This window comes from Vigna angularis, chromosome 2 (assembly GCF_016808095.1).
Source record: "Vigna angularis cultivar LongXiaoDou No.4 chromosome 2, ASM1680809v1, whole genome shotgun sequence".
Taxonomy (NCBI): domain Eukaryota; kingdom Viridiplantae; phylum Streptophyta; class Magnoliopsida; order Fabales; family Fabaceae; genus Vigna; species Vigna angularis.
This window is the reverse complement of record NC_068971.1, coordinates 40,751,396-40,820,169: the sequence shown is the minus strand read 5'-3', so window position 1 is coordinate 40,820,169 and position 68,774 is coordinate 40,751,396. Positions and strand designations below refer to the sequence as shown.

Genomic DNA, 68,774 nt, shown 5'->3' with positions numbered 1-68,774 from the left:
TTTGGAGAGAGGTGTAAGAAAGGAACGCTTGATATGCAATGGTTGTCCCTGTCTGTTTCTATGAAAGTGTCCTCTGGGGAGGCACAAGGTCCTCTCAACCTCCTCATAGTCTATCCCTGCAAAATTTGTTCTGTTGGCGTCTGAGTAATGACATGTTGAATTGCCCCCTGGCCACTGAGTGTTCAAGAAAGAGTTGGTGGTATTTGCATCAAAAGCTACTGGCCTCCCTCGCACATAACTGGTGAACGGTTGTGGTTCGTCTAAAAAGCTGCGAGCATTAGCATAGAATTCCCGGACTACATCAATATTAGCCGGTTCAGGGAAGGAGATAAGATTGCTCCAGTGTCGACGCCACACTTCTTGGGCAAATTGAGGTTCCTCCCGAGGTAGCTGTTCTACTACTCTTTCCATAAGGAGCCGTCTGTTTTGAGACTCCTCAAAATTTTTCTTGTGTCTCTGAGAGAGGAAGGTTTGAGGTTTGGAAGTCTTCTTTTGCTTCTGCCTCTTTGTTGCTGTGGTTTTGATTCTTTTTGTTCCTGAAACAGAGGCCATTTCTGCACAAACATTCAAGGATTGTGAATGTGAGGAGGAAACACAGAAAGATCAAAGTGAGATGTAACATTTGTGCATTCAAGGCTCACGAGCAAACACAAACAATTAAGACACTCAATCACAAACAATTACAAAGAAATCAAAAGACAAAAATAAACAAAACACATGAAAAGCTCAAATTTTGGCAAATTCTGGCCGAACCAGTCGCGCCCAGGCGCGACTTGCTAGGGGCGCCCGGGCGCGACTTCTGCATGAAATTTTCTGCAGAATTTTGCCTTTTTGGTTACCTATTTTGGTGATTTTTGTGGTTTTAGAAAGCAAGCCAACACACAAGCAATTCAATTAAACACACAAACTAAAACAAAGCAGTCAAAGCATGGATGAAACAGAGAAAATGGAAAAACAAATGAAGATCAAAGCATGGCCACAATTTTGGCCGAGCCAGTCGCGCCTGGGCGCGACCTGCAAGGGGCGCCCGGGCGCGACTTCTGCATGGTGCAGAACTCAATGGCAGTGGGTTTTTTCCAGTTTTTCAATCATCAATCAAGCATTCAAGCAGTTCAATTGTACAATCCTAGTCTAATTCAAACAACAATCAACACATGAAAGCAAAGGAATTTCAAAAGAAGCATACGAAAGCAAAACCTACTTGATTTGGAGAATTGAATTTGAACTTGAATTTGGGGATCTTGAGAGGGTTGAGAGCTTGAACGTGATTACCCAAAGAAAACGGATTTTTGGTGATGAGAATGAGTGGGTGTGAGAGTTCACAATGGAAGTGATAAAGTTGAGTGGGTGGGTTGAGTTGGGAATAGGTTTACTAAGTGAGAGAGGCCACAATGGTGAGTGGGAATGTTGTTGATTGGTGGTAGTTTGTGTAGCTTAGATGGAAGGGTATGGTGGTTTTTGGGGTTTTGGGGAGAGTAGGCACGAGAGAGAGGGAGAGAAGGCTGGAAATTAGGGTTTGAAAATGAGGGAAAATCTGACCTGTGCACTTAAAATCAGAACAAATTTGGGCCTGCACATGTCGCGCCCGGGCGCCCCTTTTCTCGCGCCCGGGCGCGACCAGCACGCTGATGTCTCGCGCCTGGGCGCGCCTGGTCAGGGGGGCTTGGGCGTGAATTCTGCAGAATTTCAGCAGACTGCAGAATGGCTCAACTCACAGTACCATTTTCTGATTTTTGCATTCTCTAGCTCTCAAAACACCCCAGAACACCTTCTTTTTATCAAACACGTTTGCTTAAATCTTCAATAAGGGAAATTCACTTGAAGAATCAATTTGAAGGTGTTCAATTTCACAAATTTTCAACATTCTCCAAAACAAGCAATTAAAAATCAAGACACAACACAATCACACCATTCACATCTCAAGCTACACAAAACAGTAACAAACTTCCTCACAGACAAAATTTTTAACAAGTGCTAAAACACAAACAAACAATCAACAACACACAAAAAAAAATCACTGAAAGAAGGTTAGAAAGTTGGGTTGCCTCCCAGTAAGCGCTTGTTTAACGTCATTAGCTTGACACACTGATGCTCATGGATCTGAGAGGTGAATGATTGTTGTGAGACGCTGAATCTCACCGCCTAGGTACTGTTTCAGCCTCTGTCCATTTACCACCCAACTTTTGTTTGGATCATCTGCTGCAGGGTTAACCAACTCAATAGCCCCATGGGGCTTTACCTCCTTTATGATGAACGGTCCAGACCACTTTGATTTCAATTTGCCTTGCAGAATCTTGAATCTGGAATTGAAGAGTAAAACTTGTTGGCCAGGTTGAAACTCTCTCTTTAAGAGCTTTTTGTCATGATACAACTTAACCTTCTCTTTGTAATTCTTGGAGTTATCATAAGCTGTCAATCTCATTTCCTCCAACTCCTGTAATTGTAACTTCCTCTTTTCTGCAGATAAGGTAGAATCAAAGTTCAAAAACTTCAGGGCCCAATAAGCTTTGTGCTCCATCTCCACCGGTAAATGACAAGATTTGCCATAGACTAGTTGAAAGGGAGTCATCCCAACAGGTGTTTTCATTGCAGTCCTGTAGGCCCACAGAGCATCATCCAGTTTTAATGACCAATCTTTCCTGGAAGAAGAAACAGTTTTCTCTAGAATCCTCTTGATTTCTCTGTTTGATACTTCCGCTTGCCCATTGGTTTGAGGATGATATGGGGAAGCAACTTTATGTTTCACCTCATAGTTTTTTAGTACCTTTTCAAGCTGATAGTTGCAGAAATGTGATCCTCCGTCGCTGATAAGAATTCTTGGTACCCCAAATCTTGAAAATATGTTTTTCCTCAAGAATTTAATCACAGTGGTTGCATCATTCTTTTGGCATGCTACTGCTTCCACCCATTTGCTAACATAATCTACTGCAACCAGAATATACTCATTAGTATAAGATGAAGGTAGGGGACCGACAAAGTCAATACCCCAGCAATCAAAAACCTCAACTTCCAGGATGCTTTGTAGTGGCATTTCATGCCTTCTTGAGATAGTGCCCACTCTTTGACATTTATCACAACGCTTGGCTTGGGCATAAGCATCCTTGAATATAGTAGGCCAGTAAAATCCAGATTGGAGGACTTTGGCAGCTGTTCTTTCACCATTGAAGTGTCCTCCATAGGGTGAATTATGGCAATGCCACAAGATTCCTGCTGATTCTTCTTCAGTAACACACCGCCTCAAGAGATTGTCAGCTCCTAGTTTGAATAAATAGGGGTCATCCCAAACAAACTGCTTAGCATCATTTAAGAATTTCTTCTTTTGTTGCCATGAAAGATCATCTGGAAGGATTCCCGCAGCTTTGAAATTAGTTATGTCAGCAAACCAGGGCCTTTGTTGGACCATCATCAAGTTCTCATCATAAAACTCTTCACGGATTTCTCTTTCTTTAGTTGTAACTTCATTATTGACAAGTCTTGAGAGATGATCAGCAATGACATTTTCACTTCCTTTCTTATCTCTGATCTCCAAATCAAATTCTTGTAACATAAGAACCCATCTTATCAATCTTGGTTTGGAATCAGGCTTGGTAAGCAAATACTTGATAGCAGCATGGTCAGTGTAGATAATCACCTTTGAACCTATGAGATAGGGTCTGAATTTCTCTAATGCATACACTATGGCAAGAAACTCCTTTTCCGTGGTTGCATACTTTAGTTGAGCTCCATTCAAGACCTTGCTTGCATAGTAGATTGTGTGGAACACTTTCTCTCTTCTCTGTCCAAGCACTGCACCAATAGCATAATCACTAGCATCACACATTAATTCAAAATCTTTGTTCCAATCAGGAGATATGATCACCGGAGCGGAAATTAGCTTGGCTTTCAATGCTTCAAATGCCTTCAAGCATTCCTCATTCAGTTCAAATGGTGTATCTTTTACAAGGAGATTGCTTAAGGGCTTAGCAATCTTGGAGAAATCTTGAATGAATCTTCTATAAAAGCCAGCATGCCCAAGAAAGCTTCGAATTCCTTTCACATTAGTTGGTGGTGGAAGCTTTTCAATGACTTCCACTTTAGCTATGTCCACTTCAATTCCTTTGGAAGAAATTTTATGCCCCAAAACAATCCCTTCTGTTACCATGAAGTGACATTTCTCCCAGTTAAGAATGAGGTTGGTTTGGATGCATCTCTTCAACACCGTTTCTAAATTAGCCAGACATAAGTCAAATGAGCTTCCAAACACTGAGAAGTCGTCCATGAAGACTTCTATACATTTCTCCACAAGATCGGAGAATATAGCTTGCATGCATCTTTGAAAGGTGGCAGGGGCATTGCAAAGCCCAAAAGGCATCTTTCTATAAGCGAATATACCGAAGGGGCACGTGAATGCGGTCTTTTCTTGGTCTTTTGGATCTACAGCTATTTGATTATAGCCAGAATAACCGTCCAAAAAGCAGTAGAAAGCTTGCCCTGCTAATCTCTCCAGCATTTGATCCATAAAGGGGAGTGGAAAATGGTCTTTTCTTGTGGCCTTATTCAACTTCCGGTAGTCAATGCACATTCTCCAACCAGTGACAGTTCGTGTAGGTATAAGCTCATTCTTCTCATTACATATAACTGTCATGCCGCCCTTCTTCGGGACCACTTGCACAGGACTTACCCATGTGCTATCAGAGATAGGATAAATGATCCCTGCCTCAAGAAGCTTGAGAACCTCTTTTCTCACCTCCTCTTTCATGACTGGATTTAGCCTTCTTTGAGGTTGAGTTGCTGGTTTAAAATCATCTTCCATAAAAATACGGTGCATGCAATAGGTTGGACTTATCCCCTTTAAATCAGAGATAGACCATCCTACAGCTCCTTTGTTTCTTTTCAACACTTCGATCAACTTTTTCTCTTCAGCAGATGATAAGGAGCTGCTGATAATCACAGGCTTGTTGTTACCCTCATCTAGAAAAACATACTTTAAGTGAGAGGGTAAAATTTTTAGTTCAAGCTTCTTCTCTTCCATCATGACATCAGTCTTTATATCTTCGATCTGTACTTCATTAGATGGGATCTCCTTCAGCACATCCAAATCTGTTAAACGTTCTTCAATCATTTTCTCTTCTTCTTCATTGAGAGATTCACGTGCATCTATGAGTGTTTTTATCAGCGGGGACGACACATGTATCTCCCTTTCTACCGTTACGCAGGCTTCGTCAAGCACATCAACTTGAAAGCAAGCTCCCTCATCACTGGGGTGAGACATTGCTTCAAAAACATTGAAATTCACCTCTTCATCTTCCACCCTCACCTTGAGCTTACCATCATCAACATCGATGAGTACTCTTGCTGTCTTCATGAATGGTCTTCCAAGGATGAGTGGTACCTCCACATCCGCCTCCATTTCCATGATAACGAAATCCACTGGAAACACAAATTTATCTACTCGTACAAGAACATCCTCCACTACACCAAGTGGATACTTGATGGATCTGTCTGCCAATTGTAGACTCATCCGAGTAGGTTTGAGTTCAAGCTCTCCAATTTTCTCAAATAAAGAGAAAGGCATCAAATTGATGCTTGCACCCAAATCGATCAATGCTTTTCCAATAGCTAGCTTACCTATAGTGCAGGGAATGGTGAAGCTACCAGGATCCTTGAATTTAGGAGGGAGGAGCTTCTGGATAATGGCACTGCAGTTACCTTGAACTTCAATGGTCTCTTCCTCAATGTATTTCCTCTTTTTAGTGAGGAGTTCCTTCATGAATTTTGCATAGGCCGGCATTTGTTGTAGTGCTTCTGAGAATGGTATTTTTATCTCCAATTGCTTGAAGATATCCATGAACCGTCCAAACTGCTTTTCTTTATCCTTTCTTGTGTATATTTGTGGATAGGGAAGGGGCCTCTCAACTTCTTTTTCTTTTCTTTTTCTTCTCTCATCCTCTTCTTCTTTTTCTTTCTCTCCACTAACACTATTCTCATTTTCTTTTCTCTCATTCTCTTCTTCTTTTCTATTCTCACTCTTCGTCTCATTTTCATCTTTTCTTTCATCACTCTCTTCTGAGTTCTTTTTCTCTCCACTCACTAACAACTTACCACTTCTTGTAGTGATTGCCTTGCACTCCTCCTTTGGGTTGGTTTCAGTATTAGCTCCAAAACTCTTATCAGGTTTTTCTTCTAGCTTCTTGGCCAGTTGACCAACTTGTATCTCCAAATTCCTTATGGATGCTTCCGTGCTTTTGTGGTTGGAGATGGATACTTGCATGAATTGTTGAAGAGTGTCCTCCAACTTAGAGGTCCTATCTGATAGAGAGGGGTGTGGTTGGTATTGTTGTTGAGGTGGTCTGTTTGAAGGTCCAGCTTGTCCTTGGCCCATGCTTGGGTGCGGTCTCCATCCTTGATTATATTGATTGTTACGGTTTTGATTACCCATATAGTTCACGTCTTCTTGGGTATTGACCTGCATAGCACAATGACCATTAGCATGTTCTCCACCACACAATTCACACCCTTGATGTTGGGCTTGTGAAACATTCTGGAGTTCTTTTGGCAACTGAGAGAGTTTGTTCATGAGCGCTTCAAGCTGTTGGGTCATTATCTTGTTTTGGGCTAATAGAGCATCCTGAGATTGTAGTTGAAACACGCCTTTTTGCTGAGCCCTTTCATTCTGCAATTCACTGTCATTTGCAGCCATGTTTTCTATTAGCTCATGAGCTTCTTCTGGTGTCTTCCAACGGATATTTCCTCCAGCTGAGGCATCCAACATCAATTTGGTTTGGGATCTCAATCCTCCCAAAAACATGTTGAGAACAATAGGCTCATCAAACCCATGAGTGGGTGTCTTTCTCAGTAGCCCTTTGAATCTGTCCCAGGCTTGACTCAGAGTCTCATTGACATCCTGCTGAAAAGATGAAATCTCCTGTTTCCCTTTGTTAACCTTGGACTGTGGAAAGAATTTGTTGAGGAATTTTGCTACAACATCCTCCCAAGTAGTAAAGCTATTCTCAGGGAAAGAATTCAGCCACATCTTCGCATTACCTCCCAAGGAGAATGGAAATAAACTGAGCCTTATTGCCTCATCTGGCACTTGATGGATCTTTACAGTGTTGCAAATTTCCAAGAAAGTTGCCAAATGATTATAAGGATTCTCGTGTGATAGGCCATTGAATTGATTACTCTGCACCAGATGGATGAGAGCAGGCTTCATTTCCATGTTCACAGCATTTACCCGTGGTCGAGCAATACTATTAAAGTGGAGCGGTCCTGCAAAAGTAGAGTAGTCTTCCAAGGTGCGCCTTGCTTGTCTATCACCATTGCCATTCATATCGTCATTCATATCCCCCATTTCCTGATGAGCTGTGGAAGAGTTTGGTTGCTCAGAGATTACAGGTGCGGGAGAAATGTTTCTCGAAGTTCTGTTTTCTCTCCTTCTTTGGCTATTGTTTCTTCTTGCTGTCTTTTCAACTTCAGGATCCAATAGAAGAGGTTCAAGTGATGGTGTGTTTCTAGTACGAATCTTTCTCTGCATTCACTAGAAACAACAATACTAGAGCACAAGATTAACTTTAAGATCACTAAAACAAATTTATTCACAGTAAAAAGAATAAAAAGAATAAAGCCTAAGTTGGTTAGAATTACACAACAGTAAAGTACTAACACCGAGTCCCCGGCAGCGGCGCCAAAAACTTGTTAACTCTTTGGCAAGTGTACCAAATCGTTCAAAGTAATAAAACCGGTAAGACCGGATATCGTTTCCCAAGAGACTCGTGTAATACCTTAAAACCGTATAATAAGTTAACTAACTTAGACTAAGAATTCATCATTTTGGTATGATTCAAGTGTAATAAAATTCCAACTCAAAATATGTGATAAAATGAACGTCTTAGAGGCTAAAGGATTGGAAAATGGTTAATGGATAATGAAACAATATGGATGAGATGTTGGAGAATGATTGTAATTACTACACTATCATGCAAATGCACATCACTACTTCATCAATTAATTGCGTTTGTCAACCTTCCAATTATACTTAGACCCAATTCCTTGGTAGAAAAAGCCTAGACTCACTTCTTTCAATCCCAATTCCTTGGTAACCTAGAAAGTTCATCTGCATTACGATTAAAGGTTTAAGACAACTAAAGCATCAAGCTCCATTCCTAGATACAATCTCCTTTAGGTGTTAATTCCAGTTCAAGACCCACACAATACTTTCCAATATCTAGCAAATCTTAGAATCATGTTATGGTTGATCAAGTCACAACAAGCTTTAAGAGAAGGAAATTAAACACTCACAATCAATTGAAGGAAGCTTAAATTCATTAAACTCAAGTGCATTTACATGAAAGTTTCGTAACTACATCATTCCCCAACAAAATGAAATTAGTTCTCCATAGTCATGGAGAACTTGAGCTTACAATGGAGAAAAATGGAAGAATGGGGATCCAAGGAGGAAGGATGGAGAGTTTCCACTGCCCAAAACCAGCTCTCTTAGGTCCGAAAATGGTGTTCCAAGCTTCAGCCGCCAAGAAGATACCACCCTCAGTTACAGAATGCTTTAAATAGATCTAGGGTTCCATGTCAGCAGAGTTCGCGCCCGGGCGCCCCTCCTCAGTCGCGCCCAGGCGCGAAGCTCTCGCAGAAGGTCGCGCCCGGGCGCCCTCTTTCTCGCGCCCAGGCGCGGAGCTCGCGTAGATGGTCGCGCCCGGGCGCCCTCTTGGTCGCGCCTGGGCGCGGAGCTCGCGCATATGGTCGCGCCCAAGCGCCCTTTTGGCCGCGCCCAGGCGCGAGGCTTGCGCAGAAATTGTATCCTGCTTCCTTCTTCTTGGGCTTTTAGGCGTGAACTTCCTTTCCTGCTCCATCAGATCCTGCTTTTGAATCCTTTTCTTGCTCCCATTCTTGGTGAATACAGTACTTCTCTAACAGCTTGCAATTCGCCTACAAATTTGAGGAATTAATGATGAAAACTTGCATGTAACGCTTAAGCTAGACTTATTCGCAAACTTAGATGAAAAGGGAGGATTAAACATGTTTCAAGCTTAAAAAGGGTAGATTTGGTACAAGAATTGGTTCAAAGATAATGGTAAAAATTACCGTTATCAATATGCCGCGGTTCCCCAGAGAACCGCGGCATATACCCCCTGTAACTTTTCAAATTCTCTGACCCAGTCAGCACCTGCAATAAATTGGCAGGGTATATGCCGCGGTTGTGCAGAGAACCGCGGCATATACCCTGTTATTTAATTTTTTATTCATACGTGGCGTCAAAGGCAATGGTTGACTGGGGTATATGCCGCGGTTCCCAGTTGAACCGCGGCATATATGTTCGTTTTATTTACAAAACTGCCACCGCGCACCATTATGCTGCGGTTTTCGTTGAACCGTGGCATAATGTGCGCTGTAGAAAGCCTTTTTTTTACTAGTGTGTGGAGCTAAGTTTAATTGGTCCCAATCGAAAGTTCAATTTAGTTAGTTGGCTTGGTAGAACGTTGAGTTAAGTTTGTTCGAATCAAAGTTTGGGCCAAATCGATTTGGGTCTAAGGTTAAGCCGAGTCAGCTTGACCTATAGTTGAGTCGAGTTGACCCATTCATATATCCAAAGTCAAGTTAGTTTTGGTCCATAGTTGAGCTTAATCAGTTTGGGTTGAAAGTTAATATGAGTCGATTTTGATTGCCTGTCAAGACAAGTTAGCTCGGATTGAAATTCAATTCAAGTCAACATAGGGTGAATGTCGAGCTAAGTTGTTCGAATAGAAGGTTGATCCAAGTCGACAAGCCAAGAGTCAATATCTTGAAAAAACCAACAAAGTAGGCTCATATTAATGACTTGAGATTTTTGGATTTATTTTGGCTTTATGTGGACTTTTGCTTTTTTTATTTGGCCCATATATAACTAGGGCAAAAGAACTAGGCCAAATTCACATCTCTCCTTATTAACTCACCTATTTTTACAACACTTTGAAATCATTAGATAAAATATAATCCTTATAATTTACCAGAAACTTTTGTTACTCACTAACACAGTGAAACGTTGAAAAAAAAACTTGCATTACCAATGAATTTTAACCCTATATTAAATCAGAATATGTTTTTTACATCTAAACTGACATAAGTAATATATAACTATTCTTAAAATAAAATAAATAATTCATAAAATTAATATATATATATATATATATATATATATATATATATATATATATATATTTATATAAGTAAATCAATGTACTTAAAGGTCATTCAATAAAACTTCAAGAAGTGAAAATTCGTAGTTTAGTAATAACTTAAACATATAAATTAAACATTAATTAAACTAATAATTAACATTTTTGGCAGTCAAATATATACTTTGATTAGTCAAAACGATTAGGAACATTAGTTCATTGTTCATTTACTTTAGTTAGACACCTAAAGTATACTTTGAAATATTTTTAAAATTAATTCAAATTTTGAAAGTGTTAGCGGTGAATCTTAAAATTCTAAATCGTTCTTCACCTCATGATTCTGTGGAAAAAGAAGTCACCACCTTCAAATATTTTATTTTTCTTTGTTCAGTAAACCTACCATACGTAGGTTATTTTAATTTTAAATCCTAGTAATATGTTTGGGGTGAGGTAATCTCGAGAACAATTTATCTATTTGATGAATTAATAAGTTTTAAGAATAAGATCGATGTGTTGTTTAGATAAGAAAATTAAAAAAATTAAAATTAAACAACTTTTGCAAAATATTTCAAATAATTAAAATAATAAAATTTTAAATTCACAAGAAAACTAAAATTTCACAATTAGATATTTTCTCTTCGTACACACATGTTTAAAGAAAATTAAGTTGTTAAATATTATTTAAATATTAAAATTTGACTAATATTTATAAATTTTTTTACATGAAAATAAATATTTTTAAAATGAAATTTTATTTTAGAAGAAAAATTCAATTGTTTTACCCCAAAAAAAAATGTCTTATCAAAACATTAAATAACATTTATCTTTTTAAGTTAGAACCATTTTCACCCTAATATGTTGTCACATATTATAGCATACACTAATTAAGTGGCTACGTACCTTTTTTTAAACTAGCAAATTTAGAAGAATGGATAATAACAAAATCACAAAGACAAAAGCTACTTTTGTTGACAATACCTACCCACATGTGCAGGTGAAATAAAGAACAATTCATTTTGTTTGTAACATTGATTTATACCTTTTCATTAATAGTTGGTTAAAGAACTACAGATATTGTTTTCGTTATTTATTAGTTCAAGTTTTTATCTGCAAAACGTGATTCAAGTATGGGAAAACCCTCATACAGATTCACTACGTACTATTAGGATTACATTAGCATCAATATGGTAATAAGAGGCAGAACACGTGTAGTGTACCATAAGGTTCATAATATGTAAGCAACCATATGCTAAAAGCTTACAGTTTAACTTTTTCTGTTAACCACTAACTGGATTAAAGGAAGCAAAATCTGTCGCATCAATCTAAAGTATTCTTAAAAGCGCGGGTTTTGCATGTAATGATGCCACGAACAAATATTATAGTTTGCAAAACTCTTCTTCGTATTTCCCCTGTTAGAAGTTAGCCAATGATGTTTTTCTTATCTTCGAATCTAAGCATTGCAAGTGCTGCTTTACGAGGGTTGAGATTCGGTTAAAGTCAAGCTTCGGTCCAAAATGATATTTCCACCATCACTAGTTAGCTCATAAATGGAATCAATGCATCTTTTAGTTTCCCTTTTTGTATGTGCTTTTTGGTTTACTTTAGGACTTTACGAGTCCTGTGATATATGTTAAGAAAATGATAAATGAATAACATTGCTAAATATGAATCGTTTGAAATTTTACAAACTTAAAAACATTAATATTTTTTTATTACTTAAGTTGAACATAATGATGTATCAGCACGAAAACCATAGAAATATGGCTTTTAGTTGACGAGGGACAATGAAGCATTTACTTATGTGGTTTTGTGAGCGGGTGATAGTTTTAGTTTTGACTCGAGAGAGTTGATAAAAAAAAGGGTTTCGTTCCTTTAAAAAAGTATTACAATTTTATCGTCTAATGAGATTGTTGCTTATATTAAATTACGATATTGTTTATGATAGTTTATTGGTACAATAATTTATTAAATTTATAGTGTTATAAGTACTTGTTTCAAGGATATATACAATTATAATTTATTTATTTATTTATGAATTATAAGTTTCAAGTTGAAAATCGTTTCTAATTTTAGTTATTTTTTTCCCTTTTATTTGATCCTTTAATTCGATCTAGTTTTATTAATTTTTTTTCTATTTAGTCATTTTCATTTAAGTTGTTTCTCATTCTTTTGATATATTTTCTATTCAGTGTTTTCCCCTTTCGTTTTGTTTATTCCCCTCTTTCAATTTATCTGCCCCCTTTCATTTAATCTATTCTTATTATTTTAATTTTCTGCTTTATATTTTTTGTGAAAAGGATCCAAAATGAATGTAATGATTCTTTCATTACTATATGTATCAATCTTCTTCTACTGAAAATTCCTAAAATTTTGACTTAAATTTCCTATGCACCACAACAACTTCACATCTAAATATTGTATGAAAACATCCATCTCATTGGTCTACAATGAATAATGCTACAAAAGTAACAAGCACTATTGAAAATCCTTATCAACCATAGTTTTTAACCTGAAGTACTGGGCAATATAACATTCAATGAAAGAGGAGGTAGTATAACAAAAAGAGCCAATATTGATGATCTAGAATGGAAGCCAAGGAAGAAGTTATGAACAACGGTAAAAGAAAAATGCATTTTGAACAAGTATACAATATAATTAAGGATAGATCCTAGCCCTGTTGTTGCATTCACTTTCCTTTGGCTGCGTGGAGCGTGGAAAACCATAGAAATAAAAGAATGTAGCACTGGGATTGTCAAAACCCAGAACTCAACTTCCGTAGTGGTAGCTCCTGGTTAACAATTGGTTTGACTCATACAAGAGAATCCATTGCTTTTTCTTCTTTTAAAAGCTTATAATATTATAAATCTATATGCTTAAGCAAATGATCCACTAACATAGAAGGAGCATAGTGAGATCTAGCTAGCATTTAAGGTTTCACATTCTATATACTTGAAAAGAAATACACACAGTAATTGTTTTCATAAAGGTTGTCCCTTGGTTGGCCAATTTAAAACAAGTGCAAAGGTGTAGAAGGTGGGTTATAAGGGCATTGCATGGTTAGGTCAATGACCTAGCTTTTCATGTGTGCAAGGCGCATATATTCTTGTCCCCTCCTTTATTTTCCTCCGCATATTCCTCTCGAGAGACCTTTTTGATTTCCAATTTTTGTATCGTGAAATTCATAATATATATATATATATATATATATATATATATATATATATATATATATATATATATATATATATATATATATATATATATATATATATATATATATATATATATATATATAGAACAGTTAGCTACGAAGGACTATGAATGAGATGCACCGTAATCAGTAATGAGTGCTACCTTCCCTGGTTCAAGCATTTAAATACACTCTCCTTTATTGGAGGAGGATTTTTCTATATACTGCATTTTGTTTGTCTCAAAACTAAGATTGGTACTGTATAATTGTTCTTCTACGTCACCCTTGTCTCATAACTAATGCTACCTAGTAGTTTTGCAACATTAAAGGGGACCACATTTATAACCGATCAAACTAATCTATGTTGTTTATGTTGAGCGTGAAAATTTATTTTTAAACAAAACGTTTTCCATTTTTTTCCCATCATATGCACTACGGTAGCTAGTAATTTGGTATACTGGTTACAATAGCATGCCAAAAGCACGTTATCACGTGCTAAGTGTCCATATATCTCAAAGCTTGTCATGTAAGATCATTTATGAAATACAAGACAAGTAAACATGTCAAGAAATAAAATAAAGAAGAAAAATTACTAAACAATAATGTCTATATACAAAAGAAATAAAGGTTGGTTAAGTTATCCATACAAGAATATTCTCTTCTGTGTAGTTGTGGATAGAATGTGATTCTTTTTTAGATTTACTAACACTGGGCACATGAAAGATATTTGTGCATGGTACATAATACATTATGAAACTCCTTACGGATTAGCTAATTACTGTTAGAAAATTTGATAAGAACACAAATAAAATTATTTTCTAAGATGTGAATTATGATTATCCGATTAATTACGGATCGAGCGGTCAATAATCCTATGTTGCGAAACATTCAATTTGTCAAACAATCGAACCATAAACAAAATTAATAATAAAAATAATCAGGTTAACTTTAATCTGGTTCAGAAATTCATTTTAAAATTTATAATATAAATTTGATATTCAAATAATTAGTTATTATTATTATATATTTATTATCAAAATATTTAAACAAATACTAATTTTAGCATCAAATACTTTCTACAGCCAACAAACAATATACTCAACTTGACTGAACCATGGAAACTACACTGAAAGACTAAGACTTTTACCTAAACATAAAGTTTAAAGACTATTTATATAAGAAATGAATCGAAACCGAAACATGAATGATTACTACTTTAAAGATTTATTCACAGTATATATACAAATCTCCTAAGTACAACAGATGACATAAGTTGTTGCTTGGTGTAAGGGCCACTTCGACAGAACTTGTTCTTTTTAATCTGTGTGAGTCCATGTGTATTTGGGTGAAAAGTGGACAACTTTCTTCTACCGTGATACCACATATGTACGCTACAGCGTCTGAGAATGCAATTCCGCATTATAATTCACTACTTATATAGATGGAGACTCAACAAAAGATTTTCAGTGAATTTGCATGTGACAGTTTTATGATCCACATATTCATAGATACTCTCTCATCTAGCTTATATAAAGAGGAAAGGAAACGTGATGGGTTTAGATATTTTTGAACCAAACTTTGCATCAACTTTCCACGTTCTTTGTGTGCATGATAATCCTCAAGGTCCTCAGGACACCCAGCAAAATTTGGAGATGACTATTCTGCCTACCTTAGTGCAACTCGTTTCTTCACTTGTTAAGAAAGCTAACATATAAGGATCACTGACGTTTAACTAGAGATTAAGCAAAGCCAAAACTATCATGTTCTAACCATAAGGTATTGTTTATTTATAGTTAATTTTCAATAACTATCAATAACTATCAGGTTTTGACCATAAAAAAATTATTTGTAAATTGACATGCAATTAGAAAATTGGTGTTTGTTAAGAATTTCTTGTAATGGATGAAGTAGATCTATGCATATAAAAGAGTTAGTTTATGACTATCCGTTGATATATTTGGTACACAAAAAATAAGAAGTCTGATTTCACTAATGTAGAATTAGACTTTAACGTCATTCCGTAGACGTCGGACCACAAAATAACCAACGTAAATTATTGACCGGTGGCATTTTCGTAAATAGACGTCGGGGTCCCTCCTAACAGACGTCTTAATGTCTGACAGGTAGGTAAAAAGTCATTTTTTTTCACCTTAGAGACGTCCGATCCCGCCACCCTGACGTCTATATTCGATTATAGACGTCGGTGTCTCTCCTAACGAACTTGTACATGTCTCATAGGTAGATGAAATGTTATTTTTTTCTGCTGTACAAACGTCGGATCACGCCATCCGACGTCTAAATGGCCTGATGAAAAGTTGTTTTGGACGTCATATTAGTGAGGGCTCCGACGTCTAGGCCAAAACCGAACTTCGGTCCTTGCCTAGTTCTATTGTCACCGTTCGTTTTCATTGGCGGTTTTAATGGAACTAGACAATGACCCAGATTCGGTTTTCTGTTGAAATGCCATAAGAGATCCAAAAGACGCAACCTTTTCTATGACGAAACTAGCAAAGGGAAGAAGGTGCTACTACGCTACCCAAAGACACGAGCTGCAGTAGACGTCGGTTAATGCAATGTCCGACGTCTATGAAGCCCTTTAGATGTCGGGGTCATGCAGTAACCGACGTCTATAAAGACGTCGGACCTGTTTGAGTCTAACGTTTGATTAACGTCACCCACAAAGACGTCGGTTCTGGAACTGACGTTAAAAGACCAAAATAACATACGTTAAATATTCTTTCTGCACTAGTGTTTTAATAAAATAATAATCATTGAAGTGTTGAAGAGGCAAAGATGGATTATAGGTTGTGCCTTGGGATACTACTCCCACTTCGAGTGTGATTGTATTATATTTAGTAAAATTTCTATTTCGTGTAAATATTTTGTATAGATAAAGATGGTAATGACATTGGCACACCAGCTATGGCCACAATAATCAGAAGGTAAAGAAGGGAAGTTCAGTTGACATGCACAGAGAGAATACTCTGACAGTGTGTCTTCTTCCTCACTGGACTTCTATTTTCTGAGGCAGCAAATTTGTTTAACCAGTTCATGAAAACAAGCTATTCTTAGTACTGTAATAGACCACCACTATGCAAAACTGTTCATTTCCACCACCATATTCCTTTCTATATCAATATGAAACTAATTCTGAATTTTCACTTAGATTAAATTGTATATTAATTAGTTGGTTGATGAAATTGTCTCAGCCAAATTGTTCAGAAGATGATCATTTAACTTTGTCTATGAAGTTCGATTTCTGCACGAATCATGTGCAATATAAAATTATCGTATATCTCTTAAGTTTATACTAAAATTGTATTCAGCTTTAAAAATTATATTCAGTGGACCTTTACCTCTGTAATTTATTCCTGTTGTTTTTTTATTTTCAACCAAAGTTCTAAAATTTTAGAAAATTTTATGTTAAACACGAATAAAGATGAATAGGAGACATGTAAATCTTTTACTGAAAACAAATATTTTAATTCATCAGGATATTGATCCGATCATAATTTAGCACATACTAATCATTGTTTAATTGGACCTCTTCCAAAGCCCAATTATACTTCTTAACATTTTCTAAGAAGTGAAGTAATTAAACTTTTGATATATAAAGAGGATATTTTATGAAGTCACTCTATAATGGTTATTTAATAATTACTGAAAAAAAAATACAATAATAAACTCATAATGATATGAATTTGCTACATTAGTACTATAATAATCCATGCCACCGTTATCGAGTTAACAACAAGAATGACTTACTACAACCCAGTTTACAAAAATAGAAAAAATGCAATTAACTGAATTCCACATTTATCCACTATAAAACATGGTCATATGGTTTGTCATCTATCTTTTTAGATTTTACCTTTTTTTGAGGAGGAAAAACACATTATGTGTTATTAATATTGAAAAAATGAGCATGTTAAATTGATTCTTTAAATAGTAAATCATCGATCGCTTTTAATTTCTAATATTATGTGCATTCGCTATGTATGCTAAAATAAATATTTAGGAACTGAAATTAAAGATTTTAAACTTTTAAAAAGATGAAAGACAAAGGAAAATATTTTACCAAGATTAAAATAAAAATTTATATATTTTTATTAGAACAATAAATTATTATTTCAAAATTTAAAGGATAACAAAAAAAATCAAAATCAAAATACATTTATTTTATAATTTTATAAAGAATAAAAATATATTTAAACTGTGAATACTATGTGTTTATAATATTTTACTACATTTACCAACTCAAATTATAAATGTATCATAATATAATATTTGTGCATAAGCTAATGAACTTTTTAAGTTTAGTTTTGTTCTATTTATAGGTATGAATCCTTTACTCCATAATGAAAATTCGTGAATTAAGCAAAGTTTTCTTGATTAATTTGCTTTGGTAATATATGGTTGAGTAGCTTCATTTGTGGAATGCATATTAATAATATTTATTTTTTAAAAATTACAATAAATAAATGTTAATAATTAATATAAAATTCATCCTTTACTAATGCAAAAAGTTCATTTCATTTCACCTAATATTCTTCGGATTTAGGAAAAAATAAAGTCTATCAAAATACGATGATATTCTTAAAATTGTTGAAAATATTAAGGTTTCAATTCTTTGAAAAATTGAAACACATATATAAAACGACTCCGATTGTTCGGAACCAATGCCTAAAGGTTTTTAATAATTTATAAAATGTTACTATATTTAAAATCTTTTATTTTAGTGACAAATTTTAAGATTTAATTCTTTGTAAAATTCAAATCCATTAGTTTATAGGTTTCGATTTTACAAAGAACCGAAATCTAACGGTGTGTTTAGAATTAATTTTCTTGAAATTTTAAAAAAATGTTAAGTTCATGTTCTATTGTGTCACTATAGTAATTTGCATTTCCAGATTCCTATTATTGGCTTAACAATTTATATTTAATATGAGTATATTTTTCTAATATGTTGTTAATTTATTTTTTGTATGTTTGAGATTCAATATATATGAAAAATATTTTTTGTCTCCATTCTTTTGAAAAGATTGTATTTTTAAAACATTTAATATAAGAAGAGATAATATTAATAATTTGTATATGTATTGAATCTTGAATTGTTTGATTGGACAATTCAAGAAAGTTAATTATTTTTTTCATAGTTTTTAGTGTATATATATACTAAAAAAACCAAAGTTTTTTCTCTCTTTAAATTTAAATGAATTATTTTAAAATTAGAAAAGGATTAGGCTTCGATTACTACAATAACCCTAAAGCCTTTTTGTTTTTCTGTTTTTCATTTTCCATCTTTTTTTTTATTGTTTTATGCTTTGTTTTCTTTTTTTCATTTTTCATCTTTTTGTTCGGAAAGTCAAAATATTTTTCTTTTTTACTTAGTCTAGATATGCTTCTGTTGTGGAATTGAAATAATGTCTAAATCAACTAGTATCAAAACTCTTGCACTAGTAATTGAATAAGCAAATTATACATTATTGATTGTAAGTAATTAGTGATTAAGTGTATGGTTTTGAATAAATTATATATTTTTGCTTTTATCTTTGTTTCTAAATATAAAAAAAATTGCATTTTTATAATTTTAAGACTTAGTAATCAAGTTAGTAATCAATTTTGAAGGAAATATGGATTTTAAGAGACATTAACATAGGGAGTTGAAATTCCTAAATCAACAAGCACAAGCTTTCCACTTTTAGATATAAGAGGCTTATGTCATACATATGTATATACTTAGAATGTGTAATGTTATTCTAATATTTAGATGCTTTATATGATGAAATTATGCATGAACATTTTGCATCAAGAAAATATCTTAATCCATCATTCTCTAACAAATATCATGTTTAATATTGTTTTCAAGCGTATAGTCTTCCTTCTTGTAGAGGTTTCATAAAAAAAATCAGCTAGCTTATTTTTGTGGTCTATAATCCTCTTTTGAACATTATCTTTGATATAATCATGCTTAGTTTCAATATGTTTCACTCTAGAACATAGGATGAGATTTTTATACATAGTAATGACATCATTGTTATCATATTGTATTGTTATCATATTGTATTGTTATCATATTGTATTGTTATCATATTGTAGTCTTTTGGTTGGTTCTTTATTCATATAAGTTATGAACAACCATTAAGAATTAATACACACTCGAGTTTTGGTCTTTACTTTCTTACTTGTCCATAAATCTAGGTTACCTCATTTCAAGTGACATTTTCCACTTGTATTTTTCTTTTATAATTTCTCCACATTGGTTGACATTGAAAATTCAAGCAAGTTAATTTTTTTTGTTCTCTATCCCTTTTGATTTTGAAGATGAATATGTTAAAGAGTTTATCCTTAACTATTTTAGGTTTGAGTTATAATTTTAGTGTTTTATGTATTGTAAGTAAGTTTTAATTCTTTGATCTTAATAAATTTTGATTAAAATATTTTTAACAAATGTTTTGAACTTAAAAACAATTTTAAATAAAATTCAATGTAAAATCTAAATATAAATAAATTTAATTTTTTTTAAGTATTTAATAAAATTATCAATTTTAATAAAAAATTTGGTAAGACATTTATATAAAAGTTAAATTTTGTTTCAATTTAGTGACGAAATTGCTTTATTTTTTTTTTTAAATTGAAACTGAATTGATATAAAATAAAAATAAAGAGATTAAATTGAGATTAAAACAATAACATTTGATATTATTCCTGTCACAAGCACGTGACAAATTTTTTACTTTTAAAAATTTTAAAAAGTACTTTTAAGTTTTTTTATATAAAAAAAAAATCACAAACTTATAATTGTGTTAGTGTATTATTAACGAAATGAAAATTTTCCAAAATAAAAACTAATTTGAGACAAATAAAGGTAAAGAGACCGATTTAATATTTCCTACAATTAAATAGAATGATTTATTTGATTATAATTTCACCCATTAATTTTCATTATGAAAAAATTGGCTCTAATTATTATTTTAACCAAATAAATTAAAACGTCAACTCACAACATATTATAATAAAATACAGATCATAATAAAATAAAAGTGATTTATATTTTTCTAATGATCTTAAAGTTTACGAATATTTTAAACAACTAACGTAAAATTTAATTTTAGTGTAATAAAATAAAGTTCTTACAAGGGCGAATACATTATGTAAACTCTTCAAACTTCTTCAAACAAAATTTTGTTATTTTTCAAATTGAGAGGTTCTAGATTCACGTCAGACACCGATTAGTGTTATAATAATGAACGTACATCATTTACCTTGATGACTATACTATTTATAGAGTAATTATAATGTTTGTGCGTCCTTACCTATATGGGCTGGGTGGGGTCAATGACCCATTTACCTCATGAGCAAGTTGATTGATCCAAATTCTGCTAAGTTACAAAGTAATACGCTATTAGCATTAGTATTCTGAAAGATAGTAGGATTGACCGATTTATGGCCGGGTAGTGATAGTTATACAGGTCGGCTTGTGATCGGGTAATTGACCATTAGCTTTGGTAAGCGACACATAGTTCTGATAGACAACATGTAGTCTTTGACAGACATTACCTAGTTATAGGTGACTCCTAATCTTGGTAGACAACACATAGCCCTTGACAAACAATATTTAACTCTTAATAAGTAACATATAGGTCTCGGCAAGCAGTATACAAGCCTTGTTAGGCAACATATAAGCTTCGACAATCATCATATAAACCTCGATAAGTAGAATATAAGTTTCAGTATACAAGATATATGATATATTTTGTTCTAAACTATCCTAAAACGAGATTAAAATTATAAGACCCAGGAGTGATAGACCATTTACAATACAAAAGATATAAAATATAAAAAGATAGCAAATTCTTAAAAGTTAAGATGGATAAGCATGTATAAGTTTAGAGAAAATAAACATTGAAAATATAAATAATGTAACTTTTATTTTTAATATTTATTTATGAGTGCGTTTTAACTTTGAATTATATTATTGCCTACTCATAATTGTTTTTGCATTTTTACCGAATGAGTGAATGAGAATTCTTCTAAAACAACATTTGCATTTTTACCGCCAATGAGAATTCTTCCAAAACAACATTAAAAACATAGTTATTTTATATATCAATTAGTCTTAGTTCATGTAAAATGTGCATTTTCTAAGTTATTTTATATATACAAATACTATATTACTTTTATTAAATCATTTAATGTGTAGTAGCACATTAAAAGTTTTAGAACATAAAAATATATTACTATTTTATTTTAAGAAACTTTTATAGTTATTCTTGTTAACCATAATTCCTGGACCATCTAATTTTTGTAGGAAAGGAATTTGGCATTCTTTCATGATTTTGATTTCTAGATATAAAAAAGAATTACCCATGTTAAAGTTTTTTTTATAATTTGTGTGTAATCAAATTTGCTTGAAAATGTAGATTATAATTTATTGATATTTTAATCGAGTCAAGTTAAATGTCTGTGTGTTAATTTATCTTCCATTTTGATACTTACAAAGAAAATATTGATTGTACTATTTATATAATAATTTCGTATGCTTATTATATCTGGTAACATTTTGTAATGAAATTCCACAGCATAATCATATATTAAATTTAAATATTATTTATACTCATTTCCTTATTTACATTACATCATACTTTAAATACCTTTATTGCATTAACTTAATAAAAAAATAAAATAAATAAAATGTAAAATTAACACTTGCAAAATGATATTCTAGTAATATTCTTGGAGAGAAAAAAAAAACATATTATTTGATTACCATCACTTTAGTTATGGACCCTACCCGCACTAACTAAATGAAGTTTTGTGAAGTGCAGCTTTAGGGTTGCCAACTATATATTTAGACCCACCCTTTTCACTTTCCTTCGTCTTCATGTTCATTCTTCTCTTCTCTCTTTCCCAAGGAACCAATTTACTTTCAATTCATCCAAAAACCTTGTAACCATGTCTTTTCCTCTAACAATCTTTCTTCCAAACATGTTGTAAAATCCCCACTCTCACCTTAGCATTTTCAAACAAACTCACAACTCCCCTGTTTTCTTTCCCTCTGTTTTTTTGACATTTTCACTGTTCAGTGTTGACACGCGCAAATGTCTTCCTCTAGTGTCTGCCAAGGGTTGCAATCTTGTCTCGAACCCTGCGTAATGCAGCCACGTGTACTCAGTCTCAAACTCGCACTACAACAAGGTTCCAATTTTCCTCAACCCTCTCCCACCACTGCCAACAACACCAACACAAACTCAGTTTCGCTTTCGTCTCTTTCTGCCTCCCTCGAAAAACCACTCACCAACCATGAATGCGACGAGGGCCACACAGAATCCAAAGAGGGTAGGGGCTGGAGTATCCTTCAAACTCTCTCACAATCTTCCGACTGTCACAACAAAACAGAGGACTCTGTCTACGTCCACCCCACAGTTAAACGCTCCTCCTCAATTCTCAGTGACAAAAGTTTGGAAATGTGCACCGAAAGCCTTGGCAGCGAGACCGGTAGCAATGCCGGCGACAGCACCGATGACATCTCCTTGTTCTCTTTTGACGCTGCCATATATAGTACTCTTACTACTACTACTACTACTGATGTTACAACTACCGTTGCAAGCTGGGAGTCCAAAAGAGTGAACCGGGTTTGCAACTTTCCACCGCCACTTACCACAATCACTGATTTGGGTGGCGTTCAAGTCCGGCCACGTCGCGAAGGAGGAAGGCTGATATTGGAAGCTGTGGCTTGTCCTTCTCCTTGCCCTTATTTCCGGGCTGAGCGCGAAGATGGTAGGCTCAGGCTGTGTTTGTTTGAGAAATTTTCGGACAGTGAAGATGAAGTTTGTGATGTTGAGGAAGGTGTTGAAGAGAAAGAAGAAGAAGAAAATGAAAACGAGAAAAGCAGAGAAGAGTGTGATGCAGAGGATAGCGGGGCGGAGGAGTGTGTTGAGAACGTGGATGAAGAGATGGGAGTGACGAAGTTCTCGAGACCAAGCACTTGCAAGGAAAGTGGGAAAAGAGAGATTTTTTGTGATGGCTTGGCTAGTTTGAACTTCCCTCTCTTTCTCTCTGTTTCTGAATAGAATTTCGTTTACTGCTATTATCCATTCTCTCTCTCTCTCTTGTTTCATTTTCTATTTAGGATTGGAAGATGATCAGTGCTTCATGTTTCAGAATGTCCTAATGCTAGTTAGTTATTATAGGTATTAGTTATATTGGACATCGTCCTTCTGTGGTGTTTGTTTCTTTTCTCTTTATTAATTTTTATTGTAGGTTCGGTGTTGCTGTCTTGTTTTCTTTTGTTTTGTATATTTATTTGGCTTTTCCTGTTCCTAGAATGCCCCGAAAGCATATTATTTCTTGACAGCAAAATTACAAAGTGTGATTAGCATTGCAGACGCCAGAAAAAGAAAATGGAAGGAATAGTCATGCAATGGGGTATGCAGATCCCAATCAGCATATAATGACATCAAATCATTCACACCATATTTAATTGCTTTCTTTTGAAGCCCTTTTATCTACACGTACAAGTCTTAAAAGATACTAACAAAATCATTGAGCCTTTGGTTTATTGTCTCGAGATTATTGATTTTTGATTAAAGTTCAGTACAAAGAACTTTACTTTCATAGAAGTTTCGCTTGATTCAACAAGTTTCTTAATTGAAAGACACGATAGAGATAACACAAAACAACAGTCGTAAAATGGTTATGATGGGGCTTTGTGTGTGTTTTTGTTTTATCTTGCTACAAATCAAAACGAGGGAAGTAGTCTTTTTCCTTTTCACATAGTGTTGACAATGGTTAGGGTAATAAAATAAAATAGTGTTAGAATTGGGGTCTCACGTGAGTCTCTAATGACAGTGGCTATTAGAAGCAAATCCCAATCCAATAAGAGTGGGTGCAATGCTTATTCTGAATAGGAAAATGGGGTAGCAAATCTGAGTCGTGGATGGAAAAGCATTGATGAAGATGATAATTGAATGGATGATGTAGTCGGAGAAGAATGTCAGTTAGAGCAACATGGGTGGGCTAGCTAGGAATCTTGCTCATGGAAGTGTTGGGTTGGGGCTTAGAAGGAGTGAGAGATATGAAAAGTGCATGGCTTCTTAATCTGGTAATAAATCAAAGAGGCAATTTAAAAAAGAATTGCTGCACGTACCTCCTCGTTCAAGAGCAAACCTAAAACAAGTGGTGGTGTACGGATTTAGTACCAATGCCCGGTAACTATCAAAAGGAGGGAGGGACCCCAAAACAGTAACGTAGACTGACTTCATCACTTAGTATCACCCATGTGAATGCCTTCCCACTCCTCTCAGTCCATCATGTTATCGACGCATTCTAAATTGCACATATGGCCCTACTCTCTTCCTTTACTAAACCATTCTTATCTCACCTAAGCATTTCATCAAACACATTCTATACACTCACATTTCATAACAATCATCAAAACTTATATTGAATGTCATTAGTTTTTATGAAATGAAGTAGGAGAAACCTATGACTAGAAAAAGAAAAGTGTAGGTGATACCCCTAGTGGCATTGATGTGACCCTGAGCTTGTTAAGGATTAGAGATGAGTGAAGTTGGGTGAGGTTCTTTAAAATCGTGGAGTCTCTGCATCCATTCGTTAGGTTGTTTTTGTTGAGGGTTTGGATGACAGTGGATGGAAACTTTGAAGTATCACATGCATCATTTGGTCCCTAATATCATGTGCATTAGGAACCTTATTTTATATATTGCTTACTTTTAGCACATATATTCTCTCACCATGTCATGTCACCCTAGGAAAAATCCTTGGGGCAACTAGCTAGCTGCCATGTCCCTTCAAATTATGGATCCTAAATTTTTCATACTCAATCCTTTTTACACACCTCTGTCACTCCTGTCAATCTAACACTCTAACTAAATGTTCTAATAAAGCATGTTTTCCTTTCCCCTTCTTTCTTGTTCTCTATCTTGTTCATATGATTCAGTAGACAGAATCTGGACTGGAAAATACCAAAATGTAACACATTACACAAGCATTGTATTTATCATTATAAATACTGTGATACTATGTAGTGATATTATGAGGAATGATTAAGAAAAACAGTTGTGTTAGCATGTAATACTGAGGTCGATCGAGTTGAACGGATAAAGTTTAGTGTCCGACATTCTTTGTTAGGGGTGGGAGTTAAGAACATGGTACACGTGAGGACATGGAGGTTGGTATTTGCTGTGGGCATAGCTCTAATTAATGTTAGTTTTGGGGGACAGACATGTATGGCACCTCCCAGTTGCAGATGGATCTCATACACATGGTAAAAGCAACAAAATAATTGCGCTCAACTCTGAGAATATCGAATGTACTTAGGGATGAAAATGGACATCAGATAATACTTATCTTTATCTAATTTATAATAAAAAAAATCTATTTATTATTCATTATATACTCGTTTAAAAATTATTTATGAATATTTTAAAATTTGCAAGAATACTCGGTATTCATAATATTTTAAATAAATATTTTATAAATTTTTAAAATATAATTATAAAATATAATATAAGCTAAATTAAAATTTAATTTTAATTAAATTTAATCCTTAAAATATAACTTAGTTTTAATTTTAATTTAATTTAATTTAATTATAAATTCAATTTTAGTTTTAAATTTTTGTAAATAATGAATACATATAGATAATATATCGCATTCAATTTATTTATAAATAGATATTAAAATATCCTATTTATAAGTATCAACTCTGATGAATTTTATTGACAAATATTTATAGATATAAGTATTTATTTTGTTATCCATAATCATAGTTAAGTATTTAAAAATGGATAAAATTCAATTAACTAATTATTTTTTTATGGCCAACTGTAAACTTGTAAAATACAATTATTCTTCGGCAATAGACTTGTTCTGAAAAAAGAAATTATTTACTGCCAGGTAATGTAACTGAATTTCCAACTTGGAAAAAGTTAACTGCTTTAAAAAATTGACTGGAATTTGGTCTCTTTAAATTAGGATACCAGTCTGGTTTTTAAATTCTTTTTAAATGAGAAAACGATGAGGAAAAGAAAAAAATAATTAACTAAAATGTTGAATTTAATTTTAATTTGGTTTGAGAAAAAACGAAAAAAAAATTTAATCTAAATAAATTACAGAAAATTTTTAGTAAATTTTAATTGGATTTTTTAATTTAATTTTAAATATAAATTATCATTAATAATGTAATGGTTTATAACATAAAAGTATTACTTAAATATTAATAAATAAAGTGATTAAAAAGTATTTTAACATATTATAAAATAATATTTTGAATTATGTTTATGATGAGTTAAATTATTTAACAATTTTGTTATAAAGAATATAATTGAAATGAATTGAAAAAATAATTTAAAATATAATATAAAACATAAAGCGATGCGATAATACTTAAGAGTAACGATTAATTTAGACTATGTAAGATAAATTTAATTTAATTCTATTTAAATAAAATATTTGAATTTTAACTTAAATTGAGTAATTTATTTTTATTTTTATTGAATATTTTTCATTTGGAAGGAATTTTTAAAAATAAAAATATTGGAATGAAAATTCATTAATTAAAATTTGAGATTTTTTTTATAGAACAATTTTAATATAATGATAAACTTTTTAGTCTCTATAATGGTGATAGTTTCAAACTGACAAACATGTTTATTGTATTAGAGATTGTGACACGATGATTATGATGGTTGTGACTGAATACTATAATAAAATATCTTATTTTTATTTTGTGGAATAATTTGGAATGAAGCGGAAGAACTATATATGCTTAATTCAAAGTGTTAGTTACATAAATTGCTTGCAAGTATTGTTTAAATATATGTTGTTAGATTAATTGCGAGCAAATTAAATGAAAAATTAGATGAATTGGATACAAATAAGTATTTTTTTTTTATCTTTCACAGTTATTGTGCCAAGATCATGAATTCTCCACTTGTGAAAGAATATAGTTTTTAACATTATTTCCACACCCATTTTTTTTTATTTCATTTAATATTATCCTTCATTATTTTTTTCTTTTATAAATATATAAAATTATTTTTATAATTATTTTATCTATACATGACTTTAGGATTAATCGTCATAGTATTGTGTACTTTTTTTTTCATTTACAAATATAAAAGTGGATAAAGTTACCTTTTGATTCATTATTTCTAGTACAATCACCTCCATACTTAGTTTTACACAAAGAAACAATAAAACAAACTGATCAATTTTAGACTCTGAAAATTCATTAAATAAATTTAGAAAATTAAATACCAAAAAATAACGTAGAAAATCTCACAAATAATGGAAACTTTGTGAAGTGTGTTATTAGTATTAAAAACAGATGAAATAAGAGATATGTTTTTGGAAATTAAAACATATCACTTATCTATGTTTTTACGAAAATAGTTGCAAAAAACTGATGAAAAGTGTACGAAAATAAAGTTCGCATTACTGAAAAAGACTTCCAACATTAGATAAAAAAAATGTTTTTCATAATTAGCTTCCTAATTATCGTTGTTGATAAAATCATTAAAGAAAAAATATCTTGGACAACTAATAAGAATCATAGTAACGTTTCTATAAGATAATAACTTTTATATTATTGTCACAGTAATATAATAATGGTTTCTGTAGCAACCATCCTCGTATCTATTATTAACATATTTCAGAAAAAACAAATATGGGCATACTGTAAAAAATTATCCACACATTTCAAAAAAATAATTTATGGACATACTCTAAAAATTATCAACACATTTCAGAAAGAAATTGTGGATTCACTCTATAAAGTGGGTATAATAAGAAGTCTAATTAAAAGTTGAATACAGTGACAATTGTAGTAAGAATAGTAATGTTCTTTTCTTAAAATACAACTAATTAAGTGTCGCTATAAATATTGATAAAATATTTTGTTCACATTTTTTAAAGTTCAATGCTTGTGAACTGTCACGTCTCATTAATTCAGTGATGATTCACCTCTCTGCTTCCATTAAAGCTCCGAGCCACGCGTCCTGCACATTAAAAATCCACCACCGAGCCATGCATGCGCGCCACTTGTCAAAGTGGAAGTTTCTGAAGTGAACGGTGGGGTGCAGGTGTCGACGAGAGGGACGCTCGTCCGTCTGACAGTGGGTTTTGAACAAAACTGAATTTCTGGAAAATCTCCCACCCTCTCTCTCACGCGCACCTTCTCCCCTTCCAAACTCAGAATCTCCATTTCTCCTCCTTCTCTCTTGAACCCTTCCTCTTCTCTCTTCTGCGACTTACCACCCTTATCTCCGTTCACGTTTCAGCACCGTAGGAACGTTCCCTGCACCGCGAGCTTCATTTCAAACCGAACAACTTCCAGTTCTGGTAAGTTTCACTGGACGCTCGTTTCTGGAGTTATTGTAAACCGTAATCAGTTGCATGCAATGGTGTAGACTAAGCTCTTCATTTTCCTCTGGTTAGTTTAGTTGGAAAGCTTAAGAGAAACGTTGAGAGAGCCTCTTTTAGACGAATCAAGATCCACTCTTTAGGACGTTCGCTACTGAATCCGGGTAAGGGAAGCTTATTAGATTTAATTCATGTGATTGTGCTGTACTGCATGTACGTTTAACTGTTGCTTGAAGTATGATTCATGTTATTGTATTTTGGTATGCGAATATGATTCTGAAATGATGCATGTAAATGATGAAATGTTCTATGATTGGATTAAATTGAAAAATGAGTTGTATGATGAGATGATGTATGAAGAAGAATGAATTTGTGCCATGATATGAGTGATTAAATGCATGAAAGTTTATACTGGAAAATATGGTTACTGTATGTGGAATGTAAATATGAAAATCCTATGAAAATGAACGTTCGTTATCGAAACGGTCTTTGACCGTTCGGTAGTCTTGGTAAAATTCTTTGAAGTAGTTGAACCCTTTCATTTGGAAAGGATTCTCTTTGAGGACGAACGCTCTCTTATATTAGCCTTACGTTTGCGCGTTCGGCCAAAAGTAAATATCCTGAGTGTTTGTGAGAAATTTGAGAAGCCCGTGAATATATTCAAACACTTAGTCATATTGTCCAAATGTAACTCCAACATTTTAACTTATGAAAAATCCTATTTCAAAATGTATTGAATAGCTATGGGTCTCGACCCAAGACGTACGTCCTAAGTAGCGCTCGGTCTTATACCGAACGCTCGTCCAAATGTGTATGTGGTAAAGAACGATCGGTCCTATACCGAACGTTCGTTCCTTCCGTAATTATTAACGAGCGGTAATAGCGTTCGTCCATAAATTTAAATAGCGTTCGTCCAATAGATCTAGTGACGTTCGTCCAAGTCTTCAGTGACGTTCGTCCAAAAATTCATTAAACGCCTATTTTCGCGCTCGGTCATTGACTGGCGGTTTGTCTCCTGAATTAAATCGTGTTCGGTTTATTTTATTCAAACAAGTTTGTGATGTATCTATCCATTTGATTCTTTCCAGAGTCATTGAACTTAAATTATTCTAAGTATTTTCCCGATCGTACTAGAGTCAGTTCATTTAACTGATTCAAAGAAGTCTTTCTCGGTCTCGCTCTCGACGTTCGTCCTCGTTGTGAAGAGGAGTGAACGTTCGTTTTTTTTAAGAAAGTGGAACATAGAATGAAAATGTATTTAAGAGGATGAATTAAGATGTGCGAACACTATGAGAACTGAAATTGTGATTGTGGATTTGAACGAGCGTTCCAGGGTGGAACGACTCTTGAATGGATATTGAGATTTGTAAGTATGAACGTGGTAAGCTTAGATGGTGATTCATCCTGATATTCCGTGAGTGCTCGTTCTCAAGTAGAGAGGAGTATGTCATGCGTGGGAATGGCAGGAGGTCTAGTCCATAACTGTAACTTGGACAGAATAGATTAACCTTAGGTGGCTACTGATGAGCATTCCAGTTACCCCACCTGAGTGCACGGACGCCTTAGCTACACAGGATTCATACAGTCCGGACGGTCGGTCTAGTATTAGGATTTTGGATGAAATTTATGTATGAATCGAATGTATATGTTGTGAATTTACTTGCTGAATTTGATAAGTATGAAATATCTGTTTTGACTTGAATTAAATTCAATAAGCTTACCCTTGCATTTCCATTGTGTTGTCTGGATTATGTACATCCGTCTTGTCAAATGCAATGATCATCCGTGTGGATGTGAGCAGAGGGAGATGTGTCTCTGGAGCAAACACTTGAAGAGGAAGTTATTGCTGAAGATAACTTAGTAGAAGTTGAGGTGAAGGCCGAACAGTAAGGGCGTTCGGTTTTTAGATAGTGTAGTTAGAATAGTGAGCAGCTGTGAGCGAGCGCTCTTTTGTGATTGTAAATAGTTGGACGTTCGGTTATTGTTTTGTAAACCGTTCGTCCTTATCATTTTGTGAACGCTCGTTGAATTGTATATAAGTAAGGTCGTTCGGCCATTTATTTAAATCTGTTCCCTTTTACTTTTAAACTGTTTTGGGTTATTGATACATGTAATTATTCTAAGTATATAGTTGCTGACTGTATAATTTTGGGATGTTACATGAACTCAACCATTGTACATTGTTAGAAAACTACAATAATTTACTTCAGAATTTTTATAATTATCAAAAGATGGTTACTCATAGAAATAAATTTTTCCATAAACTCAAATTTATTAGCAACTTTTACAATTTAACTGTCGATTAATGAATATTTTTGTCGATTGATAAATGTATTTGATAGTCATTTTTATAAGTAATTTGTTATACATATTTCTTGGTCAATAAATTCGTTAATAAAATGAGCGCTAAATTTTTCATCAAGTCTAATGGGATTTTTCTATATATTATAATAATATGAGTGAGAAGAAGAATAAAAGGAATAGGAGGAGGGAGGGACACAATGACAAGAGAGGCGATGGCATCACAACAATAGTGGCACAATGATGGTTCGACAATGGTGGTGACCAGAGTTGACTGAATAGGAGGAAGAAGAAGAGCTGAAGGTAGTGACATTAATGACAACATTGGAGATGAAGGGAGATGAGGAGGATAGGAAAAGGGGAGGAGAAGAGGAAGAAGAAGAAAAAGAAGAAGAAGAAGAAAAGAATGGAAAGAAAAGGATGATGAATAAGACAAAATTGTGACAACGACTAGAGTTTTTTAGTAATTATTGAATAATATTAATCGAAGAATTTACGACTGCCGAATTATTAATAAAAAAAATTGTTGTCGTTAATATATTAGTAAACTCAAATTACCAATGAATTTTTATTATTATCGATAAAGGTTTAATCATTCAGATAGTCTTTATTTTCGATGACTTTTCTCAATTAGGTTCCTATTTTTGAAAATTTAAAATAATTAGGTCATTATCGTTAGTTCCGTACTAACACTATTAAAGACGGTGTCACATGTTTGTTTGTGGTTTTTTTTTAATTTTTTTAATATTTTTAATTATTTATATTTATATTATTTATTTTTTAAAATTAAAATTTGTCATGTGTCAAGCTGATATTATGTCACATGGCAATGACAGTGTGACGTGGCACTAACAGTACCACTTGCCACTGTTAGACTATGTGTCAGTGTATTTGTCTCAATTTGGTTCCTATATTTTTATTTTGTCTCAATTTGGTCTTTGTATTTTTATTTTGTCTCAATTTTGTCCCTGTATTTTTATTTTGTGTCAAGGGATTCTCCAGTTTCTAAGGGAGACAAGTTCAGTCTCAATCAATGTCCAAAAGTAAATTAAAAAACTTAGAAAATTCAGAAGATTTCCTATGCTTTAGCTGTAGGGAGGTTGATGTATGTTCAATTATGTATGTGTCTAAATATGCATACATAGTTGGGGTTTTAACCAAATATTTAAGCAATCCAGGAATGAATAATTGGAAATCAACCAAAAGAGTTACGAGGTATTTCAAGAGAACATAGGTTTTATAAGATGACATATAAAGGTCACATCAATAAGAGATCATTAGTTATTCTAACTCAATTTTGCAAGATGTCAAGATAGTTTAAGATTCACTTCAATTTACATTTTCTTGTCCTAGTGCCAAGCAAACCCTTACGGCTTCATCCACTATGGTTGTAGAATTTGTACCATTGAGGCATTAAATCAAGGAATATGGTTGAATTTTTGTCACAAAGTTGCACATTGTGGAAGGAATTGAAAAACCACTTAAGTTATACTATGACAAAAAATTAATTGTACTGTATTCTAACAATAATAAGAGCTCAAGTAAGTCAAAACACATTGAAATCAAGTTTCTCGTTGTTAAAAAAAGATACACTAAAAAAATTTCCATAAAATACTTAAGAATAAACTTCATGATAGAAAATCCTTAATAAGGCTCTTACACGCAAAGTCTTTCATAATTATTTTGCTCATATATGTGTTTTACGTCTTTGAGGAATCTTTGTTTAGTGGAAGTTAGTCACTTTTATATGTTTGGTGTTCTATGCCTCATTTTATGTAAGCATGTGTTGTCTTTTGGACAAATTTGGTTTTATAAATATATTGTTTATTGTTCAGAAATTACACTTTGTATATTAAGGTTTTTATGTTCATCTCATTGAGATAAAGTAAAGATCAGTTGAAAATAGTCGTGTACAAGTCACCTTCACGCAATTTTCATGCTACACATTTTATAATGAATTTATGTCATTTGGTTTTGTTAGCATTAATAATCATTGTCAAATTTAGTTGTTATATAATCAATAGATGATATTATTAGCAATTTGGGTATATATATTTGAACTCATAAAGTCTAACATATTTATAAGAATTTATAAGGATATATATATTTTTGTGACTAGTGAGAGGTTATTAACAATTTGGATCATATATAAAAAATTATTAAATATGTTAGGATCATTATATTTAATTAATTAAATCATGGCTAAACAACATATATGTCATGAAAAAATTATAAGGTAGAGACCATCAACAACATTTTAATTCGTTGAGGAGACAAAATATTGAAATTTAAGAAAAGTAACCCACAAAAGTTACAAAAAAAATCACGATCTCTTTTGTAAGCATATACAATTTCTTTTTCCTCGTCCACAAAAAGAAAATCTAAGAAAAAACCTAAAGTTCATTAAATACCAGTTAATCTACATAGTTTTCAATTACCTTTCCGAGTTTAAAAGAAATTAAGAATTGCTCTATTAAAAAATATTTATTATTTATTAATCATTGATATGTGTTTGAATGCATTAGCAATGTCCTGTATTTAATACACGACACAATGTAATCATTTATGAAATGAGTATATAATACTTTACTATCATACGCTCTTAATGAACAGATCAGACATTATATAATTTACTCAATTTTGACTAGTGAGTATCATTTAGTTGTTTCTTTCCGTCTTATTTGTTGCTTAGACGGATCGAAAGGCATGAATAATGGGTGTTTGCATCTACTGATTTTTATGGAAATGCGAATATAAAAAGGTGAAAGTTAAGTTGCTCAAGTGTTTATCCTTCCCATCAGAAGATGAAACAAGGATGCATTTGACTTGTTTTCTATTATACATATGCTGAGATAAAATTATAAAACTTAGATTTTTTTTTTAAATTTAAGCAATTAACTTTACAATTTTAACTTAATTAATGTAAAATGATTTTAATTTTCCTTTTGGAATATAACAATTGAAAAACTGTTACCAAAAAAATAATATTAATATTATTTTCATTTTCCTTCACTCTCTTTTCTATATCTCACTTTTCACTCTCTTTTATTTCGTTTTCTTTCATTTATTATGAGAAGTGAGAACTCACACTATTTGTAACTAACATAATAGTAAGACATATTTTCATTTATTAGGATGTCAGCCGGACATAACCTGCCAAGAGAGTTACAATAACAATTCTCAATAAATAAGCATTTTGAGTTATTTTTACTTAACAATTTAGATTTTTTTTGTCTTCGAATTTTTCTTAATTTTTGCATTACCTTGCTAAACTTTCATTAACTCCCTTATGTTTTCGTTGTAACGTGTGATCTTAGTGCAAGAAAGAGGAAGAGTTAGACTCAGTTAATCTTCTTGTAAACTTTTCAATATTGTATTTGATTCACTTATTCTGACTTTTTCTAGCTTGGTCCATATACTTTTGAAAGCAATTATTATCTTATCTATAACTCGCTTTTTGTTCCTTTCAGACTGAAAGTGGAAAAAGATAAATGTTTCGATGTTAAATTTATTTGTGTACTTATTTCTGGAATATATTTATCTAACTTTAGTCTTTTTGGATGCAAAAAATAACTTCGATCGGATTGGCATAAATAAATTTCCTTATTTCCTTAAATGACGAAATATTTATCACTTGCCCAAGTTAAAAAAAAGAAAGTAAGTATCTTTATACAAATAATGTAACGAGATTAAAACCATTAACTCGAGTCTAGTGAATTCAAATGAACAAAAAAAGATGATAAATCATAAACAAATTATTATTAATAGGGTTTAGCAAATCCTGGTCAATGCAAGGGATCGATTTCAAACTATTAATTAAAAACATGATTAATTGAGGTTGTACTCAATTTTAAATTTTAAATTTCATTAAATTTTTATCACAATTGTAATGATGAATGGAAAAAAAGTGACTCCATTATTTATTTATAATCAATGTGGATGGATTTTTACAAGTTACACGATAGAGTGTACAAAATTTAGATATTTATTTTGGATATGGAATAAAAAAATCCGAATCCAAAATACGCATTAGAGATAGTAGATAACAAATGTTCCTTTACAAGACGGCAAAAAAGACTCTGCAATAGCACTGTCAAGAGCATCACACATATCCTTCGTTAGCTATGATATATTCCATGGCTCACTTCACATTATCATAGCATTTCATTACAAAGATTACATTTGTAGGGACAAGTCATTTTCTTCAAACAATGGTGTTTCTTATTTTTTAATATTGTTTTGTCTATGGGTTCATGATTTTGATCCAGTAGGTAGGTAACATGATCTGACAACAAGTTTGTGTGATCACACACACACACACATATATATATATATATATATATATATATATATATATATATATATATATATATATATATATATATATATATATATATATATATATATATATATATATATATATATATATATATATAATTTAGGTTAATCAACAAAAATTTTTCGGAAACCTATAAATAAGTTTATCTTAGATTTAAATTTGAAAACATTCTTTTTATTAGAAATCTAAGTGTGAATCAAGTTTCACATTACAAAAAAACTTCTTCCTCGACCGAACCAACATTTTTTATACTGTGTAAATCATATGTTGCGGTTGGTAATAGCTTATCCATACCATCGTGCCTGCCTGCAACACAACTACCTCACATAATAATATATAACATGGATTTTCTTTGTTTTCCATGCGTGGATAATAACATATACCTGAGACAAAACATAATAATTAGCATATGAACAAACAAACACACATAAACATCAACTTTTATGCACACGTTCAGAAAATAATAAGAGGCTATTTAGTGTCCCTAATTCCAAACGCCAAATGTTGTGTTTAATTGGAAGATGAACGGATCTGAATAAGAAAAAGAGGATAGTCGGTCACTATTAACCTATTTTCAATCTATAACTTTTGATATATATTTTTTTCAATATCACATTAAAGGTTAATATGATTGTTAAAGTTAAAAAAAATTATTAAATAACAATTAATTTTAGAGACAAAACATATTTTTTTATTATATTAATTAATTTAGATATCATTTTATGAATTAAATCTTATTTAAATTTACATTAATATATATTATAAATAAAAAATTACAATTGTGTTGTGAATTAGAGATTAAATTGATTTCTAGTTACTAAAAAAGTAGTATCTAAGTTAATTTATAATTTAAAATTAGAAACTAATTTAGAATTAATATCTTAAGTAATTAAAACATTAGTAGCTAACATTAGATACTAATTTCAATTTTAATTCACATATCAATTCTAACATTTTATTTATAATAAACTATTTTAAATATTAATAACTTTTAGTTTATAAAATGATATCTTGATTTTATTTAAATATTAAAAATAATACATAATTTCTTTTTCTTTGCTCACATGTAAAGTGAGAGAAAAATGTTGAATAGGTGTGAGAGAAAAAGAAATCTGCTCAATTTACCTTACAATATATAAAAAATAATTTTAATAAATAAATTTTAAATTTAACTTTGATCTTATAAAATTAGTTTATAAGATAAAGTTATTATAAACTTATATTATTTTTAATCGATATAAAAATGTTAACACACCTTTTATTTATATATATATATATATATATATATATATATATATATATATATATATATATATATATATATATTATATTATATATTATATATTATAGAATAAAACTAGACATTAATAAATAATCCAAAAAGAAGTGATATAATAATTCTAACACATAACAAATTACAATATAATATACTTAAGATATTTGATATCATTTTAATAACTGACTTGTAAAATAAATGGTATACTTATATGATGTAAAATCTCAAAGAATAAACGTAATAATTTGTCATGAAAAATAAATATTATTGTTTAAAATCCGGTCATGGAAAGAATTGGTTAAAATTTACTAGTTATTTGAAGTATCCACGAGCAGAAGCACACACACATATATATATATATATATGTGTGTGGTTTTGGAGTGCTATGATTGATAGGTGTTAGTGTGTTGAAGTGTTTTGTTTGGGACATGTTGTAAAGTTTAAATAGCAGGTAGTCCTTTGAGTGGCTTTAGATGAATTGTAAGGTTGGATCCGTGTCATCGTAGGCCTAATCCACATTCCATTTGGTGATGTTATGTCTTGAAAAGTTTCGAGTGCCCTAGAGGCCAGGATTGAATTTTTAGTCTTCCATTGAGCTAGATCAAATCCCAGTACATTAAACATCTTTCAGACATATCCCCAACTACCTCGCTACTTCTTTAATCAACCCATTGATAGGGACAACTTGCATGTGCAAAACCATCCAATTATACACTAACTTTTTATCTTTCTTTATCTATAGCTTTCCCTCACATTTTAAATAAAACTAATTTACTTTTTTCCTTAATCTAATTATACTCAAATTTAAACTAATTTAATTAATTCTATTTGATTTTATGACTTAGATTAATATAAAAATTCATCAACCTCTATTATTTGGAGGAACATATTCCAACATTTAATTTTCATAGTCATTTTGGATACACCATCATATATAATCATTGTCATGTACTACTGGTGCAGGAAGTTTTTTTTTATGCCACCAATTAAAAAAAGTTTTCTACCAAACATTTGCATTTTTAGAAAAAGACATTAATTTCATATCTTAATAGATAACTTAAAACGAAAATCAAAATACCAAGAAATGTAGTAGCATGTTTCTCTTGTATGAATCCTCATTTGCCTTAATTGGCTTGCACCAGTCATCGATCAAAGAAGCAATGTGTTCTCCTTCGGTTTAACACTTCAATCTTGTGTGAGGGACAAAGCTTCTATGACTTCAGTACAATCCGCTGACATTAATTCCTCAAAGCTTAGCCAACCCTACCATCTTCATCGTTTGCAACAGTCCACTTTCGATTTTGAGGAAGAATCTAGAGGTACACGATGGCGGTGATGCTTTTGCGGTGATCATCAACGATGAAGGAAAACAAACGAGGTGGCAAAATAATAAAATTGAGTATCTTTGTATTTGGAATTTAACATTTTGTAATAGAAAAATGAAAGTTTGTCCCCACTTAGATTCACCTTTACATTGGCCGTTACTACTATTCTTCGCCTCGACTCGTTGGTTGTCACCATCGTCAAACGCTTGTCAAACTAAGTGTGTGTAGGCGAGAAAGTGTCGTCTGGTTTATTATAAAAGTGTCGCCTGGTGAGAAAGTGTGTGGTGCTTGAGAAAGGGTTTCAATGTAGCATGGTTTATTATAAAAGTTTTTTTGCATCACTTTATATATTGATTGTAGGTTTTCTACTTTATTACGAATTTGCCACCATCCTCACTTTCTATTTTTGTTATAGTGATGAGCGACATTGAAAATCTTACAATATTTACAATTATGTCATCATGTCACTTGTTATTATCAGGTAGGTTACCTAACTAATTGAACCCCACATGTTTCCATCATGAAAAGACATAGATAAATTGAGGTGGAAGAGATTATAACGAAGTCTAACTTTCACATTCTCAAGGCATGGTAGGTTAATGGATAACTTCTCATTTAACACACGTTTCTAACCTTATAAAAGGGAAGGCTTGTTGCAAGAACAAAACACACAACAAAGAGCTTTGTGCAATTTTCACATTCTCTATTCAATACCTTTTGTGAGAAAAATCAGAGAAGTCATTGCAGAGTATTTCTAGTGAGAATGTAGAAATTCCTACAAGAACTAGGATTATCACAATAAAAGTATGTTTTATATTGTGATAGTCAAATTGCAATTCATCTTAGTAAGAACTCAACTTTTCATTCAAGGTCAATGCATATTAAAGTTCAATATCATTAGATTCAGGATGCCTTAGAGATGAAGCAACTATCATTGGAGAAGATCCATACTAACAAGAATAGGTCAAATATGATGACAAAGATTTTACATGCAGGAAAATTTGAAATATGTAGAAAGGAAACCAATTTGGTGAACTATGGCTCTAATTAATTGGTTAAGAGGAGATGTGTCAAAAGGTTACCCAACTAACTAGGCCCCACATGTTTCCATCATGAAAAGAGATGGACAAATTGAGGTGGAAGACATCATAATCGAAGTCCAATTTCCACACAATTTCTCAATATGGTGGGTTGTTGGACAACTTAGAAAGCCCCCCTAGCACACATTTTTACCCTTATAAAAGGGAAAGCTTGCTGCAAGAACAAAACACAATGGAGAACAAAGCATGAGAGGTGAGAGCTTTGTGCAATTTTCATATTTTCCATTCAATATCTCTAGAGAGAGAAATCAAGAAGCCACTAGAGAGTGCTTTTAGTGAGATTAAAGAGTTAGAGTGATCATTTGTTTGTTTATTTAAATATCTAGTGAGGTAGTTTCTTGTGTTGTTATATACTTGAGAGTGAGAAAATATTTTCTATAAATCCTTAGAAGTTTCAAAAGAAGTTTTGTTGTATCCATTATATATTATTAGGGTAAGATTTGTCTAGACTAAATCACGAAGGTTTTTCTTCTTTTTTAAGTTTTTCACAATAAAAGTCTTGTGTTTCTTAAACTTTCTTGTGTTCTTATTGTTTATTGGAAATTTTTATATATGAATTACTCTTTTCACTTTCTATTATTTCTTCAATAATTATATTAATAAATTATAACAAATTCAAAAAATCGTTATTATGAAAAATTAGTTTTATACTAATAATACAAAGAAATTAAGATGTGAAGTTCATGATGATAAAAAATAATATGAAATTGTATTGTCATAACACATAATAGCTAGGTTTAGGTAAGAATATATTCCATGAAAAATTAATGTAAAGATGGTAGGAAAAGTCATCATTTCAAAAAATGAAAACCATGAACAAAATATCAATATTAAAATCATTATATGACCAATTAAAAAATACTTTTTCTTATTTTTATTTTAACTTACTAAAATATGGTTACAAGGTATTTTTTTTTTGTGTTTCTTCTTTTCACATTAATTAAGAATTTTTACTTAATTCCCATCCCTTAATATTATATATAGATAGAGATATGTAATATTATATATAGAAAGAGAGATAATGCAGGAATGGTAAGGGAACGTGTGAGCCACTTGGGAGTGGTCTGCAATGATATGAAGGCATAGACCCAGCATGTAGTTCCGTAGAATACTACACCATTAGGTATACGTATACATATATGTATACATGACATATTAGAAAGTCGGTTTAAAGCTTAATTCAACCTTAAATCGGCTTACAAAAAGTCTTAATTCAACCCTAAATCAGTTTGTAAGGTGAAATTTGTACTTCACTTATGTATTATATGTTGGTTTTATCTCTAATTGATGTGAAACTTTCAACATATACAAAAACAATTAAATTATTTTAACAATAGTTTTAAAATAAATATTTTAACTCAATGATAATAATCAGTTATCTTTTATCATAAGATTAAGGCCTTGTTCTTTTGAGTGGATTTGAGGGGATTTAAGAGGATTTGAAGATAAATTTTTTTGTCGTTTATTTGAGTGAATTTGGAAATAAAATTTGTTAGAATTAGTATAGAATTGTATTGACGTGACAAATTAAAAAAATTTATTTCCAAATTCACTCTCATTTACCTCCAAATTCAATCAAATAAACGACAAAAAAATTTATCTTCAAATCCACTCAAAAGAACAAGACCTAAAAGAATGAAAACAAGACTAAAATAATTGTTAAGAGAATTTTTTGAAGTGACTGAATTGAAATTTTATTTTAGAAAATATTATTGAAGTTTCTATTTTCTTTTCTTTATTAATTTTCTTTTTTATTTTATTTTAGTTAAGTCAATTCATATAACCAACGCTTGTAGTTGAACTGGCTATATCTTAATTCATTAAAAATGTATTTCTTAATTATAACCTAAAATTTTATTAATTCAGTCCTAGCTAAGCCTAGAACCAAACCAGCGAACTATACCTCGCTCACTTTTTAAATATATATATATATATATAAACTCAAAGTAAAAATGGAAGATTATCAACTGGAATTTTTTAAGGATTATAAATTATAGAATATAATTTAATATCTATAAATGAAAATAAAATAATTATATGTAATACTATAAAATAGTAAAATACAATATGCGATGATAAAAATAGAATAAAGTGTCAGAATTAGAGTAATAAATAAATATTATAAAAAACAAAGTTTGAAACACATAAGGTATTAATGTTAATTAAAATAGACATTATGAATACATGAAATGTTAAATGTACCAGTGAAGGGCAACACAGTGAAGGTAATGATACTGACCCATAACCCAATTTGAGAGTTTCATTACCCAATCAAAAGGTGGATTGGGTTAGAACTAGGGGATCCCTATATTTAGGTTTGTATATTTGAATTATAAAATAAATTGTTTATATACACATTATAAATAAGTTTTTGATGTTTACAAGGACCACATGTTTCCTAAATCTCGCATGTTATGTATGCACCTGCAAAAATTAACTAAAGCAATTTACATAAATTTCTGAAATACTAAACATCTTTTAAGTATCCCAAATAAATTTTAAACTTGTGAAACCCTGAATAATTAGTAGTAATAATTCTCTGGCACATCACCACTAATACACACACCACGTCACTGCTATGGGTAATTAAAAACCCACTTCCAAACTCTGATTTTCCTCTCTGTCGTGCACGAAGAACCACGCCCATCATTCTCTGAAACACGCGCACGTCATACACTCAGTGCATTAAAAACGCACCAAGCGCTGCATGCACGCATGCCACTTGTCACTTTGGAAGTTCTGAAATCAGAATGAGGGTTGCAGGTGTCCGAAAATGAGACGCTCGCTCGTCTGGATTTGGAAGGAACAAAAAATGATTTTTCGAAAACCTTCCGCTCACCTGCATCACTCGTCTTCTTCCTCAGAACCAAATCTTCCATTTTCTCTGATCTCTCTCTAAAACCAGTTGCCCTTCTCCCTTCTGTAACTCATCTTCTTCTTCTCCGATTCACTTTCCAGAACCATAGGAACGTTCGTCCTGCTGTGATCTTTCATTTGGACCGAACAGAACTTGGATCGGATCTGGTAAGTTTTCCTTTCTACACGTCGTCTCCTCTGGTTTCATGCGAACCCTGGTTTTGGTTGCATGCATGAGTTCTAGGTCTGAATTATGTTGATTTTTGGTGTCTTAGATTTACGTGGGAACTGTTGAGCGAAGCCTGGGTGTAAGACGTGGTTAGAGGAAAACCTAAAATCTTGTTATTGGAAGTTCACTGCTATCCGGGTAAGGGAAGCTTATATGTTTAATTTATACTGTATGTTGTATGATCTGAGTTGTATGAATGAAAAATATAAGGTTTGAGTTGTATGGATGATCACTGTTATTGTGCATGTATGAACTGCATGATGTTTGAGCTGTATGGTTGACCACTGTTATGGAATCTGGTTTTCTGATTTTGATTTATCTGTCATGAACGATCACTGTTTGCATGGATTGTATATATTGTTGGTGGTTTGAAACGCATGTTGATTTGATTATGGATGAATGGAGTATGGTTATGGTAGAGTTGGAATGATTAAAATGTTGAAATCTGTATGAGAACTATGTTAAGGTGAAATAAATCTGGAATGAAAGTTATAAAGTTTATAAATTTGAAATCTGGAAAATTCTGCTGAGGTTGAGAAAATCTGAAATTTTATTCATCCCCTTTGATAAATGACGCTCGTCACTGTACGGTCTTAAACCGTTCGGTTTTCCTTAAATAAACTTAGAATGGGATTCCTTCATTTGGAAAGAATTCTGCTCGTGAACGAGCGTCCCCATTTTAATACTGGAGAGCGTTCGACCTCATGTCGAGCGTTCGTCTCTGAGAGCGTTCGACCTCATGTCGAGCGTTCGTCCTTGATTTGCGTTCGACCTTATGTCGAGCGATTGTCTTTGAGAGCGTTCGACCTCATGTCGAGCGTTCGTCTTTGAGAGCGTTCGACCTCATGTCGAGCGTTCGTCTCTGAGAGCGTTCGACCTCATGTCGAGCGTCCACCTTTGATAACGATTCGACCTTATGTCGAGCGTTCGTCTTTAATATCGTTCGGTCTCATATCAAACGTTCGTTCTAAATCGCGCAAGGTCTCCTATCAAGCGCTCGTACAATTGAATAATTATCTGATATCAAATAGCGTTCGTCCATACAGTTAATTAACGTTCGTCTTTTTATGAAAGTGGAACATAGAATGAAAATGTGAATTAATGAAAGAGTTAAGGTGTGAGAACGATTTAAGAAATGAAGTTATGATATTGATATTTGAACGAGCGTTCCAAGGAGGAACGACTCTGATTTCTATATTGGATATTGACTTTGGTAAAGTATGACTGTGGATAAGTTAAGACTCGCTGTCCATCCTGATGTTCCGTGATACGCCTCTTCAAGTAGAAGGGGGTATTCATGTGTGGGAACGGCAGGAGGTCCTTAGTCCATAAGTTAACATGGGCGACGTAAGAACGGACTTACCTCGAGTGGCAGCTGTTTGGTGTATCCCAGTTACTACATCACTCGGGTGCAAGGACGCTTGTAACTACACAGATTCATACAGTCCGGACGGTCTGTCTTATTATACGTCTTTGTATGTTTATTATTTGATGAATCGCTTGCTGTATGTGTGTTTTGAAATGTAAATGTATGTGTTGATTGTATAAATTAAATATTATAAGCTTACCCTTGCGTTTCCATTGTGTTGTCTACTGTCCATGTATAATCCGCTTTGTCAAAATGCAATGATCATCCGTTGTGGATGTGAGCAGATGGTGGTGCATCCCTTGAGCAAATGCTGGAAGAAGAAAATTTGGATGAAACAAATCTGGTGGAAGTTGATGTGAAGGCCGAGCCTTAGAGCGCTCGTTAGAATAGATCTGTGAACGTTAGTGTAGTTTAAACGTTCGGCCAAGTATTTTGTAAGGTCGTTCGTCTTAAGCTTCTAAGTTTTGTTTTGTCGTACGTTGTTTTATACATTTAAGAACGTTCGTTTCAGATTCTCATGGCCTGCGTTTATGCGCCTTCTTTTGTACTGATGCCGTTCGGCTTTTAAATCCTAATTTTAATGCAAAGACTGTTTATGTTACTGTTAATTGTAATTAATTCTGGATTATGGTAATTACTGTATTTTGGAATGTTACATTAGTGGTATCAGAGCAGTTTTGTTCTCTTAAGGACGTTGTAGGGTTATGAGTGCACTGTGTTTTTGCTGTGTCCTTATTGCATGTTTAATGAGTTATTGTTATTTAACTCTTGGACATATCTAACGCTAGTTTTTCTCTGTATCCAGAGAACGAATGGCACCTAGACTCCCTCCTCCCCCGCAGCCTAACGAACCTGATGCGTCCAACAACGCTAGGTTGTTGGAGACGGTGATAGACCGCTTACAGCAACAAAATACGACCCTCATGGAGCAGAACGCCACTCTGATGCAGCAAAATCAAGCTGCTATGCAGAGCTTGGAGTCCTCTCGTGCAAATTCTGAGACCACGCAGAGGCAATTGATGGAGATACTTGCAGCAACTAGAGGTGCGTCTGGAGCATCCTCTTCAAACGCTGCCCAACCAAATGCTGAATGGAGCTTGGAGAGTTTCCTCCAACACCATCCGGCTAAGTTCAGTGGGAAGGGTCTCCCAGATGAAGCAGATCAATGGTTAAGGGATATAGAGAAAATTTTCAATGCCAAGAGATGCCCAGATGAGAATAGATTAGCGTACGCGGAGTATCTGTTGACGGGAGAAGCAAGTCATTGGTGGACGAGCGCGAGAGCCATTCTCGCAGACGCACGACAGCCAGTCACTTGGGAAGTGTTTAGGGCTAAGTTTTATGAAGAATACTTTCCGGACAGCGTTCGGTTTGCGAAGGAGGTAGAATTTCTACAACTGGTTCAAGGAGGTATGTCTGTTTCCGAATACACCAATAAGTTCAAGCATCTCGTCAGATTCAATACCATGGCCACAAGTGAAGTATGGCAGTGTAGAAAGTTTGAAAACGGATTGCGGAGCGACTTGAAAGTGTTGATATCCAGTTTGTGTATCCGAACGTTCCCTGCTATGGTTGAGAGAGCCAAGGTCTTGGAGAGGAACATGGCAGAAGCGGAACGTCAGAAGAGGTCGCAACAAGTGAGTAGAGGACCAATCGTGTCCAGGGGAGGTGCTGTACAGAGGAGACCTCCTTACGCTCGTCCAAATCAGTCTTCTCAGACGAGCGGATCTCAAGCAGTGGTTCCTGTCGGACAGTCTGGACAGGGAAGTGTAGTTTGTTTCCGATGTGGAGGACCACATTATAGGTCTTCATGCCCTCAGTTGGTGGGAGTGAAACAATGCAATCGTTGCGGGAGAAGCGGGCACTTGGATCACGAGTGCAATATGAGTGGGCGTGCGGTGATGAGGCCACCCAATGCTGGAAGGAATCAGGCGAGAGGAGGACGAGCCCAAGCTAGTGGGCGAGTATATGCTATAACGAGCGCGGAGGCAGCGAACTCAGGTAACCTTGTAATTGGTGAATGCATGCTGTATGGTAGATCATGCTGTGCTTTGTTTGATTCGGGGGCGACGCACTCCTTCATCTCGAAGGCGTGTGTTGAAAAACTGGGATTAAAAGTGAGTGAGATGTTGTGTGATCTGGTGGTGTCTACCCCAGCAGCTGGTGAGGTTAGGACGTCCACTATGTGCGTCAAGTGTCCTATAGAAGTGGAGGGACGTAAGTTTAAGGTTAGCCTCATCTGCTTACCTCTTCAAGGTTTGGAGGTGATCTTAGGAATGGATTGGTTGGCTGCCAATCGTATTCTTATTGATTGTGGAGCGAAGGAGTTGATCTTCCCTGGTGAAGAAGAAGAAGTTCTTTCAGTGACGCTCGGTCAGCTGAAAGAAGACATTATGGAAGGCGCCAGCTGTTTCCTGATTATGACTCACGAGGATCAGGAATCCAGAGAAATGGTAGAAGAACGATCGTCCACTAGAAACGGTAATGGACGATCGGTTGTGGACGAGTTTGCGGACGTTTTTCCGGAAGAGATCCCTGGACTTCCCCCTCAGCGTGAAGTGGAGTTCACGATTGATTTGGTGACTACAGCGGCTCCCATCTCAGTTCAACCATATAGGATGTCGCCTGCGGAGTTAACTGAACTAAAGGAGCAGATTGAGGAGTTGATAGAGAAGAAATTCATTAGGCCGAGCGTATCACCTTGGGGAGCGCCCGTGCTGTTAGTAAGGAAGAAAGATGGCAGCTCTCGGTTGTGTATTGACTACAGGCAATTAAACAAGCTGACCATCAAGAACAAGTACCCTTTGCCAAGGATAGATGACTTGCTGGATCAACTACATGGGGCTGCAGTGTTCTCGAAGATTGATTTGAGGTCTGGATATCATCAAATTAGGGTTAAAGAAGATGACATCCAGAAGACAGCATTCAGATCACGGTATGGGCATTATGAATATGTAGTGATGCCTTTTGGAGTAACGAACGCTCCAGCCGTGTTCATGGAGTACATGAACCGCATATTCAGGCCTTATTTGGATAAGTTTGTGGTCGTCTTCATAGATGATATCCTCATCTATTCCAAGACCGAAGACGAGCATGAAGAGCACCTTAGACTTGTACTTGGAGTGTTGCGGGAGAAAGAATTATATGCCAAGTTGTCTAAGTGTGAATTCTGGATGAAGGAGATTCAGTTTTTGGGTCATGTGGTGTCGGCTGGAGGCATCTCGGTGGATCCAGCGAAAGTGCGAGCGGTACTGGATTGGGAGAGTCCGCGTTCGGTCACGGAAGTACGTAGTTTTGTTGGACTGGCGGGCTACTACAGACGTTTCATTGAAGGTTTTGCTAAGATAGTAGCGCCGCTAACTCAATTGACCCGTAAAGATCAGCCGTTCGCTTGGACCGATCGTTGTGAGGCCAGTTTTCAGGAGTTGAAGGTGAAGCTTACGAGCGCCCCAGTGCTGGTCATTCCGGACACGTCTAAACCGTTTGAAGTCTATTGCGACGCTTCTCATCAAGGTCTGGGTTGTGTTTTGATGCAAGAGAAGCGAGCGGTAGCGTATGCGTCTCGGCAGTTGAGGATTCACGAGAGGAATTACCCGACGCACGACCTGGAGTTGGCAGCGGTCGTTTTTGCGCTGAAGATCTGGAGGCATTTCTTGTATGGATCCGCGTTCCAAGTCTTCAGTGATCACAAGAGTCTCAAGTACCTCTTTGATCAGAAGGAGTTGAATATGAGGCAGAGGAGGTGGCTTGAGTTCTTGAAGGATTATGACTTCGAACTACTCTATCACCCAGGAAAAGCGAACGTGGTAGCAGACGCTCTAAGCAGAAAAGTGGTGCATATGTCGTCTATGATGGTACGCGAGCTGAGCTTGGTGGAGAGTTTCAGAGATCTAAGGCTGCATTTTGAGTTAGAACCGAACAGCATCAAGTGCTGTAACCTTAGAATATCTAGCAACGTGTTCGACCGAATCTGGATGAAACAACGGGAGGATGAAAAGCTATTGGAGATTTTAAGCGCGCTCGGTACGGATCAGGCCAAACATTTCAACGCTGGAACGGACGACATGTTACGTTACATGGGTCGGACGTGCATTCCAAATGATGGCGAGCTGAAGCGGATCATACTGGAGGAAGCGCATCATAGCCGTCTTAGCATACACCCCGGTATGACTAAGATGTATCAAGACCTCCGGAAATCGTTTTGGTGGCCTGGAATGAAGAGTGATATAGCTCGTTTTGTGACATCTTGTTTGACCTGTCAACGTGCAAAGGCTGAACACCTAAGACCAGGTGGATTACTTCAACCATTAGAGATTCCAGAATGGAAGTGGGATAGCATCTCCATGGATTTTGTGACTCATCTACCACGAACGGTTAGGAATCATGACTCAATCTGGGTGATCGTGGACAGACTAACGAAGAGCGCCCATTTCCTGCCCGTGAACTTGAAGATGTCAATGACCAACCTAGCCAAGTTATATATCAAGGAGATCGTTCGTCTTCATGGAGTGCCTTCAAGCATCATTTCTGACCGAGACACGAGATTCACATCTCGGTTTTGGCAATCATTACAAGGCGAGTTGGGGAGCAGGCTGCAGATGAGTTCAGCATATCATCCACAAACGGACGGCCAGTCTGAACGTACCATCCAGACGCTGGAAGATTTACTGAGGACGTGCGTCCTAGACCACTTGGGCGCATGGGATGAAGTCTTGCCACTGGTGGAGTTCACGTATAACAATAGCTATCAGTCGAGCATAGGTATGGCGCCGTTTGAAGCTCTCTATGGGAGGAAATGCCGAACACCACTTTGCTGGTTCCAAGAAGGAGAGAAAGTGCTGACTGGACCCGAGCTCATCCAACAAACGACCGAGAAAGTCAAGCAAATCCAGGAGAGATTGAAGACGTCCTTGAGCAGACAGAAGTCGTATGCAGATAAGAGGAGAAGACCGTTGGAATTCGCTGCAGGAGACCATGTGTTTCTTCGACTCAATCCAATTACTGGTGTAGGACGAGCCGTTCGATCAAAGAAGCTGTCTCCCAAGTTCATAGGGCCGTACCAGATTTTGAAGAAGATTGGACCCGTAGCGTACGAGCTTGCCTTACCTCCTCAGCTATCAAACCTGCATCCGGTCTTCCATGTGTCTCAACTTAGGAAGTATATAGCCAATCCCTCTCATGTCTTAGAACTGGAAGATATTCAACTTCAACCGAACCGAACGTTGGAGTTACAACCAGTCCGCATTGAAGATGTTCGCACCAAGCTATACCAGGGAAAAGATATTCGATTAGTGAAGGTGGTGTGGGATGCCAAGACTGGAGATTCAACGTGGGAAGTGGAGAGTGCAATGAGGGACTTGTATCCGCACTTATTCACGGGTAAGTTCTAAATTTTCGAGGACGAAAATTTTTGTAGTTAGGGAGAATGTGAAACCCTGAATAATTAGTAGTAATAATTCTCTGGCACATCACCACTAATACACACACCACGTCACTGCTATGGGTAATTAAAAACCCACTTCCAAACTCTGATTTTCCTCTCTGTCGTGCACGAAGAACCACGCCCATCATTCTCTGAAACACGCGCACGTCATACACTCAGTGCATTAAAAACGCACCAAGCGCTGCATGCACGCATGCCACTTGTCACTTTGGAAGTTCTGAAATCAGAATGAGGGTTGCAGGTGTCCGAAAATGAGACGCTCGCTCGTCTGGATTTGGAAGGAACAAAAAATGATTTTTCGAAAACCTTCCGCTCACCTGCATCACTCGTCTTCTTCCTCATAACCAAATCTTCCATTTTCTCTGATCTCTCTCTAAAACCAGTTGCCCTTCTCCCTTCTGTAACTCATCTTCTTCTTCTCCGATTCACTTTCCAGAACCATAGGAACGTTCGTCCTGCTGTGATCTTTCATTTGGACCGAACAGAACTTGGATCGGATCTGGTAAGTTTTCCTTTCTACACGTCGTCTCCTCTGGTTTCATGCGAACCCTGGTTTTGGTTGCATGCATGAGTTCTAGGTCTGAATTATGTTGATTTTTGGTGTCTTAGATTTACGTGGGAACTGTTGAGCGAAGCCTGGGTGTAAGACGTGGTTAGAGGAAAACCTAAAATCTTGTTATTGGAAGTTCACTGCTATCCGGGTAAGGGAAGCTTATATGTTTAATTTATACTGTATGTTGTATGATCTGAGTTGTATGAATGAAAAATATAAGGTTTGAGTTGTATGGATGATCACTGTTATTGTGCATGTATGAACTGCATGATGTTTGAGCTGTATGGTTGACCACTGTTATGGAATCTGGTTTTCTGATTTTGATTTATCTGTCATGAACGATCACTGTTTGCATGGATTGTATATATTGTTGGTGGTTTGAAACGCATGTTGATTTGATTATGGATGAATGGAGTATGGTTATGGTAGAGTTGGAATGATTAAAATGTTGAAATCTGTATGAGAACTATGTTAAGGTGAAATAAATCTGGAATGAAAGTTATAAAGTTTATAAATTTGAAATCTGGAAAATTCTGCTGAGGTTGAGAAAATCTGAAATTTTATTCATCCCCTTTGATAAATGACGCTCGTCACTGTACGGTCTTAAACCGTTCGGTTTTCCTTAAATAAACTTAGAATGGGATTCCTTCATTTGGAAAGAATTCTGCTCGTGAACGAGCGTCCCCATTTTAATACTGGAGAGCGTTCGACCTCATGTCGAGCGTTCGTCTCTGAGAGCGTTCGACCTCATGTCGAGCGTTCGTCCTTGATTTGCGTTCGACCTTATGTCGAGCGATTGTCTTTGAGAGCGTTCGACCTCATGTCGAGCGTTCGTCTTTGAGAGCGTTCGACCTCATGTCGAGCGTTCGTCTCTGAGAGCGTTCGACCTCATGTCGAGCGTCCACCTTTGATAACGATTCGACCTTATGTCGAGCGTTCGTCTTTAATATCGTTCGGTCTCATATCAAACGTTCGTTCTAAATCGCGCAAGGTCTCCTATCAAGCGCTCGTACAATTGAATAATTATCTGATATCAAATAGCGTTCGTCCATACAGTTAATTAACGTTCGTCTTTTTATGAAAGTGGAACATAGAATGAAAATGTGAATTAATGAAAGAGTTAAGGTGTGAGAACGATTTAAGAAATGAAGTTATGATATTGATATTTGAACGAGCGTTCCAAGGAGGAACGACTCTGATTTCTATATTGGATATTGACTTTGGTAAAGTATGACTGTGGATAAGTTAAGACTCGCTGTCCATCCTGATGTTCCGTGATACGCCTCTTCAAGTAGAAGGGGGTATTCATGTGTGGGAACGGCAGGAGGTCCTTAGTCCATAAGTTAACATGGGCGACGTAAGAACGGACTTACCTCGAGTGGCAGCTGTTTGGTGTATCCCAGTTACTACATCACTCGGGTGCAAGGACGCTTGTAACTACACAGATTCATACAGTCCGGACGGTCTGTCTTATTATACGTCTTTGTATGTTTATTATTTGATGAATCGCTTGCTGTATGTGTGTTTTGAAATGTAAATGTATGTGTTGATTGTATAAATTAAATATTATAAGCTTACCCTTGCGTTTCCATTGTGTTGTCTACTGTCCATGTATAATCCGCTTTGTCAAAATGCAATGATCATCCGTTGTGGATGTGAGCAGATGGTGGTGCATCCCTTGAGCAAATGCTGGAAGAAGAAAATTTGGATGAAACAAATCTGGTGGAAGTTGATGTGAAGGCCGAGCCTTAGAGCGCTCGTTAGAATAGATCTGTGAACGTTAGTGTAGTTTAAACGTTCGGCCAAGTATTTTGTAAGGTCGTTCGTCTTAAGCTTCTAAGTTTTGTTTTGTCGTACGTTGTTTTATACATTTAAGAACGTTCGTTTCAGATTCTCATGGCCTGCGTTTATGCGCCTTCTTTTGTACTGATGCCGTTCGGCTTTTAAATCCTAATTTTAATGCAAAGACTGTTTATGTTACTGTTAATTGTAATTAATTCTGGATTATGGTAATTACTGTATTTTGGAATGTTACAAAACTCAACCAAATTCAAATAAAAGAATTAAAATTAAATATAAAGAATATTAAGTATTAAATCATATAAAAGATTTACCTACTATATTGTATGATCATCGGACACTTCCGCTAATCAAAAACTCATGACAAATTAGTTAGTCGAATAACGTGAATCAAATAATCGATCTTAAACAAGAATTATGATTAAGGATGATTATTTTAAACCAAAGCATGATCATTAGACATAATTAGGTTAACATTAGTCTAAAGTTCATTCTAAAATCTATAAATACATATTTGAGGTATTACAGTAAATTGATTGCATTTAATGTGCATTTATTGTTAAACTGCTGAATCTTTACTGACTTTGGCATTTATTGTTAAACTGGAGGTCATAATAAAAGACGAAAGTGACCTGTGTAAGGAGTTGGATGAATGAACCTTAAAAAACTATTAACATCAACCCCACTGAAACACTTAAATTTTTATATACAATGGAAATTCACACTCGTATAAATTATAAATTTTAAGTCTAATTCAATTTTACAAAATTAACTTTCTAAAATGATGTTTGTACCCACTTATATACTATAAACTAACATTATCTTTAGTTAACATGAAACTTTCACCACAAACCTAACTCAATCTTATAAAATTCATCTGTAAAATAAAATTTGTATTATTTATATACTTAAATTGATCTTAATTAAAATATTTAATTAATGTGAGAATTTCGTATGCAAACTATAAATTACTGGATGAAGAAGAACTTTTTCAAATATGGAGTTGCAATAAAATATAATGGGTAAAAGTAAAATGAGAGGTTAACTTACTGTTTTCTTTTTTTCTCTTACTTTTGGTATTGATATTAATATAATGTGGAAAATTTTAGGAAATAGGTCATAAGTTGGTCTCCCTAACCACAACAGGTTGTCTACTTTTGTTATTATATTTTTTTTTCCTGAATGGAGAATGGGAAGTCTATGTCATCCACAGAATCCAAAAGATTGTCCTCTGTGTCCCAACTCTATCAAACACTATACCAATCCTAACATCATTTTCTTTTCTCTATTCCAAATGACGTTTTTCTTTTTACAAAAATCAATTCCCTACCATGTGAAAAAAAAAACATTATTCAAAAATAGGCTTAAAGTTCATCTACATACATACTAAATTCTTTTTAATCTTCCATTTTAATTTTAATCTCTTGTATTATAGATGGACATTTTAAATTTTTCAACTTTTTTTCATACCATGGATTTTTTTAAAAATTAGCCAATGATAAACTACATACTAATTTGATTCATAGTTCTATAATTAATTATAATTTATAGGAATGTCTGCCTATTGGAATGGGTAAAGATTTTAGTAAACTCATTATCCAACCCACTAAAAATATATCGAATTAGCTTGGGTTGAGTTTTTTCATGTTTTTAAGTTAAACTCAATTTAATCACAATTCACTTTTGAACATGTTAGTTATGAATCAAGATTTTGAAAGAAAGAAAAAACTCTTTTTTGATTAAAGGTATAACTTTCAATATTAAATAAATTAAAAATAATAACATAATTTTGACAAAAAATAATTGTAAGACTCCAAATAAACCAACAAGTTATAGTCATCATAAGTTTGTTCAAACTAAAATAAGGACATTAAAAGAAAATATATAACACAATTTATCCATAATGTATGTATAAGAAGATCATTCATGCTAAACTCATCATTCAATTAGTATAAAAGTAAGTTAGTTTGGATTAGGTAAAGTTTAATTCAATCATAAATAAAACTTAATCTAATCAAATCAAATTGAATGGTGTTAAATTGAATCATTGGATGACTCAACCCAATGAACACTGAAACTAATTTTCAAGTTTTTGTTTTAGGTGAAAATCAAATACTATTTTCTCACTACATCATATGTTCTCACAATGTGTGGGACTATATTAATCACTATATCAATTCATGATTGATGATGTTGTGAGACTAAAAATCTAAAATTTAATATTTGGATACACTTATACTTAATTAATGGAATTGGAGATTATTGTTGGTATGAAACCTGCAAATTTAGTATATCTAAGATGTCGAGTTTGAATCTTGTTCATGAAAGAAAGACTAAAGATTAATCATTTCCTAGATGAATATTAATCATAAACAAAACGAGTACTCCACATCCATAATGAAGTATAAAAAATAAAATAAAAAACCATTTAAGTGAAAATAAAAAGGTTTAAATTAATATCCAAATGATATAACTGAAATTCAGAAAGGTTAGATAGGTTCAAGGAACACTTAATTCTTAAAAATATTTTCCAAATACTTATCAATTTAACCATACAACAGTTCCCCTTTTGCATTGTCCCCCACAACACAACCTAGGACGTGTGTACGAAATTTGCCCCCCATAACTGAGATATCTTCATTTATATTTTTCATTTTACGTTTTCTGGGCTCTGATTCAAGCCTAATCAGCGTTATGGGCTAAACACAAATTGACATAAACCCTTGGGCACTCATTTTTTAAAATTCAAGGGAGAATTTTAACTGTAGTATTTGGTGTGATTATATTATTTAACATAATTTTGTTAACTCAACAACTCACACACGAAAGAGATTAAAAAAAAAGATTCATAATTTTGATTAAATTCGCTAGATAGGTCATAACTCATTATTCTTATATTATGTATATCATGTTAAGAAGTGAACTTTAAAATTTAATTTAATTTTATAAAATTAGTTTGTAAAGTAAAGTTTTTATCTACTTATGTATTATAAATTGACTTTATTTCTAAAAATTTTAACATGTATTACGGGGGCAGAATAGAAGAACGATGAAGAGTAAGGTTTGAAGGAAAGTGATGATAAAGTTTGAATCGACAATGGAGGAACATGAAGTTGGGGACCATGCATTTTGAAAAAGGATGTACTAAGGCAATAGAGGACAGAGAGGAGAAAAACCTCATTGAAATCGATCAGGTTAGTGGTACACACTAGTACTTGTAGGTCACATAACGTGTCGAATCCCTGCATGGCTGTGAAGATTGCCATGTTGCATCTCATTGCTAAATTTTGATTTTATGTTGTCTTCTTCATGTCCCTCACTTAACAAAACAGGTAAGAGGGAGCTAGCTAGACTCCTTGCTGCATGCCAAACCTGTCAATCATGTCACATACAAGAATATGTTATAAGAATATTCATGTTTAATGATTGAAACCACTAGCAATGTTGCAACTGTGCATTATTCTCTCCCCCATGTGTTTTTCTCATGGTAAGAACCAATGAGATTTGGGAGTGAAGAAACTTGCTGAGGAACAGGAAATTAAGGATCTTTTGGCAAGAAATTTGTGCGATGGTGTAGTACACAGCATAGGGGTCAGAGCAATTTTGACTCATCTGAGAGTCACCTGAATATAGACACGTCTACCATTTTAGATTTCCTCAGGCTAACTTTTCACATCAGAGTCACACCCTTGTTCAGTTCTTCCCCCAGCTTTCGCTAATTTTCTTCACATTCATCATTTTGTTCTCTGGTATATGTTTTAGAATTGTGTTTGGTTACTCATAGCATGCATGCTGCCGTATGACACACAAGGTCCAATCACATGTCCTACCATATCCAACCTCATCATCTTCAAAAGCTTAAGCTTCATAAATACCGGTAAATGTTTCATATGAATTATGGTATTTCAAGAAGGGATTCCTCGGGAAAGAGATGATATAAATAAGTTTTATTTATTATATCATACTCATCTTTCTAATTTTTATTCAATATAGGACTTGCGTAATTTTCTACCAATAATAATATCTTACAACCAAGTTAAGACAACGAATTTCTTTTTTTCTGAAAAACTGTAAATTGCAAGGAAAACAAATGGTCCAGATTAAAGAAATGAATTACCATACAAATACAACAAGAGAACAATTACATACTCTCTTTTGTAATATAAATAAAAGAATACACTCATTTAAAATATTCTCGCTTTTATAAACTACAATTTTTGGAGAAAGAGAAACTAATATTGTATTTATTATTTATAACTAAAGAAGGAACGAATATCAATAAATGCTTAGTAAGAAAGATTCTACTTTTCGAACCAACTTACTAGTGTAACATGTTTAAAACTTTCAACCATTTTACTTTTTTTATACCACAAAATGTGGCTATACTTTCACTGTTTAACAACATTTTGTTTTTAAATTATTAGTTGTTTATTTATATAGTTAGTTTTGTGCTTGTCAGCTCGTAATTTATGATTGTGATCATAGTTTGTGCTTTGTGGGTTGCATTCTCAAATGTTCTTTATGTATATCTCGTTTTCTGAATTTTCTTAAAGCTAATATTTTGATAATTAACAGTATTTTATTGGACTACAATTTTTGCTTAAAGCTAATATATTGTGGATATATTTTGCTTCTCTAGATATATCAACACTATATACTTTTCTTTTTCTAGCGATTTTTTCTAAAAATCTACTAGTAAATAGATTATTTTTTATGTACAGATCAAACATACACTCATATAGTTTCTTCAAACTAGTACAACTTAAAGTATTTGCTTAAATCTCTTGTACGATTGAATGTCATGTACATAGAACAAAAAGTAGAAAGCATTATATTCCTTCTCACTATAATACTAATAACCCACCCTACATGAACTAGTTGACACCCTACCAGAATTGAACTCAAGCAAATGGGTTTTTAGTTTTGAGACCACCAACAAGAATATCTATCTACCTAAATTCTATGTAATTGTTGTTGTTTTTTTGGGTGCTTGCATTGTTTCTTCCTTTAGTTAAGGAAACAATTAGACATATGGGGTGAAAATTTCTGCACTTGTTGATAGTGTCTTATGCTTTTAGTTTGGTTGAATAAATGCAAATATGATTTTGTGAATTTTGTGCTCACAAATACAACAAGAGACCAATTACATTCTGTGCCCATCAACCCACCACCCCACACAAACAAAGCAACTCCACTTTCTTCTTTTCAACACCTACTTCACCTTCCAAATGTCCTTCGGTGTTAATAACACTCACATCTCTCCTTCATCTAATTTTGCAATGTGTTTTTGCTCTTATAGAGGAGGCGTAGAGGTGGCAACTTATCTGGTCTCAAGTGTGCAAGTAACATGTACAGGTAAAGTTGATTTCCAAAATTGAGGAAAATGTATAAAAAAAAATATAGAATTAAATATGATTTTATTCCCTTAACTTTAAGTGAAAATTGAAATTAATTTATCTTCAAAATCTTATCCAATTTATTCCTTCAACTTTAGAAATACAAAGATTTAGTTATTTTAATCAAATTTTATTAAATTTATTTGACTTTTCGTATGTATTTCATGATAATATTTGAGTTATTTTTTACATATTTAATATTATTTGAAAAACACATTTGAAACCTTAAATAAACTTTACAAAATATAATTAAAAAAGACTAAATTCATGCATTTATAAAAATGAGAAATTAAATTAGTCCAAAATTTTAAAATTTCAATTTTTATTAAAAGTTAAAGGAAAAAAACATTTATAACCCAAATATATACTTTAACACATTTTTCACTAATTTTAACACATTACTTTATTTTATTTCATTATAAAAATCGGATTAAATGAATATAGATGTGTCATTCTACCATCTTACCATTGTCCACCGAAAATATAAGTCTGGTAAGAAAGGAAAAAATAAAGGCAAAAATACTATTGCACAACAAGACTTTTCTAAACAGTACACTACCAAATATATTGACCAATTTAAATATTAATTTATTTAAAAATTAAATTTAAATACTAATTTATTTAAATATTAACTTATATACTAATTTATAACACTTTAAAATAGTTTTTATTATTATTGGTCACTAAATTTCGAATCCATATCGAAATTTTTTTTTGGGAATATTCAATCTAAAATAAAAAATATGTTTCAAAATATATTTTTAGGTTCGAAAATGACTTAAAAAAACCTGTTTTGAAATTTCTTTTGAACACTCATCCGAAATATATTTTTCATATTTTTTAAATTGAATATTCTAAAAATATTTTCAAATTCAAAAATATATTCTAAAATTGTCCATACGAAAAAGATAAAAAAAATAAAGTGTAAAAATTTTATTATAATTTTAGTAAGGAGTAACTTAGAAATTAAAAATTTTATGAAGATTTTATGGGGTGGAAGGTGCAGGAAGAAACACCCTGAGCGTGACCCATTCAAATAGAATCCCTTGACTTACTAGATAGTATGTAATTACCATAAAACACTGCCTAGTAAATTTATATTCTTTTAAAAACATGTAACTTCTAATTATTTAACACATTTCTTTATTGAATAATCAAACGCCCTTATCACTACTCATTTTATGCACCACTAATCAAAAGCACTAGCTCTTTTCTATACCTGATTATGAGAATGATATATATATATATATATATATATATATATATATATATATATATATATATATATATATATATATATATATATATATATATATATTCTCTAGCAGTACTTTTAATATAAAATGTTAGTAAAATATTAAATTTAAGACTTACATATTATAAGTATTTTTTATTGACATTTGTAGACGTGAAGAATCTTAAAATTAAGATATTGAAATATTAAAAGTAAAAAATTATTTTTTAATATGAATATGTTCATATTCAGATGCGGTATTAGTAAAATATTAAAAAAAAAGACTAAAAATCGTGATTACCACAAAAGGATTTATATTTTTATTCATCTAAAAATATTATACGAAATTTAACTATAATAGTTACGTTAATTTTTATAATATGATTTTTATTTAATTATAATTTCTTTTGTTTGTAAGATTTTAATAACATTTAATTGAAATTTAATTATCCTTAAATAATGTAAAAAAATTCAAATACAAAAAAAAATTATAAACACGTAAGCTTATGAAACCTCACAAGTTATAAGGAAAAATAAAAAACAATATAATAGAAGATTCGCTTAAAATAAAATATGGTAGAAAAAAAAAATTAGACGATCCTATCATCAAAAATATTTTCACCATCACATCTAAATACTTACAATAAACTAAGTATCATAGTTCTTAGAAATATCCATCCTAGCCCAAGTTCTACCTAGCAGACATGTATAAATAATCATAGTTGAGTCTCCAATATTGTAAATGTTAACATTGTACCTTTTCATTTTTTTAGAAGTGTTTTTTAAATATTTAACACAATTTTCAATTTTTCTATTAATTTAAAGTATCATTTATTTACGTTATTTGTTTTTAAACTTAGCTTTATCAAAATTAGAGTTTATTTTTTCACTAGTTTTTCATTTAAAATCTGTATCACTTATACCCTCAAGTTAATTTTTTTTTTTTTAATTTTATTCAATTTGTTCGCTCATTTTAAATGTAAGATACTCCTACACTTATTTATTTAAATAAACCTTACAAATTTCTTATAATAATTTCAAAATTTTCCTTTTGATCATATTTTATACTTTTAGCTAAACTATAGAATGTATAGGATCCTTCTTTAGTTAATTCACTAGCAACTTGGACACGTTAAATAAATTAAAATGAATTCTAATTTTTATATTAGTAATTTATTAATTTTAGTGATTTAGTAATTTTACTAAGTATTATTGTCAACCCAAACAATTGAAAATAAATTAATTGTTATTTCAACGAACTTGACCTGTACTTAAGTCAAAAAAGGTTTCAAAATTAAATTATTTCATATTTGAAAAATAAAATAGGTACATGAAATATTTAATTCCTAACAAACTCCAAAGGAGAGAGATCAATAATTACATCAAATCAAAGTAATTTAACCATGAAATATACACAATAAAAATCAATTTGGAAAAAAGAACCAAAACCATGTTTAGGTAAGCTATATAAGAAGCCGTTCTGGCAATAAAAATAAATGAAATTAGTAATACTATACATAAAATATAACTTGAGGTTAGCCAGTAAGATTAGTGTGCCCAATATTGAACACGAATTCAACAGTTAATTTAAGTCAGTTGTGTAAGTATAAAGTTTCTTGATGACTAACCAGACGAATTCTTCTTCGCTGCATATGCACGACATGCTGCCAAACCAACAAATGCCATTGCAGTCCCAACTGTATATTCAAGATAGACAGTTATTTAAAAATCAACAATTGAACAATACAAAAACAAATACTTTTGAAAACTTGTGATTTATGGCTTTATGACTCATGCAGCAAGTTCTAGTAGTGGAAGGTAGCCAACAAAAACACACCTGAGGCAAAAACAAGCGAGTGCTGAAGAAGCCGATGGTATTGTTTTCTTTTCTTGCCAATCTCAGTTTCCGGAATGCTTAAATGAGGGTGCTCAGAAGCATGGACAATCTTATTGTACACGTTACTTGAATCGCCTAATTTCATACTTACGTGAATAGGTGCCTCTATTCCCAATTCCTGAGTAACCTGTAGCAAAATTAAATGGATGGTAGTAGCTTCCTAAACTCGAAGATTTAACTATGAAATAATACATAACAATAACACATTCATTATATCATAACATTGAATTGATATGCAATACCTTTACTGAATCTTGTACTGCCCTTGGATATGGCGTTAAATCATCCTTAGCAGCAATGAGGAGACAAGGAACTCTATAACCGGTTAGATCTCCTTCTCTAGCAACCTTCTCAAGCAAATCTCTGGATTTCCTCCATGAAAGTTCATCTGAGCTGGAAAAAAAAAGAAAAGAAAAAGTACGAAATCAAGATACAGCAGCATAATCCAAAAATAAACAATCAAATATGCAACTACGAATTGAACTAGGTTAGTTGAATTAAGGAAAATTCCACCTAAGAATAGACGTGTAGCAGAACCTCAAAATCAGGTATGGTGGTACTAATAAAAGTATCTAAGATCAATTTTTTTATAGTCTAACATGAACTTTGACTTGAGAAAAGAGCCTTGCCTAAAAACATAAACAATGAAGTGAGTTTTTGGTTTCTGCTTTAAATATAGCATGGGTACAAATGAACTCAGAATAAATTTCCATCACAACATATATTCATCCATAATATGAGCCTATTTGTCAATCAATGAGCGCCTCTCTTTCCCCACCTCAATTCTCCCACCACCATCTCTATCTTCTACTCTCCATGATACCAGCACACTGATCAACTCTCAAAATTATTACGTTTCCTTCCAGAAAGATGGCGTTACTTTCTTGATTCCCTCCAAGCAAAAGCATGAAGTGGCCAAAAAGGCAAGCGTCTAAGTGTATATTCTAAATATGATAGGTTGACATGCACACACACATATATATAGAGAGAGGATGGATCAAGTTACTCCTAATGGCTCTAACAACTTATGACCATTAGATTAAGAAATAAGAAGTTTGAATAGAGGGTAACTCTTGATCAAGCTACTGCTAGAGTACCTTTAAAGAGTTACTCCTCATCTACACCTTTCATTTTCTCCTAATCAAATGGTTCTAATAAGTAACTATTAAGATCATTAGATTAAGAGAAAATGAAAACTAAGGATGAAGACTAAGTCTGCTAGAGTTACTTTGGAAATAACTTGATCTCTCCTCTAATATATCATACTGGTTTTGAAATTTTGTTAGATTGGTGAGGATTTATATTGTGGCATCATTATACCTCAAATGATCAGATCAATAATAATTCTTTTGAGTGATTCGTAAAAGTTTAGTATAAAAGCACAAACAAAAGAATATAAGTTAAATAGACAAGATAGACAAAGACCCAGCCTACCAAACAGGTTAAGAAGCTGGAAACTCTGGAAAGATGGTTGGGAGAGTGAAAGAGAGAAGGTGAACGTAACCCACGAGAGTGGGATTTTAATGAAATATTTCATGTCAATCATTCATTTTCATTGAATGGATATTCTTACTTCATTAGATCCGGTCCTCCTAATCATTCTTTCAACTAGATATGCTCATTCTTCCAGCAAGTTGTCCACCAAGTAAATGCAAGGCAAATTAAAATTCACATCAACTTTCAATGAATTGAAATTGTTAATCAAAGACTAGTTTTGATAATTTACCGTCTGTTTCTAATTAGTAAATAACATTCATATTGATAGCTAATAGGGTAATATACCATGAAAGGCAGATACTCAATGGATCTAAGACAGAACCAGATGTCATTGCAAGCAATATTGCACAAAATAAATTTAGGTAGTTAGTTTATGCATAAATACACTCGACACCAACATCTCTGCAATACATCATTTTAATTTACTGCTCATAAATATGCTGATTACAGCAAAGCAAGGTGTGAAACAACAATCCAATAATTTAAACGTATCAAAGCATGATCACATAAACACACTTTGCACCGTACCTGTCATACACAAAAACAGCTACATCACATGCTGCCAAATAGTCCTTATTTGAAAAAACATTTGATACTTTACTCTCTGGTATCTCCCGCAACACAAGAGTTTTTCTGGCTCCCTGTATAGCGGAAGCAAACACTGGGATATGAGTATATAGACTGCATATTGTACCCAATTTCCTCTACAAAATCTGTGACTCCTATATTTACTAGCAAAGCATGAGATAAAGACAATATCATTTTTCAAAATCATTTAAATGACAGTAATGTTGTGACATCATGATACTCACCCCAATTAATTCAACGGCATTTACTGCAAACCTTTCAACTGTAGATGGAATGTAATTGTTTGAGAACGGCCTGTGAAAATGGAGTTAATTGTTTCTTAGAAGGAAAACAGATATAAACAGTAGGAGAGAACGAAATTCTAACTCATGGATCAAAATATATTTAAAGACACGCTGACTATGGTGATTGGTTCTGAAGCACACCTTCCCAATAATGAATCCAACAGAGCAGACTTCCCAGAACTTTTACAACCAAAAACATAGCATTGGAACACATTCCTTTCTGTTGCTTGCTTCTTGCGATCTACTGCTCTTCTCCGAGTAACACGGAGAGCTGCTGCCGGATTACCACTATATCCAATGTAAATCAAATTAGCCAGGCTACATGGTGGATCAAGTAATGTCATAAGGGTCCACTGCATCATACAATTCAAGAACTATATCAATAACTAACTCATTCCGAAGAATAAACAACAGTATAAATTATCCCCACCTGTGACAAGAATCCATTAAGAGATATGTAACCCATGTCATTCATCTCAGCAGAATCCTTATACGGACCATCATTCCAAGGACTGCAATCACAACCATGTACCAAACTAAGATGGACGACATCAAGTGGAAAAACTAACTATAAATAATTTCAAGAGTATCACAATTGAAATAGGAAACAAAGTGAATAATATACAAAGTACATACTACCTTTGAACAATAGATAAAATTAAAAATCAATACTACTATCAGATATGCTTCAGCTGAAAAATTGTAAAATAGTAATGTTTCCAAAGGTAACACTCTGTCTTTTATAGGATTGTGAAAAAAGAGTCTATTTTCTGAGCTCTCATAATGCAGAAATAAATAGGTGTTTCATGCTGCACAAGAACAGACTTTAGCAAGGAGTAGTCAAAGCAATCTTTTAAACAGAGATTTATTGTCAAACATAGACTATCCTGAGTTGCTCTTCATATCCTGAATTTTAATGATGTCTCCAATATACTAATTGCTTCAATTAGTCTAGATAATGTCCGGACGAAATTCTTTTTAAACACATATAAGAGAAGAAAATAAAAATGTCAAATGAAGTGAACTGTTCTTGTAAACTAAAATCAACTTATGCACTTAAGTTTTATAGAAGTTTTCTCATCCGACTTCCCCACACCTAAGATGCTTAAATTGATTTGAACTTATGAGATAAGCTCAAGGCATTTTAGTTATTATTTTCTATTTCTAAAAGTGTTCATAGAAAATTTGTGTAATCGGCACCCTAATTACATTTCTAAGCTTTTTGATATGCCAAAATTGGTTTCTATCAAATGGCATACATATTTGTAAAGCAAACCTATGAAGCTTGGACATATCTCTCAAATGATGTGTTCGTGTATCCAACACTTATCAGACACCAACATGTGTACAACATTTATACGACAGGTATTGGTGAAGTGTCTAATTCAAAAGAAACTTTTTGTTTCTAAAATAATTTTGACATGTTTCTAACACAATGTTAATAAGGACAAATACAATGATTTTTTAAAAACCCATAAAATTATAAACTTATTGCATAAGTTTCTATTATGATTATAGAAATAAGATACAAATCTTATATAATCACGAACATTTAGATTATATAAGTATTATTGAGAACGTTTTTATTTCATCTATTGTCATATCTTCATATAATGTGGAATTTTTTAAAATTTGTTAAGCATAAGACATCAGTCACATCTTAGTCACGGAATTGCACAAAATCTATAAACAACACCTGTATAGGGATAAGGCTTTTAAGAGGCGTGTCATTTATGACTTAACCTGAACATTTTGCAGGAAACAAGTCTACTAATTCTCAGTGAGCCTACGAATGTTATAAAGGATGTTATCTTCTTCTCTTTGCAATGATTACTCAGTTTTGTTGCATCTATAACTTATGTTAAAAATTTCCTCCTATAACAGAACCAATAGCTCAAGCTTTTAGAGGCAGTCAACCAAATCTAGAGTTATACATCCAGAGTAAGAAAAAGTAAATTATGACAAATGAGATACGGGTTATAGAAGCGACAATCAAAAGATAAGTTCACCTTTTATTTTTCTATACAGAGAAAGTTTAGGATGAGGGAGGTAGCAAGTTCACCTTTCTGGAGCAGTACAAAATAACTTATCAATTTCAGCAGGTCGTAGGGCTCGATCCTAGAGAGTATCAAGGTTCAAAGAAGTAAATAGAGAAAATTTATATTAGATATGGAATACTACCTAAAAAGAACAGAGAGACAGGGGGTCGAAACACATAATAGAAATCAAGGAAGTGATAAGAAAACCATTACTACATACTTTATCTGAATCTAATAGTCGAAAGATACCATTTAGAAACTCTACAGCTTCACCTGTCAGCTCCACACTCTGTAAGATTATGTTGTACAAAAGTTAATACTTCGTATCATTTCAAATTTTAACATGAAAATTAAAATAACTTCACAACAATTGGTGATGAATTGTTGAACTATATAATGTCAGGAAATGCACTAATTGGGAAAAAATGCATATTACCATGCTGTGTCTTTTTCGTCTTCAAAAACCATTTGACTCAACAGAAAGGTATCATAAAATCAATAGCAACAAATATCATCATCTCTCTCAATCTCAGTAACATGGAATAAAGCAGCCCCTCAGTCCCATTTTACCTAACCTTTTAAAAGTTCCGCAAAACATTAATTACTATTTTCTCAAACATAACCTCATCTTTACCAATCCCTAATTTTTCTACACACCTATAAAAAATGAGAGAGGTAACGGTAGAAAGAGTTTTAGAGTAATTAATGTGATCTTGAACTTAACAAGTGACCAATAAATAGAAACAAATTCTCCAAAAATCTACACTTAAAAAGAAACGGAGGGAGTAACTGAGATAACACATAAAAGAGATAGGCGGCATAATTAGGAAAATAAAAATAATTCTAGTACATATATGAGTAAAGCAATTGTATTTCTTAATATGTAACCTATAACATTAAAAACCAAATACAAAGAAAAAGTGGGAGAATAATATATCAACAACAACAAACTAATTGCAAATCCAAAATTCTACATGTGTATACAAGAGGAATGCTGGCAGATAAGGAAAGATCTGGACAATAACAATGTCTCAACATATAAGGTCATTTCTAAGAACAAATTCAAAATCCATACTAGTATATGCAATTCACCAATCCAGGAGACATAGGTTTTCACTGCTAGTATATGTGAAACCTACCAGTGAATAGCTGAAATTGCACTCAACAAATAAGTGTAACCTAAATTGAAAATCTACTCTTCCCAATTCAACAACCACACATATTTCCTATTATTGTTAATACCAATACTGAATAATGTACGGTTAATTTGTTGTATCGCTACTTCAGCATCTTCAATTTAAACCAGTCAGGTGGACAAAAAAGGTGGAATTTTGACAGTAATATAACAAAGAAACTGTCACCTGATCCAAAGCACGCTTAGCCGGAACAGGAAGGAAATCATCCTTCAGTTTCAAATGATTATCATATCCAAAGTTTCTTAGGACAGCCCATAATGTCTCTGGACGCCCTTTTTTGAGGAACATATTATGAACACAAATAAATCCTGGAAAAGTAAGACCAAGTGAGTTGACCCCTTCTGGTACTTTCTGCTGTACAACTGATTTGACCTCAGCCATTTCAGATGATTGCAATGGTACATTGAAACATCTAACCTGTTGGTATATTTGCATGTTTGAATAAATGACCACAATGAAAATAATAAATATTCAAACGCAAAAAAGGAAATTTGAAAAAAATATAAATCCAACAATAACCTGAAAATCATTTAGTTCTGCTTCATTGAGGGCTTCATCCATGTCACGATCACAAAGAACAAATATTCTTCTCAATGCCCTAACACATCGATCTGTTAAAGCTTGACTTCCAATATTATACAATGGATCTACTGGATGCAGTACCGCTTTTTGAGCAAAATAAAAAACTTCAGGGACCTGAAATATTAGAATTAACATTAAATTCAGGTACTTATATTTTGCAAACAATGACGACAATATTATCAAGATCCTTATATATAAATTAACTGCGATATTACATAGACTCGTGAATTTCTTACTTTACACTTGAGTTAGGCTGTATTCCATAATGTTTTCCCATAAACATTTGTAGAAAAAAGAAAATAAGAGAAAAAAATGAAATAAGCTTTTCACATGAACTAAAATGCTTGTGTACAAGTTAAAATCAGCTCTTTGTAGAAGCTAAAATCATTTAACTCTTCCAAAAATGTTGATTTTAATTTATACACAAACTAATTTTAGTTTATAAGAAAAATTTATTTCATTTTTCCTTTTAATTTTTTTTTTCTCTTACAAGAGCTTCTAGAGAAGCTTATCCTGACATGGTCATGCATCTAAAGGAGAAATAAGAACTCATTTAACTGGATTTTTTTTCCATCTTTTGCACTAATTGTATTTGATGAATATGTATCATTTTAGACTTCAATAAAATACGCCTTTTATTTTAGCACAAGGGAAATGCATTCGAAACTAGATTTATTTACAATATACCGCTGTAAATTGTAATGAATGGACGTGATACAATCTATAACAATGGACGTGATACAATCTATAACATCGACCGATAGTTGAGCAAGAAAATAAGATAGAACCCTGTTTTCTTATATACAGGATAAAATGTCTATGAATAATTCAGCATCACCACGTACAAATAATGCAGAGAAGCAAAATACCTGGTATTGCGTAGCAGCAGAGCATTCAATGCATGTGACAATTTCCTTGAACTGTTGCAGTAGCTGTGTCATGAGGCGCTCCAAGCTCACTTGCTGGCTTTCATCCCTAAGATCCAGCTTGCAACCAACCACAATTACAGGCACCTTCACCTACATTGATGCATCACCCAAAAAAATCAGCAACAATAAACAAATTATCACTATTTGTTTACCACTCACACTTCGTTCCTCGTTGAAAAATGGAAAAGGTCATCAACCTCCAACTTATGCAGTTCCGGGAACCAGTAAGAACTCAACCGAGAAAACGAAGCCGTGTCGTTGCAAGCATAGGTTAAAACCACAACATCAGCTCTTTTTAACTCTTCGTTACGCTTGCTTTGTTTATCCAAGCTACACACAACAAAAACGCGCGTTTATTCGGAGCATAATCAAACACTTCAAATCTAGAAGGATCACCGCGAATAAGATAGCAATAACATGCATAACGTAGAACGAACGAAGTTCAATAAAAAAATGCGATTCAGCTATCGCGCCTTGATTGATCAATTGTTTCGTAAAATACGGATTGCTTCGACAAAAAAAAAATCAATGAAAGTAATGCGTGAAATTAGTCTTGGAAAGTTGCGGAGCTGAAAGAGAAGGAGGATGACCTGGAAGATGTGTCAATGACGGTAAGAGGAACCTTATCGGGGAACAAATCAGGGGGCAAAAGAGTGGGCGGAATAACCGGCGTAATGGACTCGGCAAATGACTCCGTCGCGATGGCAGCTATCAGGCTCGATTTTCCGGTGGCGCGGTCGCCGATGACCACTACTCGAACTCCACTGCGACCGCCGAAGCTTGACTGATTTGCCATTGATACGATGCCAGATATCAGACCAGGAACGACGGGAAATAATCGAAGTACAGATAGGTAGAGTTTCGGGTTTAATAATTGCTTGGAAATGTTAGTTAATTTTTATGAATTAATTATAAAATAGTTACTTTTAAGATAATTAATACTAAAATAGTTTAATTATTCAATTTATCAGTACAATTAAAGACAACCTTTGCTTTAATCTTTATAATGTTTAATAATATTTATTATTTTAATTATTTTATATACTATTTTTAACATTGTTTTGTTTTTATCAATTTAGATGATAAATAAAAAAGTTAAATTACATTTGTAGGAAATAAAAAAATAAAATAAAACGATATGGGTAAGAATTTAAATAAATAATTTTAAAACGTAAGAAACAAAATGTAAAACTTCAATGGCTACAAAGATTAAATGAGTAACTAAACGTCTACAAATTAATGACTTGTTACGTATCGTCTTCTGCAATTGAATAACGATGTAGATTATTTTATGTAATTTGACTTTTTCTTCTTAAAACGACTATTTATGAATTCAAAATAAGAAATAAATATGTATTATTACATAATAATAATGAAGCTCTATATTAAAAGATAGTTTAAATTCGATGGAAACGTGCTCTCCTAATACAACTATTTTATATATTGATATAATTTTCAAAATAGTAACTATAAAATTATAAGAATTAACTTATTATAAGTGAGAAATTATAATTAAATGATATATATATATATATGAGTATATTTTTAATTAAGTTTTTAAAATAAACTAAAGAAAGTAAGAATTAATTTACTTTTTTACAACGATTATTATCTAATTTTTTTGTAAGTTTAATGGTGTCACATTAGATACTTTTTTTTTTCAATTTTTAATTTAATAAGACACTTTCACGAAGAGTTAATTTTATTATTATCAAAAATATATTTTTAAAACAGAAAAATAGTTTTCTAATTTTTATAATTTACTATAATGTAATTATAATAAAAAGTGCAGTCATAATCAATATAAAAAGTGAACATG

At 33.2% G+C, this 68,774-nt stretch overlaps 3 protein-coding genes across 3 annotated transcripts; 2 read left to right on the top strand and 1 right to left on the bottom strand.

Moving 5' to 3' along the window:
- Positions 1 to 22,250: 22,250 nt before the first annotated feature.
- Positions 22,251 to 23,428, top strand: LOC108323194 (protein FANTASTIC FOUR 2). The gene has a single exon (XM_017555561.2). It carries the CDS (start codon positions 22,437 to 22,439, stop codon positions 23,406 to 23,408), a length of 972 nt encoding a protein of 323 aa, XP_017411050.1. The 5' UTR covers positions 22,251 to 22,436; the 3' UTR covers positions 23,409 to 23,428.
- A 20,901-nt stretch (positions 23,429 to 44,329) lies between these two features.
- Positions 44,330 to 45,576, top strand: LOC128195357 (uncharacterized). The gene is made up of 2 exons (XM_052872630.1): positions 44,330 to 45,448; positions 45,556 to 45,576. The coding sequence occupies exons 1-2, from the start codon at positions 44,330 to 44,332 to the stop codon at positions 45,574 to 45,576; spliced, it is 1,140 nt and encodes a 379-aa protein (XP_052728590.1).
- Positions 45,577 to 59,318: 13,742 nt separating this feature from the next.
- On the bottom strand, positions 59,319 to 67,813 carry LOC108323193 (mitochondrial Rho GTPase 2). The gene is made up of 15 exons (XM_052872242.1): positions 67,546 to 67,813; positions 67,153 to 67,285; positions 66,896 to 67,045; positions 65,964 to 66,140; positions 65,610 to 65,861; positions 64,469 to 64,537; positions 64,272 to 64,327; positions 62,640 to 62,721; positions 62,351 to 62,562; positions 62,150 to 62,219; positions 61,866 to 61,978; positions 60,083 to 60,233; positions 59,781 to 59,967; positions 59,572 to 59,640; positions 59,319 to 59,423 (listed from the first exon to the last, which is right to left on the bottom strand). The coding sequence occupies exons 1-15, from the start codon at positions 67,749 to 67,751 to the stop codon at positions 59,407 to 59,409; spliced, it is 1,944 nt and encodes a 647-aa protein (XP_052728202.1). The 5' UTR covers positions 67,752 to 67,813; the 3' UTR covers positions 59,319 to 59,406.
- Between the last annotated feature and the right edge of the window lie 961 nt (positions 67,814 to 68,774).

What these genes read in the sequence shown, in the direction of transcription:
- LOC108323194 (XM_017555561.2), top strand. Translation starts at nt 22,437, where the DNA reads ATGTCTTCCTCTAGTGTCTGCCAAGGGTTGCAATCTTGTCTCGAACCC.
- LOC128195357 (XM_052872630.1), top strand. Translation starts at nt 44,330, where the DNA reads ATGGCACCTAGACTCCCTCCTCCCCCGCAGCCTAACGAACCTGATGCG. An exon ending in CCAATGCTGGAAGGAATCAG is followed by an intron (nt 45,449 to 45,555) that starts GCGAGAGGAGGA and finishes GCTGTATGGTAG; the next exon opens with ATCATGCTGTGCTTTGTTTG.
- LOC108323193 (XM_052872242.1), bottom strand. Translation starts at nt 67,751, where the DNA reads ATGGCAAATCAGTCAAGCTTCGGCGGTCGCAGTGGAGTTCGAGTAGTG. An exon ending in GACTATTAGATTCAGATAAA is followed by an intron (nt 64,328 to 64,468) that starts GTATGTAGTAAT and finishes GATACTCTCTAG; the next exon opens with GATCGAGCCCTACGACCTGC. An exon ending in CAGTACAAGATTCAGTAAAG is followed by an intron (nt 59,968 to 60,082) that starts GTATTGCATATC and finishes ATTTTGCTACAG; the next exon opens with GTTACTCAGGAATTGGGAAT.